At 46.4% G+C, this 72089-nt stretch overlaps 2 protein-coding genes across 3 annotated transcripts; one reads left to right on the top strand and one right to left on the bottom strand.

The window, feature by feature from the left end:
• Positions 1–32474: 32474 nt before the first annotated feature.
• On the bottom strand, positions 32475–34141 carry LOC123440286. Its single transcript, XM_045116863.1, has 3 exons — positions 33718–34141; positions 33268–33609; positions 32475–33174 (listed from the first exon to the last, which is right to left on the bottom strand). Exons 1-3 carry the CDS (start codon positions 34015–34017, stop codon positions 32662–32664), a joined length of 1155 nt encoding a protein of 384 aa, XP_044972798.1. The 5' UTR covers positions 34018–34141; the 3' UTR covers positions 32475–32661.
• Positions 34142–34484: 343 nt separating this feature from the next.
• LOC123440287 lies at positions 34485–42838 on the top strand. 2 transcript variants are annotated; one of them, XR_006630307.1, is made up of 2 exons: positions 34485–34615; positions 42468–42838. XR_006630307.1 is itself a non-coding variant. In XM_045116864.1 (2 exons), exon 2 carries the CDS (start codon positions 34772–34774, stop codon positions 36011–36013), a length of 1242 nt encoding a protein of 413 aa, XP_044972799.1. In that variant the 5' UTR covers positions 34511–34615; positions 34767–34771; the 3' UTR covers positions 36014–36230. The 2 variants fall into 2 exon arrangements, 1 of the variants encoding a protein (XP_044972799.1); XM_045116864.1 differs by lacking the exon at positions 42468–42838 and adding an exon at positions 34767–36230 and having other exon boundaries at positions 34511–34615.
• Positions 42839–72089: the final 29251 nt, after the last annotated feature.

Raw genomic sequence — 72089 nt, forward strand, 5'->3', positions numbered from 1 at the left:
GTGAAGCAGTCTATGCCAGATACTTCACAATGATGCTCGAAGGGACGATGCACACTTGGTTGAAAAACCTGCCACCCAATTCCATCCAGACTTGGGCTGAACTGAAGGAACGATTCATCAAAAACTTTTGAGGAACTTGCAAATGCCGGATGACGATCGTCGACTTACAGCACTGCATTCAGTGCCCCGATGAGTCGGCCCACCACTGGACGCGGCCGGTTGCGGAAATCATCCACTCATCAGATGGCATCACGGCAGCTCAAGCTGTGCTAATCCTGGAGCAAAACTGCCACTATGAACCCTTGGTACAGAAGCTAGGGCGACTCAAGCGCAAGGTCCAGGATATGGGCGAATTGATGGACACCCTCACTCGGTACGCCGAAGCAGACGATACCAAAGATCCGGGAGAGGACGGCAGCAAGGCCAACTCGCCGAGGAAAGGCGAGTCATCCAAGAACCACTCCCGGTTTCAGGGGCGCGCCCACCATAATCATGGTGGAAATGGCAAGAGAAGGCAGCAGGAAGGGTCCACGGACTTCGTCGCCAACACCAATGCTAACAACGACAATCAACGCCAGAAGAAGAGGGGTTACAGCAGCAAGAAGCCACGCAACTACAACGAGATACTCAAGGGCCCCTACCCACACCACACCATGGCGGACGGGCCGACGACTCACTCTTGGGAAGACTGTTACGTAATGCAGGAATTTCAGGCGGAGGCAATCAAGAAGGGCCAAACCGGTGACCACGGCCAACGGCACGAACAACTCGGTGCGCCGAATCAACGTCAGAACCCGTTCGACGGCTTTCCCGAACCAGGGGCCCAGGGCGGCCCACAACCAAGCAGTGGCCAGTACCCTATGCATAACCAGCAGCGGTATAACCCACCTGGAGTGTTTCAACAGCCACCCCCGCAGGGGGCTCCGCGGGGGCAAGATGATAATGGCGGATTCCACAGCAATCCCAAACAGTTAAGCAGAGGACAATACCACGTTCTTACCACTAGCGCCTGTAAGCGAGACAAGAAGGTGAAGCACCGGACGTATAGCGTGTCCGAGACGGCACTCCCCAGGTATCTCCACTGGTCTGAGCAGACTATCTCGTGGAGCAGGGAGGATCACCCGCCCAGAATCGACAATCCCGTCGACTTGGCATTGGTCGTGGCCCCCCGAGTCGGGGGATATACCATTTCAAAGGTTCTTATGGATGGTGGCAGTAGCATCAACATATTATATTTTGACACCTTTCAAAGGATGAACCTCTCAGAGAAGGACCTAATGCCGTCTACCACAGTATTCCATGGTATCGTCCTAGGTAAGTCGGCATATCCAATTGGGCGAGTCAAAGTTAATGTGGCTTTTGGTATATGATCCAATCACATGAGCGAGTCGCTTATATTCGAGGTGGTCAAGCTAAAGAACCCTTATCATGCATTGTTCGGGCGGCCGGCCTACACTCGGTTCATGGCTCGCCCCTATTATGTCTACCTTAAACTCAAGATGCCTGGCCCTAAGGGACCCATCACGGTTGATGGTGGCAGGAGGATAGCAAAGGAATGCGAAGAAGGGGATGCGACTTATGCGGAAATCGCCTGTGCTGCAGAAGAGCTCAAGTATCACCAAGCCAACGTTGACCCGGCAGACATGTCACCCCTCAAGAAGCCAACAACTGATGCTGAACCACCCCTCAAATTTAAGCCGACCGATGACACTAAGATGGTGGACTTCACTCCTGGCGATTCATCCCAACAGTTCACCATCGGGGCGGGTCTGGATCCCAAATAGGAAAGCGCGCTCATCGAATTCATCCGTGAGAACTGGGACATCTTCGCATGGAAACCTTCTGACATGCCTGGTGTACTGAGAGAATTCGTTGAGCACCATCTTATTGTTGACCCTAAAGCAAAGCCGATTCAGCAATATCTTCGCAGGTTCAATGAGGAGCGACGCAAGGCGATCGGAGAGGAAGTCGCTCGTCTTTTGGCCGCCGGATTCGTCGTGGAGGTTTTCCACCCCAAGTGGTTGGCTAACCCGGTCCTGGTGCTAAAAAAGAACGGCACTTTCTACATGTGCATCAACTATACCGACCTCAAGAGAGCTTGCCCAAAGGATCCTTTCGCCCTTCCCAGCATTGATCAAATCATTGATTCGGTGGCGAGCTGCGAGCGTTTGTGTTTCTTGGATGCCTACTCTTGATATCACCAAATCAAGATAGCTGTGGAAGATCAGGAGAAGAAATCTTTCATAACCTCGTTTGGGGCTTTTTGCTATGTATCCATGCCGTTCGGGCTCAAGAGCGTTGGGGCGACTTACCAACGCTATATCCAAAATTGTCTCCGTGGCCAAATCAGACGCAACGTTCACGCTTACGTCGATGACATCGTAGTCAAAACTCGCAAGAGGGAGACGCTCTTGGAGGATCTCAAGGAAACTTTTGACAATCTACGGGTGTATCAGATGTAGCTTAATCCCACCAAGTGTGTCTTTGGCGTTCCCGCAGGAAAGCTGTTGGGTTTCTTGGTGTCTGAACGCGGCATCGAAGCCAACCCGGACAAGATCGAGGCAATTACTTCACTCGAGAAACCAGCAAATGTTAATCAAGTTTAATGCATGGCGGGTCGTATCGCGGCCTTGAGTTGCTTCATAAGACGCCTGGGGGAGAAAGCTATTCCCCTCTATCAGTTGCTCAAAAAAGCCGATCGTTTTGTTTGGACTAACGAAGCCAACAAAGCCTTTGAAGCTCTGAAGCAGCAGCTGGTCAACCCGCCGGTTCTGGCCGCCCCGATTGAAAAGGATCCTATGCTTTTATACATCTCGGCGAATTCCAAAGCGGTGGGCGTGGCGATGGCTTTCGAACGGAAGGAAGAAGGAAAGGAATACCCGGTGCAGCATCCGGTGTATTTTATCAGCGAGGTGCTAACCCTCTCCAAACAATGCTACCCGCACTGGAAGAAGTTGGTTTATGGGGTCTTTATGGCGAGTCGGAAGCTCAAACACTATTTCCAAGAACATCCTATCACAGTGGTTAGCTCTGCCCCTCTTGGGGACATCATCCAGAACCGAGAAGCAACGAGGCGAATCGCCAAATGGGCGATTGAGCTTGGGCCGCACCACGTGCGGTATACACCTCGCACGGCCATCAAGTCCCATGCATTGGTCGACTTCATCAATGATTGGACCGAGTTGCATATTCCGGAAGACATGCCCGACCTCACGTACTGGACCATTCATTTTGATGGGTCTAGGCAATTGGAAGGCTCGGGGGCTGGCGTGGTGTTGATTTCACCCCAGGGAGACAAGTTCTGTTATGTTCTCCGACTCATGTTCCCCTGTACCAATAACATTGCGGAATATGAAGCCTTGCTTCATGGTTTGCGACTCGCCAAGGAGCTGAACCTCACGTGCGTCAGATGTCTTGGCGATTCTGATCTGGTGGCTCAACAAGTTTCAGGTACATGGGACTCCCGGGACCCCTTAATGGCGGCTTACAGAACGGCCGTGTCTGATGTGGCGGATTTCCATGGCTACCAAGTTGATCATATCGACCGGCGACTTAATGAAGCAGCTGATGCCCTCTCACGTCTGGGCTCGCAACGTAAGCCGGTTCCTCCTAATGTGTTTATGGATATTTTGCATAATCCTTCCGTGATGTTGCCCTTATAAGAGGAGTTGGCGATACCAGATCCTGAGTCCCAGTTTGTGGCGGCTCTCCGTGTTACGCCGGATTGGGTTCTTCCTTATTTGGCATACCTTACACGAGGTGAGTTACCTTCGGATGAGGTGTTGGCTCGCCAAATCGTTCGTCGGAGTAAATCCATGGTCATCATCAAGGGCGAATTATATAAGCGAAGTACTTCTGGGGTATTCCAACGGTGCGTTTCTTCCGATGAAGGGTGCGTAATTCTGAACGTCATCCATGCCGGAGATTGTGGACATCATGTCGGGTCACGTTCCCTGGTCTCAAAGGCGTTCCGACATGGATTCTTTTGGTTGACGGCTCATGCGGATGCAGAAGAGATTGTTCGTCGATGTGATGGTTGTCAATATTACAGACGACAGCCTCATGTGCCGGCTCAAGAACTAAGGATGATCCCTATCACTTGGCCTTTCACGGTCTGGGGGTTAGATGTCATCCAATAAAAAAACTCATCTACTGGTGGCGGTTGATAAATTCACCAAGTGGGTCGAAGCAGAACCTGTTGGCACCTGTGATGCAGAAACAACCGTCAAATTCTTGAAAAAGTTGATCTTCCGGTTTGGATATCCACACAACATTATCACTGATAATGGTACCAATCTACCACAAGGAGCGATGCATGAGTTTTTGCCACCGTGAGCACATCCGGCTTGATGTATGTGTGGTCGCTCATCCACAATCTAATGGGCAGGCGGAACAGGCGAATCAGGAAGTACTGCGAGGGATCAAGCCCCGACTTATGTTTCCCCTGGAGCGCACCCCAGGGTGTTGGGTTGAGTAGTTGCCTTCAGTATTATGGAGCATCCGAACCACCCCAAACCGTTCTACGGGTTTTACTCCCTTTTTCCTGGTGTACGGAACGGAAGCCGTTCTTCCTAGTGACATTAGGCATGACTCGCCCAGAGTCGCTGCTTATGTGGAACAGGACAACGAGTTGGCACGTCAGGATTCTTTGGATGCGTTGGAGGAAGCACACGATTTGGCTGCCTCCCGATCGGCTATCTACCAGCAGGACTTGCGGCGTTATCACAGCCGCCGGGTCAAGAGCCGAGTTTTTCAGGAGGGCGACTTAGTGTTCCGTTTGATCCAAGATCGCACTGGCATGCATAAGTTGTCACCACCATGGGAAGGACCGTTCGTCGTCAGCAAAAACCTTCGCAACGGGTCATACTATTTGGTGGATCTTCGGCCTGATCGGCCAACCACGGAGGCTGAGTCAACTCGCCCCTGGAACACAGCCCACCTTCGGCCTTACTACACTTGAGCCTTTGGCTCCGTTTTATCTTTTCTCTCTCATTTTTGAGGATTTTAAGTCTTTCATTTATATAAATCAATAAAGTTGATACCCAAGAAATTATGGGTCTTTCCTGCCACTTCATCTTCTTGAAAGCATGGATCTTTATTGCTCTTCGATAAAGTTGCCCAAGCATGGACGCTATTAATACCAAAGAGCATAAGTCGCCATGCTGCACTTATTACAACACTGGGTATCGATAAGCCAAAGAGGATCAAGTCGCTACAAGCGCACGATTCAAACATGGGCGCCTTATATGATTTTGAGGATCAGGCCGGCTTACTTGGGGGCTATCAGCTCCCGAGTCGTTTTGTGGTAAGAGCGTATACGCTTCTACAATCCAGTGACCGGCCTTTCCCCTAATCATTGGTCACTTGGGGGTTTCCTCTCACTGAGATCAGCCTAACTACCCATTTGGCTAGCGAAAAATTACCGCATTACAAATGGTTATACTGGACTGTGCGTTGGCCGAATCGCCATATGGACTCATGAACTCTTGGTGAGTCAATCCGCTCTATGGACCCTGAACTCACCATGGTTAAAACATGTATGGTACCGGCTAGCGCCCCACATGGAAAATAGAGAAACCATTAGTTCATTGAACCTGCTTCACTGAAGCTTGGCTCGCGCCTGATGAGCCGATCTAAATACTTGAACTTTTTTACACAAAAAAGTTTCCCTCGGGTAGCACTTAAGTTTATCTAACTCGTCCTATCATGTCGCGACTTGAATAAGTCGACAAAATTCTTACTCTCACCTTCCTGGCACTGGCACGGGGTTTCACAAATTTTTATGACTCGTCGGATCTTTTTGAACCAGGCTCTTCTGCATATAATCCGCCAGAACACCTTGAGTCGGTTATTATTTATCATCCATTACTCATTGAGATGGTTTGATGTATGTTTTTAGCCCAATAGGTTGATGATCAAAATCTCTACTGATATGGCGGGTCAAGAATCATAAGGCGCCCTAAGGGCGATACAAGGTTTTTAAAAGATCGTAGAAAGGGATTGTCTTCTACAATAGCCTATTACATGGCTCGGATGGCCAATTCACTAAAGATCTATGTTGCTGGTGCCTCCGGGTCAGCTTGCCCTAAGCTCTAGCCGACTTCAAGTTGTAAGTTGCCCAGCACCCAATTGCACTTGGATAGAGCAGCAAATTCATCTTCATCATTCAAGAATGCCGAGAGGTCCGCCTCCAAGTCAAAAGGGTTCTTGGGTCGACGGGGAGTCAAGCTGGCTGTCACAAAGGTTGGCGGGTTTACTTTCTTATTCCTGTCATCATAAGCAGCTTGGTACTTTGACAAATCCAAGCTTGCTACTAGCTGAGTCACCGCCGAGCGTGATTCTTTGACAACACGCTGATAATCGTCTTGAGTAAACTCTGACTCGTCGTCCTTGAGCTGTGGAAAGCCTGCTACTACTTCTTCGGGTTTCAGTTCTGGAGCATATGCTAAACACCGACTCAACGTAGTCATCACCCCTTTCCGGGCGGCTGATCGGGTTAGCTCACCTATCTGAGGCGGAAGGGTGGATAAGCAGCCAAGCATATTTTTGATTGATTTTATGGGTTCCTTGGCGCCCATCACTGCCTTCACGGTCAGCACGCTTCCAGTATACAGCTGCTCTGTCAATGTGTAAATCGCCTTTAACCTCAAGATACAGTCGTCCTGAAGGTTGGCGGCTCTCGGACTTGTATAAGGGACAATAATGTCAGTACTTTCTTCACACTAAGTTTTTCTTTTACAAAGTACAAGATCAGGGATTCCTTCTTACCAAAGATAGCATGTGCCATGTTGGAGATATGTTGCTTTAAGCCGGCTAGCTCTTGTTGCATGGCTTCCAGTTTTGTTTCAGCTTTTTCCGCTCGCTTTAGCGCGGCGGCCTGATCAGCTTGAGCCTTCTTGTTGGCGGCCTTCAGCTTTTCCATCTCAGCTAAGATCACCTGATATTTTTCTTCCGCTTTAGCCCGCGCGTCTTGCTGGTCGGCTAAACTTTTCTTTAAGTCGCCCAACGTCGACTCAGCTTGGGCGAGAGATTCCTGTCAAACATATTATCAAGGGACAAGTCTCAGAATTATTGCAAGCAACACCCCTGACACTTGGGGGCTAATGTATAATTTTTTAGACAAAATTATACCATATCAAGACCCGACTCATCTTTCAAAAGATGACCGGCCCTTGGGGGTTATAGGTCGAAAGTTTTTCTAAACATCAAGACCCGGCTCATCTTTCAACAGATGACCCGGCCCTTGGGGGTTACAGGTCGAAAGTTTTTCTAAACATCAAGACCCGGCTCATCTTTCACAAGCTGACCCGGCCCTTGGGGGCTAATGAGGAGGGTATGCATTAAGGCGCACCTCATGTTTATTCTTCATCATAAGGAGCAGATTCTTCTCCATTTCATAAATTGTCTCCAGGCGACTTGCGAAGCCGGAGCAGAGCTCTTTAAATTCAAGATTCTCATACTGAGAAAGTTTGGCCTTGGAAATTTCATGTCCAGTAGAAGGCTGGGATGATGTTGATACATGCTTCGATAAGACTGCCGAAGCCGGCTTAGAGAAGCCAGTACCAGCGCTGATTACAACATCCGGATCTTCAGCCGTTTTCAATGGACTTGGCGGGTTGGGAGTTTCCGTGTCTTCCTTGGGAGAACTTGGAAGGCCAGCTTGGTCATCCGGTTTATCCTTTGCGGGGTTAGCTTGAGCCGGCGTCGGGTTTTCTTTAGGCTCTGGAGCCAGAGTGGAAGTTGATCCGCCAGTTTTCCTCTTCTTCGCTTGCGCTCTAAAAGAAAAAAGGGTTATGCTTAAAAGCAAGCATCATCATCATCAGGACAAATGTAAGTATTATAAGGACCTACCCTTGAACGCGAATCATTGGCGGAAGGGCCGACATCACTGAGTCGCCCGACGAAGGGGGAGAATTCTGCAAAAGTAATATCTCAAAGTATGAGCAAGTTACAAGTATGATCCAAAAGAAAACAAAGGGGGACATTGCTAAAGGATACCTCATTCTGCTGTTTCTTGGTAGGAGTTTTCGCTGGTAACCCGGACACCAAATCTCCTGAGTGGCTCCGAGTCTTCCGATAGGAAGCGTGTTGCGCCTTCTTCAAGAGGAAATTAGGATCCAGACAAGCATTCGGGTGAGACATGGCAACTTTCCCACAAACCCGCCTAGCCGGCTTAGGCGAAGGAGAAGATGAGTCGGAAGAAATAGAAATTACCTCTACGGTGTCATCTTGGGTTTCGTTACCATCATTCTATACATAAGAGATGCAGAGATATAAGCACAAATTAAAGCAACGGATGTCAAAACAGAGAAGATAGAATTTTACCTCTAAAGACGCATCGCCGACTTGGGATTCGTCCACATCGGACGATTCGGTGATGACGGCTTTGTTCTTTCCCTTGGTTTTCTTCTTTGGAGGCGGTCTGGCTTGCTTCACGGCCATCTTTTTCGGCCTCTTTGACCAGAATCGGTCACCTTTCTGAAGTGGAATTTTCAGTATGCAAGTCAGGATCTGAATAAGTCGGAAAGAATGAACCAAGGGCGGGTTAAATTATTTACCTTGGGTGCCGGGTTAATCTTGCAGAACGGCTTAAGCCCTATCTGGCTGCACTTGGCCAAAGACTCGCGAGTTAACTTCTTGATGATGGACACAATGTCTTCTTCTGTAAGTGTTGTGCGGAATTAACATTGGGGGTGGTCCAAAGTCCCATCAAACTCGCACATCAAGCCGTCTCGGCGACTCAAGGGAAGGATGCGCCATTCCACCCAATAGCGGATCAAGTCAACTCCAGTAAGACCATTGTTTGTTAAGGATCGTAACTCGGATAGCACTGGAATGAAATCCGACTCGTCCTCTTCGTTGAGCTTGTCTGGAAGTTTGAAGTTTGTGGGCAGACGCTCTTTCCTATAGCCAAGGAGTTTGTTGTCACCTGGAGGGGAAGTTTCCTGGCAATAAAACAAAGACTCGCCCCAGCCTTTGGGATGGCTGGGCATGGCGAGTGACGGGAATGAGCTGTCCCTGCGGCGTTGGATGTTGACCCCTCCAAGTTCTAAGCTAGGGCCGTCGGCAAATTCGGTCTGGCAATTCGAATGGAAGAAATACCAAAACAAAGGGACCGATGGTTCCATTCGCAAGTAGTCTTCACAAAATACTTGGAACTGGCATATGTTGTTGATCGAGTTGGGGCCCAAGTCTTGGAGGCGGACGTTCATGAAGGCCATAGCATCTCTGAGAAATTTGATCCTGGCGGCTTAAAACCCCGTTCTAGGTGCTCAGCAAAAACAACTATCTCCCCTTCCTTTGGGTTGGGGATTTCCTCGCCTAATCCGAATCGCCATCCGATAACTTCTTTCGGGTCAAGATTCCCCGTTTTCACGCAGTCGTTGAGGAAGGCGTCGTCAACTTTGGTTGGGAGCCAATCGGCCTTGAACACGGCACCCATAACTACAGAGGAAAGGGTCACAGGTAAATTAACTCGCCGAACACCTGTTGAGCGGCTAAGAGGATCTATTAACCCGTCGAACACCTGTTGAGCGGCTAAGAGGATCTATTAACCCACCGAATGCTTATCGAGTAGCTAAGAGGATCTATTAACCTGCCAAATATTCATTGAGTGGCTAAGGGAATTTGTTAACTCGCCAATAAAGGACCAGATCTGGGCACAGAGGCGACTTAAGAATTTCCTATTGTTTAGGGAAAACATCTCAGAGCGTCAGGATCTATAAACACGTTTCTACACGGCAGGCAGCAAAATATAGATCTACGAACGAGTTAAAATGAATGGAAAAAGGCCTGGATAAAGTGAAACAGACTATGGCTAGGGTAAAAACATCTAAGGAGATTTGACAGAAACCTTCTTTAGATCTTCAAACAGGAGCTAATCGATTGAGGATATGGTCGATGCTACCGTGCCTATTACCATTATTGTGAACCAATCGGTGTCTATGGGAGCGTTCGAGGTGTTCTAAGGAACCGGCAGACGATGAACATCGAGGAGCTAAGATCTGCTTCTAATGCCGAAGGGCTGACCTGATGATGGCGTCCGGAGGTGACCGAGGGAGATCCGTGGTGAAGTGCTGCGCTCTTGGTCAGCCTGGAGATGCGTCGGACGCGGTGGCCGGAGATGGAGTTCCACGGGCGGCGATGGAGTTGTTGGCGCAGTCGCGAGGAAGAAGGGGTCGACGAAATGGTAGGTGGAGATTTTCCCTGCCCCCTTCCCCGAGCCTATTTATTGGGTCGGGCGCTGGAATCAAGGCGCCTCGCGCGGGAACTGAAGACAGGATAAAGATTCGCTATACTAGCGCCAAGATTTTCGGGATATCTGTGCTGAGAGAACCGTTGGGGATTGCGTCATCATTTCTTCCGAGATTAAAGGGATAAGATGGTGTCATCAAGAAACGGTTCGGTGACTTGGGTATTTCCACGAAGGGTGGCGGTTTAAGCGTATGATGCATAAAAAGAGCGGAGTGAGTCGCCCCTAACTAGGTAAGAGTATTGGCGTGAACAGGTTCAACTCAATCTGGGGCCTAATGTTGGGGATATTATCTGTTGTGTGACCCGCCTTAGTTGGGCCGGGTCAACAAGCGGGCGACTCATCCTTTGGTGATTCAAGCTTTGGCCCAATAAGCCCAGGAGTTGGATGGCGGTTCAAGATCCTCGTGGAGAATCAATCATCGGGAAGTTCTCCAGTCTTGGAAAGCACGGCGACTTAGAGATAGAAAGAATCATTTGCGTGATGGCAAGGACTCTTGTAAACCCTAAGGGCTCGACCTATATATAAAGGCGAGTCCCGGGGAAGGAGAGGTTAGGTTAGAAATCATCGAGAGCTAGGTCAAGCGAGTTACGCCCTCCTTGTAATCGAAACATCATCAATACAACACAAAGCAGGACGTAGGTTTTTACCTCCTCACGAGGGGCCGAACCTTGGTAAATCTGAGTCCCGCTCCTGTTCAACCCCTTTGAGTCGCCACCAAGGTGCGATGGCTCCAACACTAAGTCCTTTCACGAGGACATCTGCCGTGACAAAACCACGACAACATGCAAGGTACAAAACCATAACATGCAAAGGGGCAAGTAACTAACAATGTAAACAGTTTAAGTACAAGTTACCGTAAGGAGGCACATTGGATACAAGATAGAAACTCGATAATCCAAATGACTTGGCATAAGATAATATGAATGATGAAGACCCCTTAATTCTTCATTATGTATCAAAGTCTCCAATGTCCTCCACAATCACCTATTGATCAAGTTTGAGCTTGTTGGTCCCCAACCACGTTGGGTCCTAAGAGGTTAGTCACAATAGGATTTCACTTGCCTGTCTACGGTTCCCTTGCAATGAACAAAAGAATGACACTTGGAAATATGGTCCGAATAATTTCGATAGTCATCTACTGCTATTGCAAGGCCCGAAGCACGTGGGAGAATGTTCGTTTTTTCTGGATCGGATTAGCAAAAGCAAGCAAGCGTGTGATGTGGCGGGGAAGCCTAAAAGAAGCCGGCAACCCAAATGGTACTTTTCTTGACACCACTTTGAGTACCAGCAAACTTGGCAAACACATTGCCAACCTTATCCTTCCCAAGAGAATAGATATCATCAAGAATGACTGGGTTGGATAAATTACCTCTCATGCAAGAAGAAGCGAAGTGACCCTTATCACGACATAAGTAGCAACATCTACCCTTTAATTTCTTCCCTATTGATTTATCAACATGAGGAGTGTTGGCTTGGGTCTTCTTGGGAAGAGGCCTTTCTTCAACTTGTAGTTGAGTATGTGATTGAACTTGTGGCCGCTTCCCTTGTTGCTTGTGACTTTGAGACTTCTTCTTTAGTGGGTGATACGTCTCAAATGTATCTATAATTTTTGATGGTTTCATGCTGTTATCTTGTCATCTTTGGATGTTTTATGTACCTTTTATATATTTTTTGGGACTAACTTATTAATTCAGTGCCAAGTGCCAATTCCTGTTTTTTGTGTGTTTTTGGCTCTTTTCAGATATGATTTTGGAATGGAGTCCAAACGGAATAAAATCCTTGAAATGATTTTTTTCCCGAACGAAGGAAGATCAGGGGGCTTGTGGGCCAAGCCAGGAGGGCTACACGGAGCCCACAAGCCCCCCATCCGCCACCAAGGGGGTCGGCAGTGGGCAGGCTTGTGGCCTCCCTGGCGCCCCCCCCCCCCCCCCGACCTAGATCCTGCGCCTACATATTCCCTAAAATACAGAAAAAATCAAGGGATCCATGAAAATACTTTTCTGCCGCAAGCTTCCATTTCTGCGAGATCTCATCTGGAGACCCTTCCCGGTGCCCTGCCGGAGGGGACTTTGGAGTTGGAGGGCTTCTTCATCAACATCATCGCCCCTCCAATGACTCGTGAGTAGTTCACTTCAGGCCTACGGGTCCGTAGTTAGTAGCTAGATGGCTTCTTCTCTCTCTTGGATCTTCAATAATAAGTTCTCCATGATCTTCATGGAGATCTATCCGATGTAATCCTCTTTGGCGGTGTGTTTGTCGAGATCCGATGAATTGTGGATTTGTGATCAGATTAACTATGATATATATTTGAGTCTTTGCTGATTTCTTATATGCATGATTTGATATCCTTGTAAGTCTCTCCGAGTCTTGGGTTTTGTTTGGCCAACTAGATCTATGATTCTTGCAATGGGAGAAGTGCTTGGTTTTGGGTTCTTACCGTGTGGTGACCTTTCCCAGTGACAGTAGGGGCAGCAAGGCACACATCGTGTAGTTGCCATCAAGGGTAACAAGGTGGGCTCTGTCGTTGATATGAGATTGTCCATCTACATCATGTCATCTTGCTTAAGGCGTTACTCTGTTCTTTTGGACTTAATACACTAGATGCATGCTGGATAGCGGTCGACGTGTGGAGTAATAGTAGTAGATGCAGAAAGTATCGGTCTACTTGTTTTGGACGTGATGCTTATAGATATAATCATTGCCATAGATGACGTCACGACTTTGCGCGGTTCTATCAATTGCTCGACAGTAATTTGTTCACCCACCGTCTACTTGCTTTCATGAGAGAAGCCACTAGTAAACACTACGGCCCCCGGGTCTATTCACACCTATCGTTTCCACTTTCGCTTTTACTTTGCTTTGTTACTTTGTTGCTTTCAGTTCTCACTTGGCGAACAATCTATAAGGGATTGACAACCCCTTCATAGCGTTGGGAGCAAGCTTTTTGTGTTTGTGCACGCACTTGTGATACTCCTTCACTCTATCGATACCTTGGTTCTCAAACTGAGGGAAATACTTACCACCGCTGAGCTACATCACCCTTTCCGCTTCGAGGGAACACCAAGGCAAGGCTCCAAGGCCACGGGGGAAATCCTTTGCATATTTGCCTAGGAAGTCCCTTAAGGCGTAGCCGCACCAGAAGGATTCCTCGTGCCGTAACACGCTTATTTCTGGCGCCGTTGAAAGGTCTTTTGTTGCAGTAGCAGAAGTATTTCTGGCGCCGTTGCTGGGGAAGGAGAGATCTATCCAAGTAGGTATCACAAACTCATATCCTGCATTTACTTTTTTGCCAGTTGCCTCTCGTTTTCCTCTCCCCCACTTCACATTTGCCGTTTTCATTTGCCTTTCTCCTTTGTCGTTTTCATTTGCCTTTCTCCTTTGTCGTTTTCTTTTGCCCGTTTCACTCTCTCTTCCTGCTCGTTTGTGTGTGAGATAGTCCATCAATGGCTAGACCCACCACTCCAAACGATACTCCTGAGAATGAAGTTCTCAATTTCAGGCAGAATGAGGAAGAAAATTTAAAGGACACTTGGTACAGGATTTGCAATGCTCAAAGTAGATGTACTGGTAAGCAATCCACTACCGTCCTCCTTCGCAGTTTCTATGTTGGGATTTCTCCTTGGAATAGGTACATCCTTGATACCATTGTAGGCGGGAATTTTTTGGGGAGCCATACTGTTGACTCCTATGGAGCTATCACGAATTTTGTAGGCTCACCCCCGCTCATGGTTAATGGAACTACCTTGACCTTGGAACACGTGATGCAAAGGCTTGACGCTATTGAAAACAAAATTGCCACAGTTGAACTTATTGAGGGTTTGGATAGAAAGATCCACAATCAAATTACTCAGTACGGATCCAAAGTGGGATTTTTTTTTGAAAAATTGAAGGGAGAAGGAACTTATAGTTAATGATTCTTCTAGAATTGGCAAACTAGAAGATGTCATAACCAACTTAGGTTCCGCTTTTGCCGCTTTGCAAAATACTCCAAATCTCACTCTCAAAAAGACTGTCAAGCCTGTTTTTGTTCCTAAAGCTAGTGGTGAGTCATCCAATAAAGATGAAGATCTTAAGATGATAAATGATCACACTACTTATGGTTTGAGCACCAAAGATGACTATACGTGATTCCATCACCTTTTCGCCTAGCTAGGGGCGTTAAACAAAAGTGCTTGTTGGGAGGCAACCCAACGAATCTATCCTTTTTCTTTCTGTTTTGTGTTTTCCACACTTTCATAATTCTGTTATGATTGTGTTTTTTTGTGTATCTTTTTGCGTTTGTGCCAAGCAAAACCGTTATGATTAGTCTTGGGGATGATCGTTTGGTCATGCTGGAAAAGACAGAAACTTTCTGCTCACCAAAAGAATTTTCATTTTTTTCCGTAAGAGATTTTGAGTTGATTCATTTTTCTGCTGATTGCTACGCAAATACTTCAGACTGTCGTAATTTTTCAGAATTTTTGAAGTACCAGAAGTATACAAAATATACAGATTGCTACAGACTAGTCTGCTGTTAACAGATTCTTTTTTTGTTGTGTTGGTTGCTTATTTTGATGAAACTATGGATAGTATCGGGGGATATTAGCCATGGAATATTGAAATACAGTAACCCATCAGCAGCATAAGTAGAATTTAAGTTTGCTACAGTACCTAAGGAAGTGGTGGTTTGGTTTCTCATACTAATGTTATCACGAGTTTCTGTTTAAGTTTCGTGTTGTGAGGTTTTCAAGTTTTGGGTGAAGTTCTTATGGACAAAGAGATAAAGAGTGGCAAGAGCTCAAGCTTGGGGATGCACAAGGCACCCCAAGAGATTCAAGGATGCCGTAAAAGCCTAAGCTTGGGGATGCCCCGGGAAGGCATCCCCTCTCTCGTCTTCAATCCATCGGTAACGTTACTTGGGGCTATATTTGTATTCACCACATGTTATGTGTTTTTGCTGGGAGCGTCTTGTATCGTAGGAGTATTTTTTTTTGTGTCACAATCATCCTTGCTGCACACCTAGAGAGAGAGACATGTACTCACCGTGATTTTTTCGAGCTTCGCTTATATCTTTTGCTACACAATTCAGCTCACATGTGCTTCACTTATATCTTTTGAGCTAGATACTTTTGCTCTGTGTGCTTCACTTATATATTTTAGAGCACATCGGTGCGTGGCTTGGTAGTTGATCTATGCTTTTAAAGTAGTCTCAAAAGGGGTAGTTATCCAAAGGGATATGAAAACTTCCACCTTCATGTGCATTGAATAGTTAGAGAAGTTTGATTCATCTCAATTAGTTTTGAGTTGTGGTTTTGGTAATATTGAAGTCATGCTAGTAAGGTGTTGTGGATCTAGAAATACTTGTGTTGAATTTAGTGATTCCCGTAGCATGCATGTATGGTGAACCGCTATGTGATGAAATCTGAGCATGATTAGTCTATTGATTGTCATCCTCTGCGTGGCGGTCGGGATCGCGCGATGGTTTATACCTACCAACCCTTCCCCTAGGAGTATGCGTTGAATGCTTTGTTTCGATTACTAATAAAACTTTTGCAACAAGTATATGAGTTCTTCATGGCTAATGTTGAGTCCATGGTTTAGATGCACTTTCACCTTCCACCATCGCTATCTTCTTAGTGCCGTGCAACTTTCGCCGGTGCACAAAACCCACCATTAGCCTCCCTCAAAACAGCCACCATACCTACCTACTACGGCTTTTTCAAAGTCATTCCGAGATATATTGCCATGCAACTACCACCATGACATGTGCCACCACGTCTACATTGCCATTGCATGATCGTAAGATAGCTAGCATGATGTTTCCATTAATGTCTATGCCATGCTAGATCATTGCCACGGTACACTACCGAAGGCATTCCATATAGAGTCATCGTTGCTCTGAGTTTTGAGTTGAAAGTGTGATGATCATCATTGATGGAGCATTGTCCCATGTGAGGAAATAAAAGAGGCCAAAGAAGCCCACCAAAATAAAAAAAATAAGAAAAGAGGCCAAAGAGCCCACCAAAAAAATAAAAAAATGAGAGAAAAAGAGAGAAGAGACAATGTTACCACTTTTCCACACTTGTGCATATTAAGCACCATGATCTTCATGATTAAGAGTCTCTCGTTTTGTCACCACCATATAGCTAGTGAGAAATTTTCATTATATAACTTGGCTTGTATATTCCAATGATAGGCTTCCTCAAAATTGCCTTAGGTCTTCGTGAGCAAGCAAGTTGGATGCACACCCACTAGTTTTATTTAAGAGCTTTCACATACTCTTAGCTCTAGTGCATCATTTGTATGGCAATCCCTACTCATTCACATTGATATCTATTGATGAGCATCTCCACAGCTCATTGATATGCCTAGTTAATGTGACCATCTTCTCCTTTTTTTGTCTTGCAACCTCCACCACACTCCACACCACTTATAGTGCTAAAACCATGGCTCACGCTCATGTATTGCGTGAGAGTTGAAAAGGTTTGAGAAAGTAAAGGTGTGAAACCATTAGTTGGCCAATACCGGGGATGTGCATGATTTAAATTCGTTGTGCAATGATGATAGAGCATAGCCAGACTATATGCTTTTGTAGGGATAACTTTCTTTTGGCCTTGTTATTTTGAAAGTTCATGATTACCTTGCTAGTTTGCTTGAATTATTATTGCTTCCACGTCAATAGCAAACTATTGTTTTGAATCTAATGGATCTGAACATTCACGTCACATAAAAGGAGTTACAAAGGACATCTATGCTAGGTAGCATCAAAGCATCAAAAAATCATTCTTTATCACTTCCCTACTCGAGGACGAGCAGGAGTTAAGCTTGGGGATGCTTGATACGTCTCAAACGTATCTATAATTTTTGATGGTTTCATGTTGTTATCTTGTCATCTTTGGATGTTTTATGTACCTTTTATATCTTTTTTGGGACTAACTTATTAATTCAGTGCCAAGTGCGAGTTCCTTTTTTTCTGTGTTTTTGGCTCTTTTCAGATCTGATTTTGGAACGGAGTCCAAACGGAGTAAAATCCTCGAAATGATTTTTTTCCCGAACGAAAGAAGATGAGGGGGCTTGTGGGCCAAGCCAGGAGGGCTACAGGGAGCCCACAAGCCCCACATCCGCCACCAGGGGGCGGCGGTGGGCAGGCTTGTGGCCTCCCTGGCGTCCCCCTGACCTAGATCCTGCGCCTATATATTCCCTAAAATACAGAAAAAATCAAGGGATCAACGAAAATACTTTTCCACCACCGCAAGCTTCCGTTTCCGCGAGATCTCATCTGGAGACCCTTCCCGGTGCCCTGCCGGAGGGGACTTTGGAGTTGGAGGGCTTCTTCATCAACATCATCGCCCCTCCAATGACTCGTGAGTAGTTCACTTCAGACCTACGGGTCCGTAGTTAGTAGCTAGATGGCTTCTTCTCTCTCTTGGATCTTCAATACAAAGTTCTCCATGATCTTCATGGAGATCTATCCGATGCAATCCTCTTTGGCGGTGTGTTTGTCGAGATCCGATGAATTGTGGATTTGTGATCAGATTATCTATGATATATATTTGAGTCTTTGCTGATTTCTTATATGCATGATTTGATATCCTTGTAAGTCTCTCCGAGTCTTGGGTTTTGTTTGGCCAACTAGATCTATGATTCTTGCAATGTGAGAAGTGCTTGGTTTTGGGTTCTTAGCATGTGGTGACCTTTCCCAGTGATAGTAGGGGCAGCAAGGCACACATCATGTAGTTGCCATCAAGGGTAACAAGGTGGGCTCTGTCGTAGATATGAGATTGGCCATCTACATCATGTCATCTTGCTTAAGGCGTTACTCTGTTCTTTTGGACTTAATACACTAGATGCATGCTGGATAGCGATCGACGTGTGGATTAATAGTAGTAGATGCAGAAAGTATCGATCTACTTGTTGTGGACGTGATGCCTATAGATATAATCATTGGCATAGATGAAGTCACGACTTTGCGCAGTTCTATCAATTGCTCGACAGTAATTTGTTCACCCACCGTCTACTTGCTTTCATGAGAGAAGCCACTAGTAAACACTACGGCCCCCGGGTCTATTCACACCTATCGTTTCCACTTTCGCTTTTACTTTGCTTTGTTACTTTGTTGCTTTCAGTTCTCACTTGGCGAACAATCTATAAGGGATTGACAACCCCTTCATAGCGTTGGGAGCAAGCTTTTTGTGTTTGTGCAGGCACTTGTGATACTCCTTCACTGGATCGATACCTTGGTTCTCAAACTGAGGGAAATACTTAACACCGCTGCGCTACATCACCCTTTCCGCTTCGAGGGAACACCAACGCAAGGCTCCAAGGCCACGGGGGAAATCCTTTGCATATTTGCCTAGGAAGTCCCTTAAAGTGTAGCCGTAGCAGAAGGATTCCTCGTGCCGTAACACGCTTATTTCTGGCGCCGTTGGAAGGTCTTTTGTTGCAGTAGTAGTGGGCAAGATCTAACATGGTGCCCTTCAATTTTGCACTTGAAGCAAATAATCTTGGACGAATTCTTGACTTGTTCTTGGCCCTTCTTCTTTAAGTTTTTGGACTTCTTCTTCTTGTTGGAGTTGAATCCAAGTCCATCTTTGTCATTCGGGGATTTTGCCCACACAAGACATTGTTGAGTGTGGACATCCCTTCATGACTCTTTTCCAAGTCTTTCTTCAAAGAAGTGACTTGGGCCTTGAGCTCTTCGATTTACTCTACATGGTTAGTATCAACACAAGTACTAGAGGAAGTATAAGCTTCATTGTTAGAGCAACAAGGCAAGGAAAGTAATTCATCACGAGAGGTAGCAACATTATGAGTAGAATAATTACTAGGACTAGCACATGGTGATATAGCATTTTGACTAGAAGTAGTGCCATTGTCCACATGTGGCTCACTTGATGTTACCTTGGTAGTAATAGCCTCACGAGCTAATTTTAGCGCATTATGGGATGCTAGAAGATCATCATAAGATCTTGTGAGCATTACATGACTTTCTTCCAATTTCCCATAATTGCTTGATAGCAACTCAAGTTGAGCCCTTATCTCAACATTCTCCTTTAAAATGGATGCTTCACACGAAGTAGAGTTAGTAGCACAAGCATCATCATTAGCAATAAGAGGAGAAGGCACCTTGGCAAGCTCTTTAGCATATGAAGCTTCAAGTTGAGCATGAGACTCAGTGAGTTCGATGAGCGAACTCTTAATAGCCCTTGAGCCATTTTCGAGGTGCTCATAGTCCTCAAGGAGTTTAGCATGTGCAACTTCAAGCTTATCATTTTTAGTTCTAAAATCATTAGCCACCTCGAGAGCTCTATCATGGGATTCCTTTAATCTAGATAATTCTAGAGCAAATGTTTCCTCAAGAGATTCCTTGGTGGTTTGTTCATTTTCAAGAGCTTGAGATAGCTCTGCGATCTCATTAGCGTAATCACACTCATGACCTTCCATTGTCTCAATGGTGGCCTCATGCTCGTCAAGATGAGCTTCCAACTCCTCAATGTATTTCTTGCCCTCAGTGGCAATAGACATGATTTCCAAGAAGTTGGAACAAGCAAGTTTATTCTTATAAAGAGATTTAAAAACCATTTCACCCTTAATTTTTAAGGATGCAATATTATCACTCTCTTCATCATTATCCTCATCCCCATTATCATCAACATCATCATCATGAGATATATTGGGATTCAAAGTAGGAGATACCTTTGAAGCCTTAGCCATAAGGCAAAAGTGAGTAACAATAGATGATGATGTAGGATCCCTTGAAGCATCATTCAAGGCCACATCTTGTTCCATGGAGTGATGAATTTCCTCTACATTGTTAGCACAACAACTCGAGGAAATAGATACATTTTTATCATGGCAACAAGATATAGGAAGCATATAATCATGAGATTTAGTCAAGCAGTTTTTACATGATATGCAAGGACTATCAACACAAGCATGTAAAACATTTAGAGTGCTCGAAGTGTTAACGCCCAAAGATGAAGCATTGCAACAATATACTAATGAAGGATCATCAACAATAAGCGCACTATCATCATTGCAATGATCTACACTACTCACCATATCATTACCTTGTGGCAATCCACATGTAGGTGAAGTAGATGAAGTTGAGAAGACCACACGACCTGAGGTGGAGGGAGAACAATCGTTCCCACAAATCTTGGACATACCATATTTATCTTGAAGCTTTGTCCACAACTCATGAGCATCCCGGAATGGCATGAGTTGAAATATAACTACATTGCTCAAAGCATCAAAAAGCACATTAGAAGCCTGAGCATTGAGATAAGAGTTTTTCTCATCCTCTAAAGATATATTTTGAGAATCCTTTGGAGGAGAAAAACCCATATCTACAATTCGCTCCAAGTTTGGGTCCATGACCCTAAAGTGATCAAGCATGCGAATTACCCAAACATCAAAATTTGTGCCATCGAAACTAAGAGTGTCAGAGAATCCTAAACCCCTAGTCGACATCATTACTCTCTAGGTGGTTAAACCTAATAAAGAGACACCTAGCTCTGATACCAATTGAAAGGACGTGAATGTCGCCTAGAGGGGGGTGAATAGGCGCTTTAAAATAATTACGGTTTAGGCTTGAACAAATGCGGAATAAAACTAACGTTTAATTTGTCAAGCACAAAACCTAAAACAACTAGGCTCACCTATGTGCACCAACAACTTATGCTAAGCAAGATAAACAACTAAGTGATAGAAAGATATATGACAATAAACAATATTGCTATCACAAAGTAAAGTGCATAAGTAAAGGGTTCGGGTAAGAGATAACCGAGGCACGCGGAGACGATGATGTATCCCGAAGTTCACACCCTTGTGGATGCTAATCTCCGTTGGAGTGGTGTGGAGGCACAATGCTCCCCAAGATGCCACTAAGGCCACCGTAATCTCTTCATGCTCTCACACAATGCAAGATGTTGTGACTCCACTAAGGGACCCTTGAGGGCGGTCACCGAACCCGTACAAATGGCAAACCTTGGGGGCGGTCATCGATACCCGTACAAATTGCTCGAGGCAATCTCCACAACCTAATTGGAGACCCCGACACTTGCCCGGAGCTTTACACCACAATGATTGAGCTCCGAGACACCACCATGCTTCTAGGACGCCAAAGCATCCACGAAGAACAATATCTAGGGTACCAAGTACCAAAGGTAATAAGCTTCTCAAACTTTACTTCCACGTATCACCGTGGAGAACTCAAACGATGCAACTAATGTAATGGCAAGGGCACACGGAGTGCCTAAGTCCTTCTCTCCCAAATCCACCAAAGCAACTAATGCTAGGGAGGAAAATGAGAGGAAGAACGAAGAAGAACACGAAGAACTCCAAGAACTAGACCCAAGGGGTACCCCTCACTTAGAGGAGAAAGTGATTGGTGGAAATGTGGATCTAGATCTCCTCTCTCTTTTCCCTCAAGAACTAGCAAGAATCATTTGAGGGATTGAGAGTTAGCAAGATCGAAGAAGGTCAACAATGGGGGAAGAACACGAGATTAAGAGATTTGGTTCAATGGGGAAGAAGACACCCTTTTATAGGTGGGGAAAATCCAACCGTTATGCTTCAGAGCCCTCACAGAGCGGTACTACTGCTCGGTAGGTTCACCAACCATGCTGAGGATGCGAAAACAGTCCGACGGAGCGGTACTACCGCTCCTGGAGCAGTACTACCGCTAGGGAGTGGTAGTAAAAAATTACTACCGCTAGCACCAGGAGCGGTACTACCTCTAGATACTGAAACTGCTCTAACTTTTGCATACGGACTCCGAATTCAACGAAACCAAGTTTGTTGGAAAGCTAACGACATGGGCTCACACAATCCTTATAGAAATATAAATAAGAAGCAAGTGAGAAAAGTACCATAAGAAAATGGTGAGAACCCTTCTTCGAATAAGACCGGTAAAAACTCCCAACATCGAAAACATCATAGAAGATGCATATGGACTCCGTTTTCGATGAACTCAAGCTTGTCATGAAGATGAACATAAGATCTAAAACTCACAAAGAGAAACACCAAACAACAACCAAGAAGTATGATGCAAGGATGCAAATGGTTTGAGCTCTCAACGAACGATACGATCAAGCTACTCACTTGAGAGCCCCGCTTGACAGTACGACAATCTATCCTAAAACAGAAAACCTATCAAGGGCAAACCTATACCTTGCACCTCGTCCTCTTGAGATAGATGACGATGATCTTGGCTTCCTCAAGATGGACCACCTTTCTTGATTGCATTGGCTTGATGAAGACTAGTTGATTACTCCCCCATACACACTATGGGTGAGCCGCTCTTCAGCATATCTTCACAAGTCCATTGCCACCATCCTCCACCACTTGATGTCATCCTCCATGGGTTGTATGAGATCTTCCTCTTGACGCAAGCCCATGGAAACACACCTAACCCCACATGGAACTCTCACGAAGACCATGGGTTAGTACACAAATACGTAATGGACAATGCTTACCATACCATGGGATCACTTGATCCCTCTCAGTACATCTTGTACGCTTTGTGTGTTGATCATCTTGATTTACTCCTTGTCTGACGATCTTGATCAACCTTGTGTCTCTATGACCATTCTTTGGATAATACCTTGAATACCACCTTGGTCATCATATAAACTCCTCGAACCCAACAGATGGACTTCAAGAAGTGCCTATGGACAAATCCTATAAATATAACTTAAGGAAACCATTAGTCCATAGGAATTGTCATCAATTACCAAAACCACATATGGAGATATATGCTCCAACAGATGGGTTGGATGAGATCTATCATGTAATCGAGTTAGTTTTGATGGGGATTGATCCCCAGTATCCACTATGTTCGGTGATTGATGTTGCTACTACTTTGCTATGCTTAATTCTTGTCAATATGGCCCGAGTGCCATGATTTCAGATCTGAACCTATTATGTTCACATCAATATATGTGTGTTCTTGATCCTATCTTGCAAGTTGTAGTCACCTACTATGTGTTATGACCCGGCAACCTTGGAGTGACAATAGCCGGAACCACTCTCGAAGATGACCATAGTATGAGGAGTTCATGTATTCACTAAGTGCTAATGCGTTGTTCCGGTTCTCTATTAAAAGGAGAACCTTAATATCCCGTAGTTTCCATTAGGACCCCGCTGCCACAGGAGAGATGGACAATAGATGTCATGCAAGTTCTTTTCCCTAAGCACGTATGACTATATACGGAATGCATGCTACATTACATTGACGAACTGGAGCTAGTTACATATCTCCCCATGTTATAACTGTTGCATGATGAATGTCATCCGGCATAATTATCCATCACCGATCCAATGCCTACGAGTTTTTCCTACTGGTCCTTGCTATGTTACTTTGTCGATACTACTGTCACTGCTACTACTGTTACTCTGTCGCTACTGCTGTCACTGCTGCTACTGTTACTCTGTCGCTACTGATGTCACTGCTGCTACTATTACCGTTGCTACTGTTGCTATCACACAGTTTTGCTACTGATACTTTGCTGCAGATACTAAGTCTTTCAGGTGTGGTTGAATTGACAACTCAAGTGCTAATACTCGAGAATATTCTTTGGCTTCCCCTTGTGTCGAATCAACAAATTTGGGTTGAATACTCTACCCTCGAAAACTACTGCGATCCCCTATACTTGTGGGTTATCAAGACTATTTTCTAGCGCCGTTGCCGGGGAGGCATAGCACTATTCTTTGAGTCACTTGGGATTTACGTCTGTTGATCACTATGAGGAATCCGAGAGATCCAAAAACTAAAGCGCGCTCAACTACGAGGACATGTAAGGAACAACCATCTAGCTCTGCACTTGATTCACGTTCAGTTATGAGTAAGTTTGCGACACCACCTCCTGCTAGAAATTTTGATGTGTCGCCTGTGCTTGATGATGCTACTTCTGTTTTCCATGATTCTTGTGATGATGCTTTGCTTGATACTGCTTTGCCACTAGGTGCATTCCTAGATGCACAAATTGCTAGAGTTGTTGCTAGATGTGATGATACTTCTGAAACTGCTGAGATTATTGAAGTAGAACCTGCTATTTCGCCTGTTAGAACTAGCTCTCCTAGATATGAATTGCCTGATATATCCGAGGGTTATGTTATGGAGGGACAGATAGCTGAGGACTTTCTTGCTTGTAAGGATAGCTATGATCTTGAGAAATTACTGCGCAAGTGGAAAGAAAAATCTTTGAACGCTAGGATGAAATACGACCCGAAGTTTGCTACTTCGCCTATCTTTGTGACCGATAAGGATTATGAATTCTCTGTCGACCCTGAGTTAATCACTTTGGTCGAATCTGATCCTTTTCATGGTTATGAGTCTGAAACGGTTGTAGCACATCTTACTAAGCTGCACGATATAGCCACCCTATTCACGAGGGAGGAAAAGATCCGCCACTACTATATCCTTAAGCTGTTTCCTTTCTTGCTAAAGGATGATGCTAAGACTTGGTTCACTTCTCTTGCTCCTGGTTGTGTGCATAGTCCCCAGGATATGATCTACTACTTCTCTGAGAAATATTTTCCTTCCCATAAGAAGCAAGCTGCCTTGCAAGAAATATATAACTTTGCGCAAGTTGAAGAAGAGAGTCTCCCACAAGCTTGGGGGAGGCTCGTCCAGCTGTTGAATGCTTTGCCTGATCACCCTCTTGAGAAGAATGAAATACTTGATATCTTCTATAATGGACTAACCGATGCTTCTAGGGACCACCTAGATAGTTGTGTTGGTTGTGTTTTTAGGGAACGAACTGTGGAACAAGCTGAGATCCTATTGAATAATATCTTGTGCAATGAGAATGCTTGGACTATTCCTGAACCACCTCCGAAGCCAACTCTGAAGAAAAGAGGTATCCTATTTCTCAGTCCTGAAGATATGCAAGAAGCTAAGAAATCTATGAAAGAGAAAGGCATTAAATCTGAAGATGTCAAAAATCTACCACCTATCAAAGAGATCCATGGTCTTGATAACCCGACACAGGTAGTAGAGGTAAATTCTCTTCGTAGATTCAATGAGAGTGATATTCCTTTTGATAAACCTGCTAGCTTATGCGTGGATGAATTTGATAACTTTGTTGCCAAACAACAAAGTTTCAATGATTATGTTAGCAGACAATTGGGACAGAATGCTCGTATGCTTAGTCATTTAAGTGCTTGTGTGGATAGAAACGTCAATGATCTTAAGCTTTTGAGTAAACATGCCTCTATGGTTACTACTCAAGTAGAACAAGTACTTAAGGCTCAAAATGACTTGCTCAATGAGTTGAATGACAATTCTGTCAGAGTCGTCACTAGAGGTGGTAGAATGACCCAGGAACCTTTGTATCATGAGGGTCATCCTAAGAGAATTGAACAAGATTCTCAAGGAGTTAGCACCGAGGCACCTAGTCATCCTAGAAAGAAAGAGAAAGATGATAGGAACCTGCACGCTAGCAACCCTATTGCTGTTACACCTGAGAATCCAAACGATGTCTCTGTTTCTGATGCCGAAACACAATCTGGTGATGAACATGAGCCTAGTGATAATATCGCTAGTGGTGTTCATGATGATGCTCAACCTAGCAATGATAAGGATGTTGAGATTGAACTTGTTGATCTTGATAACCCACAACCTAAGAATAGGAGATACGATAAGAACGATTTCATTGCTAGGAATCATGGTAAAGAAAGGTAACCATGGGTTCAGAAACCCATGCCCTTTCCTCCCAAACCATCCAAGAAAAAGGATGATGAGGATTTTGAGCGATTTTTTGAAATGATTAGACCTGTCTTTCTGCAAATGCGTTTGACAGATATGCTCAAAATATCTCCTTATGCTAAGTACATGAAGGATATTGTGACTAATAAGAGGAGGATACCTGAGGTTGAGATTTCCACCATGCTCGCTAATTATACCTTCAAAGGTGGAACTCCTAAGAAACTAGGTGATCCTGGAGTGCCCACTATACCTTGCTCCATTAAAGAAAACTACGTTAGAACCGCTTTATGCGATCTTGGAGCCGGTGTTAGTGTTATGCCTCTCTCTCTTTATCGTAGGCTTGAACTGGATAAGTTGACACCCACCGAAATCTCTCTGCAAATGAACGACAAATCAACTGCTTTCCCTATCGGCATTTGCGAGGATGTGCCTATTGTGGTTGATAACGTTACTATCTTAACAGACTTTGTTATTCTGGATATTCCCGAGGATGATGCCATGGCGTTCCTCCTTGGAAGACCCTTTTTAAACACTGCAGGGGTTGTTATTGATTGCAACAAAGGCAATGTCGCTTTCCATGTCAATGGTAATGAGCATACGGTGCACTTTCCGAACAAACTGTTGGAGAACGTCGCATGGGAAACAAAAAATTTCCTACGTGCACGAAGACCTATCATGGTGATGTCCATCTACGAGAGGAGATTTGGATCTACGTACCCTTGTAGATCGCACAACAGGAAGCGTTAAGAAACGCGGTTGATGTAGTGGAACCGGTCTCTCGTAAGCGTACGAGTAAGGTTGGTCCGAGCCACTTCAATCCAACAATACTGCCGAATCGAGAAAAGACTAAGGAGGGCAGCAAATCGAACATCAACGCCCACAAAAACTTTTGTGTTCTAGTCGAGATTACATCTACGCATGAACCTAGCTCATGATGCCACTGTTGGGGAACATTGCATGGGAAACAAAAAAATTCCTACGCACACGAAGACCTATCATGGTGACGTTCATCTACGAGAGGGAGATCGGATCCACGTACCCTTGTAGATCGCTAAGCGGGGAGCGTTAAGAAACGCGGTTGATGTAGTGGAACACCTTCGTGATTCAAATCACCGTCATCCCATGATCCGTCCCGATCTAGCACCGAACGGACGACACCTCCGCGTTCAGCACACGTACAGCTCGATGACGATCCCCGCCTTCTTTATCCAGCAAGAGAGATGGGGAAGTAGATGAGTTCTCCGGGAGCGTGACGGCGCGCCAGTGATGGTGACGATCTATTCCTGCAGGGCTTCGCCCGAGCTCCGCAGAAAACCGATCTAGAGGAAGAACTACGAAGTAGAGGTTTAGGGTTGCACGTGGCTAAAGTTGTGTCTCAAAAACCCTCAAACATCTAGTATACATTGGAGGAGGGGAGGGGATAGCCTTGGGGCTCAAGGGATCCCCTAGGGCGTCAGCCGAAGTGGGAGAGGAGGGACTCCAACTCCAATTCGGTTTGGGGAAGGAGGAGTCCCTTCCTTCCTTCCCACCTCCCTCTTTTTTTTCTTTCTCCTTGATTTACTTTCCTTGGCCGAAATATTCCACTTGGGCTGAACTCACCAGCCCACTAAGGGCTGGTGCTCCACCCATGGGCTATTAGGTTCACTCCCGGGTGGGTGGGCCCCTCCCGATAAAAACCCGGAACCCATTCGTCACTTTCGGTACACTGCGGGTAATGCCCGAAATCTTTCCGGAGGCCAAATGAAACAATCCTATATATCAATCTTCGTTTCCGGAACATTCCGGAAACCCTCGTGACATCCGTGATCTCATCCAGAACTCTGAACAAACCTTCACTCACCAACACCTATAACTCAACTATACCGAAACGTCACCGAACCTTAAGTATGCAGACCCCGCGGGTTCGAGAACTATGCAGACATGACCTGAGACACTCCCCGGTCAATATCCAACAGCGGGAACTGGATGTCCATATTTGATCCTACATATTCTATGAAGATCTTATCGGTTGAACCTCTGTGCCAAGGATTCATATAATCCCGTATACCATTCCCTTTGTCGTTCGGTATGTTACTTGCTCGAGATTTGATCGTTGGTATCCCTATACTGTTGGAATTATGCCCTAGAGGCAATAATAAATATAGTTATTATTATAATTCCTGTATCAAGATAATCGTTTATTATCCATGCTATAATTGTATTGAATGAAGACTCATTTACATGTGTGGATACATAGACAAAACACTGTCCCTAGCAAGCCTCTAGTTGGCTAGCCAGTTGATCAAAGATAGTCAGTGTCTTCTGATTATGAACAAGGTGTTGTTGCTTGATAACTGGATCACGTCATTAGGAGAATCACGTGATGGACTAGACCCAAACTAATAGACGTAGCGTGTTGATCGTGTCATTTTGTTGCTACTGTTTTCTGCGTGTCAAGTATTTGTTCCTATGACCATGAGATCATATAACTCACTGACACCGGAGGAATGCTTTGTGTGTATCAAACGTCGCAACGTAACTGGGTGACTATAAAGATGCTCTACAGGTATCTCCGAAGGTGTTAGTTGAGTTAGTATGGATCAAGACTGGGATTTGTCACTCCGTGTGACGGAGAGGTATCTCGGGGCCCACTCGGTAATACAACATCACACACAAGCCTTGCAAGCTATGTGACTTAGTGTAAGTTACGTGATCTTGTATTACGGAACGAGTAAAGAGACTTGCCGGTAAACGAGATTGAAATAAGTATGGGGATACTGACGATCGAATGTTGGGCAAGTAACATACCGAAGGACAAAGGGAATGACATACGGGATTATATGAATCCTTGACACTGAGGTTCAAACGATAAGTTCTTCGTAGAATATGTAGGATCCAATATGGGCATCCAGGTCCCGCTATTGGATATTGACCGAGGAGTCTCTCGGGTCATGTCTACATAGTTCTCGAACCCGCAGGGTCTGCACACTTAAGGCTCGACGTTGTTTTATGCGTATTTGAGTTATATGGTTGGTTACCGAATGTTGTTCGGAGTCCCGGATGAGATCACGGACGTCACGAGGGTTTCCGGAATGGTCCGGAAACTAAGATTGATATATAGGATGACCTCATTTGATTACCGGAAGGTTTTCGGAGTTACCGGGAATGACGAATGGGTTCCGGGAGTTCACCGGGGGGGGGGGGCAACCCACCCCGGGGAAGCCCATAGGCCTTGAGGGTGGCACACCAGCCCTTAGTGGGCTGGTGGGATGCCCAAAAGGGCCCTATGCGCATTGGAAGAAAAATCAAAGAGAAAGAAAAAAAAGGAGGAGGTGGGAAGGGAAGGAAGGACTCCCACCCACCAAACCAAGTCCAACTCGGTTTGGGGGGGGAGACCTTCCCCCCTTGGCTCGGCCGACCCCCTTGGGGCTCCTTGAGCCCCAAGGCAAGGCCCCCCCTCTCCCACCTATATATACAGAGGTTTTAGGGCTGATTTGAGACGATTTTTCCACGGCAGCCCGACCACATACCTCCACGGTTTTTCCTCTAGATCGCGTTTCTGCGGAGCTCGGGCGGAGCCCTGCTGAGACGAGATCATCACCAACCTCCAGAGCGCCGTCACGCTGCCGAAGAACTCTTCTACCTCTCTGTCTCTCTTGCTGGATCAAGAAGGCCGAGATCATTGTCGAGCTGTACGTGTGCTGAACGCGGAGGTGCCGTCCGTTCGATACTAGATCGTGGGACTGGTCGCGGGATTGTTCGCGGGGCGGATCGAGGGACGTGAGTACGTTCCACTACATCAACCGCGTTCACTAACGCTTCTGCTGTATGGTCTACAAGGGTACGTTATCATTCATCCCCTCTCGTAGATGGACATCACCATGATAGGTCTTCGTGCGCGTAGGAAATTTTTTGTTTCCCATGCGACGTTCCCCAACATATACCTATTTCAATCTCGTTACCGGTAAGTCTCTTTACTCGTTCCTTAATACAAGATCTCGTGACTAACACATTAGCCACATTGCTTGCAAGGCTTATATGTGATGTTGTATTACCGAGTGGGCCCCGAGATACCTCTCTGTCACACGGAGTGACAAATCCCAGTCTTGATCCATGCTAACTCAACGGACACCTTCAGAGATACGTGTAGAGCACCTTTATAGTCACCCAGTAACGTTGTGACGTCTGATACACACAAGGTATTCCTTCGGTTTTAGTGAGTTACATGATCTCATGGTCATAGGAATGAATACTTGACACGCAGAAAACAATAGCAACAAAATGACACGATCACATGCTACGTTTTTAGTTTGGGTCTTGTCCATCACATCATTCTCCCAATGATGTGATCCAGTCATCAAGTGACAATACTTGCATATGGTCAGAAAACCTTAACCATCCTTGATCAACTGGCTAGTCAACTAGAGGCTTACTAGGGACATTGTTTTTTCTATATATCCACACATGCATCTATGTTTTCATTCAATACAATTATAGCCTCCAACAGAACCGACAAAAGCTTCCAACATCGAAAACATCATAGAAGATGCATATACACTCCGTTTTCGATGAACTCGAGCTGGTCATGAAGATGACCATAAGCTCTAAAACTCACAAGGAGAAACACCAAACAAGAACCAAGATATTATGCAAGGATGCAAATGGTTTGAGCTCTCAACGAACGATACGATCAAGCTACTCACTTGAGATCTCCCCTTGATAGTAGGACAAACTATCCTACAATAGAAACACATATCAAGGGCAAACCTATACCTTGCACCTAGTCCTCTTGAGCTAGATGATGATGATCTTGGCTTCCTCAAGATGGACCACCTTTCTTGATTGCTCCCCCATACTCATTATGGGTGAGCCACTCTTCAGCACATCCTTCACAAGTCCATTGCCACCACAATGGACGGCAAGCTTCAAGCATGATATCTTTGTGATGCTTCACTTGAACTTGCAAACTGCAATCTTGATGACGATCACCACTTGATGTCATCCTTCATAGGTTGAATGCGATCTTATTCTTGACGCAAACCCATGTAAACACACCTAACCCCACATAGAACTCTCACGAAGACATGTGTTAGTACACAAAAGTGTCATGGACAATGCTTACGATACCATGGGATCACTTGATCCTTCCCGGTACATCTTGTACGCTTTGTGTGTTGATCATCTTGATTTACTCTGTGCTTAGTCTTGATCAACCTTGTGTCTTTATGACCAATCTTTGGATAATACTTTGAATACCACCTTGGTCATCATATAAACTCCTTGAAACCAACAGATGGACTTCAAGAAGTGCATAGGGACAAATCCTTCGAATATAACTTAAGGCAACCATTAGTTCATAGGGATTGTCATCAATTACCAAAACCACATATGGAACGCATGGAGAAATGTGCTCTAACAGGTGGGCCGCCAAGACGCGCTACTGCTATGGAACTAGTAGTAGCGTTGGTTTTCGACCACCGCTACTACTACAGGTAGCCCCTGTCGGTGGAGATGGGAACACTTAGCAGTAGCTCTGTGTTGAATGTCCGCGCTACTGCAAATTAGATACCTCTAGCTGCCTCGTGCTACTACTACTTAGCTGTAGCGCGTCTGTATTATAGAGCGCTACTGCTAAAATCCTATCTATAAGCTTTCTCCTAGTAGTGCTTGTCTCCCTTGTGCCTCGCCGACGGCGTAACCCACGCCTCGTATGTGATGCCATCCCACAGCGCGCGTGGATCCAGTATATCCAAGGTGCTCTCGGACCTGCGGCCACGGTGGAGTATGTTGATATTTGGAGGCGCCTTCGACATGTCCTGCTGGGCACGAAGCGTGACTCCATTCGCTGGTGTTGGACCAACAATGGAGCCTATTCTGCCAAGTCTTGTTATCTAGCTCTATTCCATGGATCCGTGCGAGCACCCTGCTGGCGGCAAACATGGAAAAGCTGGGCCCCCCACGGGTGCAAAGATCTTCCTATGGCTGGCCGGCCTTGACCGTTGGTGGACTGTCGCCCGCCTCCCCCGCCACACGCCATGGTGTGTATCCTTTGCGACCAGCAGGACGAGACCATGCACAACCTCCTTGTTGGCTGCGTCGTCTCCCGCTCCGTCTGGCACGACGTCTTTCATTGGTGCCGCCTCACCGCGCAACCTCCCGACAGTACGACTGAGTTCTTCGAGTGGTGGTCCTCCTCTATCAGTGCATCCCCGGCGAGCCACCGCAGGGGCCTCAGGTCCCTCATCGTGCTCACCGCATGGATGACCTGGAAACACCGCAATGCTTGCTTATTTGACGGAGCGACACCTTCTTATACCCACTTGCTGCGCAACATCCAAGAAGAGGCTCGTACTTGTGCTAGAGCCGGCGCGAGAGGACTTTGTATCACACTTGTAATCGGGGCTGAGCAACCCCTCCATCCGCTGCTCAATGGCATCCTTGTGAGCGCCTTCTAATGAACGCTCAACGAGGCTTGCAACCCTGTAATGTCTTCCCCTTGTGTCAATGAAATGATACACACTATATGTATTCGAAAGAGAGAGAGAGAAGAAACTTTAAGTAATTCTATTCCTGGATCATGGCTTACATTGCGATTGGTTGAAAGAAGAATCAACACACATACAACTCTGGCCACATCTACAGAAAAGATTTGCGTGGAATGGATTTCGATGTCTTTTCGATTAACGTTGTTTCAAATTAGCACTACCCCGAGCACTTGATTATTCACAGTGTCCGGTCACCCGGCGTGCTGGTCGTCGCCCTCCTTCTTGAGGTCTGACGGCGGCAGGAAGTGGTCGGAGGAGAGGCCATACAAGTTGAAGTCGGCCTCCTCCACCGTCCACGTCTCCTCCAGCTTCCTCTTGTGGTTGACGGAGCCCTCGCCGTAGCGGAAGAGCGTGACGGTGGTTTTGCCGCCGTGCGCGATGTTGACGCCGTCGATGTGGCGGTAGTTGTTGATGACGGACTCCATGCTGGTCTCCCAGAAGATGTTCTCGCTGCGTCGCGCGCCCTTGCCGGACTTCATGCGGAGCAGGTGATTGTCCTCGAGCTGGATGAGCAGGCCCGTGCGCTGGCTGAAGTATCCCCACACCGTGTGGTGGATGATGTCGAACGCCGCCGCGCTCCGCGCCCGCAGCGTCGCGGCGCTCGCCTCCAGCTTCAGTATGAAGCACTCCTCGCCGTTGATGACCTTCTCGCCGATGCATACCGCGTCGGAGAAGAGGTTCGCGATCGACCGCGGGTCCAGACCCTGCAATCCATGCATGCGTCAAGAAGGTCTCGAATTGATTGATGCATCTGGAAATGGAATACTCCATACATCGTGGGAAATATGTGGGTGTACCTGGAGGGACCGGCGGAGGGGGCGGGGCGGGCCGCGGGAGACGTGGGAAACCTCGGCGGCGGACTGGCGCCAGGCGACCTTGCCGTCACTACCGGCGCTCATCTTGTGACCGGCCATGATGATCTCGAAGTACCAGACCTCGGGGCACTTCTGCCAGAGCACGAAGCCGCCGACCTCGGCGCGTCCCTGGGCAGCGGTGACGGTCTGGTCGCCGAGGTGGAACTCGGACGCGCACATCTTCACCTTCCCCACTGCGTACATGCTCCGCAACCCCTGCAGCGCCGCCTGCCCGCCCGTCGCGGCGATGTACTGCTGCATGATGTACTTGGCCGTCGACGCTTGCTTCATTCATGCAATCCACACAACCAAACACACGTACGCTACGCGCGTCAAGAATCAATCAACCCACTTCAATCGTCGTGTTGCTGTTGCGTGCGCGGGCGGGCTTACGATGGAGGAGTCGCGAATGGAGCGGCTGAAGGCGCGGTCGTGGGGGACGGGGCAGGGGATGAGCGGCGAGCCGACGACGTTGAGGAAGAGCTGGAGCTCGGCGTTGGCGGCGGCAGCGGCGGGGCCTTCGGCGGTGGCGCGGTCGAACGCCTGGGTCTTGAGCCAGGCGCGCATGCTGGCACCGCCGCCCCGGCGCTTGTCGGCGCCGGGGGCGTTGGCGAGCATCTCATCGGGGATGGGCACCTCCAGCACGGTGTCGAGGGAGTCGTCGCGGTCATGGTTCGGGCACAGCTTCCTCATGACACGACCGCCAACCGCATCAATGCCGACCGGCCAACGGGAGCAGGACGCCCGACGCGCTGTGCGGGACAGACAGGCGAGCGGGAGGGATGGAGAGAAACAGGGGGGAGGAAGGAAGGAAGGAAGGGACGAGAGGACAGGGTAGGTCGGGGGCATGTAGAAGCCGGCGCCATGCATTGCAAGCGAGGAATTTGTGGATCCCGCGGAGCCCGGAGCCCGGAGGTCGAGGGCATGCATGCAGCAGGGCCTCGCCGGGAGCGCCCCTGGGCCAGACCAGGCCGCGCCCATTTGTCGAAGCAGCTTGAAGTAGCCCATTTGCGCTTTGGTGACACCACACGGCAGCGCCTCGCCGGGAGCGCCCCTGGGCCAGACCAGGCCGCGCCCATTTGTCGAAGCAGCTTGAAGTAGCCCATTTGCGCTTTGGTGACACCACACGGCCCGCCCGGCTGAGCAGACCTTGGCACCTTGCGCTCCATAAAAAAAAAAGGCAGAGCAGACCCTACGTTAACTTCCACACAGCGGCGGCGGCGGCGGCGGTGCGATTAGCTTCCTCGCCGGCGCGACCGACGCCCACTCCGCCACCAGTCTCTGAGTTCTGGTACGCGCATCTTCCTCCTCCCTCTCCTCTAAATTCCGGTGGTGGAATGCTGGTATCCCATCCGCCGAACCGTGCACGTAAAGTGCTCGACGCTTCGTGTGCTTGGTCGGTTGCGATGAACTAGGATCTCACCTGCTGAGTATTCTCGCAGGACCGATGGCGGAGGCGCAGCCGCGCTCGCCGCCGCCATCGTGGTCGGCCATCCCGCTGGATCTGGCAAGCCTGGTGCTCCGCCTCCTCCCAGCGTACGCCGACCGCGCCCGCTTCGCCGCCGTGTGTCCGCAGTGGCGCGACGCCGCGCAGCAGTTCCTCCGCCTGAACCCGCCGCTGCCGCTGCTCGCGCTCCCGAACGGCACCTTCTACAGCCTCCCCTACGCCAAGCGCTTCCGCTTCCCAGGATTCGGCTTCGCCGGGTACCAAGGCGTCTGCGGCAGCTGGCTCGTCTTCCCGCGCGACGACGAGTGCTTCCTGCATGACCCGTTCGCCAGGGCCACCGTCAGGCTCCCTCCTCTCTCCCGCGTCCGGCTGCGTCCTCCAAATGCAGTCCAGAAGTGGACAAATTGGGAAGACGGGGAGCGCTCTCCGGACCCTTACACCACATGGATGCATATAGAGGACATGGAAGGGAAGCTGCGCATGAGTAAGCTGATACTGTGCTCGCCCAACCTTGTTGCTGCATTAGTCGGTGTTGGAAGACCCTGTCACCTTCCAATATGCCATCCAGTAGGCGCGAGTCAGATTCTAATGTGCCAGCCGGGGGCCTCCTCGTGGTCAGTGCGCGCGTATGATAAGTGTAGGCTTTACGAAGACATGGCATTCTACCAGGGCAAGCTCTATGCCATTGCCAGTGATGAGGACCTCTTTGTGGTAAACATCAGCCAGGACCAATGCACCGGTGATCCACAGGTTTCTCGGCTTGGAAGGGTCATCAAGGGCAATCCGTGGCACATAGGTGCATCCGAAGACAACGATACGCTGGGCAAGAAGCTCTACCTGGTTGAATCGCGTGGCAAACTGCTGATGATACACAGGATGGTTGGGTTTACCAACCTTGGAGATGGACATTTGACTTTTGGGAATCAGTTTGAGGTATTCGAGGCTGACTTTGAGCATTCACGCTGGGTCGAGGTGACAACTGTGGGGGATGATCAGGTGTTGTTTCTTGGGCGAAGGTGCTCCAGGGCTGTGTCTGTGTCTCGGTATGGGTTGCCGGGCGACTGCATCTTGTTCTTGGATGACGAGGAAGTGAATCGTGCCAAATACGTCTATGGTGAGCAGAACACCTTTTGCCGTGCCTATAACATGAGAGACAAACGGGTCTTTTCCCCTCATCCACTCATCTCCTGGAAGCGCTCTAATGAGACCTGTCTTGCAGCATGGCTCTTCCCTCAGGACTGAATCACTGAACTGAAGATGTTATTGTTGTTCCAGCTGCTTCCAAGTTGGTATGGTAATCAGTAGTTACCAAGCCGCCAATTTGCCTTAGTAATTTAAGTATGTACTGAATTTGATCACCGTATTTATCTGAACCTACTATGGTGGTTACTACAGTGCAAGTTGTTAAGTTAATTGGTTTTACCGTGCCTAGAAAAGATCTAAAGTGCATTACTGCTTATCTGTGCATTGTCTTAGCCTGGTGATCTCTGACTCTCTGTAGTGTCTGTAGAGTTGATTGTTCATGCTGAAGTTTGATGAACCTTCTACTGGCTTTTGCGATTAATGGCTTTGGAAATCCAGTTACCAAAATATATTGCCATTCTTAATCAGTGCTTCTCAAAACTATTAATTTTCTTGGTTTCAATTAACTCTTTTGTTGGTCTTTTTTTAATTTTCATTATCTTGTATTTTTAGTGGTTTACCAATTTTTGTTAGTAGTGATATAAAAAAAATATATCATCTAGACACCTAACTTAATGTTTGCAGTATCCAACATTAGCACTTACTTATGTGCAATGTGCGTAGTAAGCTTTTTGTGTGTTTCTCCACAGGTTCAGGTTGAGATAAAATGCTGAAAAAAAATGTTTTATATGTGTGGCTACACCCGTTTTTGAATGGGTCTTTGTTTTCACTCTTATGATACCCAGTGCTGAACAGGCACCACGTATGTGCTAAAGGAAGCTAGACTTTGGGAACTTCCCTACCACTACATGACATTGCTGCGATTAACCATTTTGTATGGTCATGACACGTTCAGTGTTATCCTTACTACTACGTGTGACAATGACTTCACCAAGGCGTAGATACTGCAAAAGCCGATGAGCTTGTTAATGATCACCATTTTTAATAGCATCCTGTGCCCAAAGATAGCTAGGATTTCAGAACCTGCGTCTAACACGAAATAAGCTGTGCTTAGAGTTTTTCCGCGATCATGAAGGACTCAATTTTGGACTTTTTTTTTTACCGTAGAACAATCGTTCTTGCATTAAAATAAATAAATTACAAAGTACAAATATACACAAGATTTTGGACTAATTTGGTTCATCAGGACAATGACCTGAGTGTTCTGACAATGAGAAGTTGAAGATCATCTAGTATATGTATATATCCATACCGTTCAACCGAACCACTGACATACAAAAACTCAATTCAGTTCTTCTCAACCCCTCCTACGGTATGAATGAAAATTTCGACAGAGACATTTTTACTGATATAAGCAAATCCAATACTAGAACCCCATGTGTAAACTTTGTGATGTGTTCATAATTTTTTATATTGGGATATATACATATATAACTTCTCATCAACTATTCTAACCATGGAAAAGAAAATACAGAAATGAACATAAGTTAGTAGGACAAGTGTCATGGGCAGACCTTTTCTGTTTTGAAAAATATATATATATGTAGACCGTTTCATCTACTTTAGAGTCAATCCTAAGTTCTTGACTAACCGGTCTCAATCTCATCTATAAAACCTCACTTCCATACTGTTCATTATGATTAATCCAGTCTCCATTTCTAAGAATAGATGAGCAGTAAGATGTTGGGCCTGGGATACCATAACCTTCTTCTAGCAGCTCTCGTGTTGCTCTGCTCAGCGATGATCTCCTCCTATGGGGTAGCGCCGGACGACGTCGTGGCCTATAGCTTCGCCACCATCAACAACACCACGGCTGACGGCCTGACGGTCTTCACCAACCAGTCAGAAGTAGTCTTAGGTTCAACCCTGTTCGACATCAACCACCCTACCCTCTCCGTGGAGAACGAGTCCGTCGGGTTCGTGGTCCTCTCACGGACAGTCGAGCTGTGGTGCCATGGTGACGGCCAGCAGGGATCTCCCCGTCAGGCATCCTTCAACACAAGCTTTACTATGGACGGGTTAATTGCAGGAGCTATCACAATTCGGCGGCATGTAACGAGTCAGTACACGTTTGTCGCAGTTCCTAATTGTTGCAAAAAAGTTTGATAGCTGTATAACACCGTATTGATGAAGAAGATTATGAAGGTAATCTGGATACTACTGATAAGGACAGTATGGAAGATGATGCCAATCCAATAGATGACCTTGACAAGGCTAATTTCATCAAGAAGGATACCCCTCCTTCTACCTCTGGCAATAAACAAAGAAGTGTTGTTTCTACAACTGAATTCCATCCCAAGATGCTGTTGGACAATGCTCACAATGCCTTCATTGAGGAAATGAGAAGCTGTGGAGCCCCTGAAAAGGTTAATTCTCACAAGATGGGTGCAGATATGATTTCTCCCATGAGGGTGTTTTCTTCACCTCCAAAAGATGGGGAGCCAATGTCTGTCCATATGGACTACTGCTCCGAGCAACTGAAAAACTTTGACATGGCTGAATCTGATGAAGAAGGAGGTACTCTACCAGAGATGCAATGCTTACCTGAGGAGTTGATAAAAGCTATTGGCTCTACTAAGAGATCTCTGTTACATACCTTGGAAAATGTTGACTCAGAGAAAAAAGGGAGATTCCAGGAAGGGGCTTCTGCCAAATGGGGTCCAGTGTTATCTAGCAGACTAACCACTCATGGACATGGAGATATCAACATTATGGATAAAGCCAAAGCCTATCAGAAGAAGAAGAATCTGGAGATACCCCCATCATTCAAAGGTAAATCTTTTTCCTGTCTAGAAAATTATAACCTTGTGGACCAGGCTAGGAAAATTGATATATGTATTGGTAAAGATGATAAAGAACAATGTGCTATTCTTGATGACATGATAGAAAATGAAAAACTTAGATGCCTTCAATTTGTTGATCTTAACCCGAAGGATGTCCTCCCTGATAATCTAGATGTGGTTTTTCAAACTTATTCCTCACCTCTTGGCTCTGTTCCTAGATCTAAAACAGGGGCACTACTGTTTTAGTGAAGGATAGTCCAACCCTACTCACAAAAAGTAAGTCTTGTGGCTTGTCACACCCCTTTAAAATCTCATGATAGGAGCCTTTTGGAATATCAGGGGTCTAGGACAACATGGGAAGATACAGTGCCTAGGAGACTTTCTCCATAATCATAGAGTTGATTTTGTTGGTTTCTTTGAAACTAAAAGAGAGATCATTGATAGCCATATTCTGAAATCGATTGCTTGTGGTGGTGATTTCTGTTGGCATACCTTACGTGCTATTAATACTGCTGGTGGCATCCTTGTGGGCCTTAGAAATGATCTCTATGAAGTTATTGGTTTTATTAACAAAAATTACTGCGTGGTAGTTACAATTAAGAATAAAGAGGATGGCTTCTTATGACATTTTATTGCAGTTTATGGCACTGCTTACAATGAGCACAAAGTTGAGTTCATTCCTGAGCTGCATGATATCATGCATAATTTATCTTACCTTGTTCTCCTTGGTGGATATTTTAATTTGGTTAGATCTGTATTTGACAAAAAGAATGGGTTGATTAATAACCAGTCCACTCTGCTTTTTAATGATTGGATTAACAAATGGGGTCTCATGGAGATTAATATTGCTAATAGGAGCTATACATGGAGTAACAACCAAGATGACCTTATTTTTGCGATGATTGATCGTGTGTTTGTTTCCACATCCTGGGATGCTCACTTCCCGTTGATTGTTCTATCTACGCTCCCTCGAGTTGGTAGTGATCACACTCCGCTCCTCTTAGACACTAAAGCTCGGAGGGTTACCTCCCCCAAACCTTTTCGGTTTGACAAGTGGTGGCTTGACCAACCATATTTTAAAGAACTAGTTTGCAAAACTTGGACTAATATAGTTTGTTTGGGTAAATCTATCGATAACTGGATGAATAAAACTAGGATCTTACGGAAAAAGATTAAAGGCTGGAGTATTTATCTAGAGGCTGCTATGAGAAAGAAGAAGAAGGTCCTTTTACAAGAGTTTGACATTCTTGATGTGTTCTCTGAAACCAACTGATTAGATACCAATGATAAGATTCGTATGAAGGAGATTAAAAGAGAATTAGAGGATATCTGGAGGAAAGAAGAAACTGCCTTGTGGCAGCGGTCCAGAGATAGCAGGATCAAAGACGGTGACAAGAAAAATAAATATTTCCATGCTTTTGCTAAGCATCGCCATAGGAAGAACCACTTATATGAGTTGAATGGTGATGATGGCCCAATTCATTCCACCAAAGAGATGATTGATATTGCCACTTCTTTTTATAAGAACCTCTTTGGTTATGAGCATAAGCATAATATTTCCTTGGGTCCTTCCTCTTGGAAGGAAGAAGAGATGGTTACTCCCGATGAGAATGAGATATTACAAAATAGTTTCTCTGAGGAGGAAATTAAAGAGGCCATTTTCCGATCGTATGCACATGGTGCTCCAGGCCCTGATGGCCTTTATTTTTTGTTCTATCAATCCTTCTGGGAGTTGATTAAAACTGACTTTATGGCCTTAGTAAAAGACTTTGAAGAAGGGAAGTTTGACATATATAAGTTGAATTTTGCCATAATTGTTCTAATTCCTAAAGAAGCTGATACCAAGGATATGAAGGAATTCAGACCTATTAGCCTTGGGAATTGTGCAGTTAAGATTCTTACTAAAGCAATGACTACCAGATTGTCCCCTATGGGGGATAGACTGATTTCTCCCAACCAAACTGCTTTCATCAAAGGGAGATTTATTCTTGAGAGTGTGGTGTTGGCTCATGAAGTAATTCATGAAGTCAAACGATCCAAAACTCAGGGGCTTGTGCTCAAATTAGACTATGAGAAAGCATATGATAGAGTGAGATGGGAATTTCTCTTTGAGATGTTGGAGTCGAGGGGCTTTGGGGATAAATGGATCTCCTGTATCAAGAGTGTTATGCTGAAGGGTACGTTTAGTGTACGTATTAATGATACGACTGCCCCTATTTTGTTGGTGGCAAAGGCCTTAAACAAGGGGACCCAATTTCTCCCATCCTTTTTAATCATGTAGCTGATGTTTTCTCTAAAATGTTAGTTAAAGAAGCTCAACGGAATCTCATTTCAGGGCTTCTGCCTGATGTGATAAAAGGAGGGATCACCAGCTTACAATATGCTGATGATACTCTCCTTTTCCTAGAAAACTCTTGTGAGAAAGCGAGAAATTTTAAATGGATCCTCTCTTGCTTTGAAAATCTATCTGGGATGAAAATCAATTTTCATAAGAGTGATTTGTTAACTATTAACATTGAGGATGAGATGACTAAATCTTTTGCCAAAAAATTTAGTTGTAAGGTTGGGCCTTTCCCTGTTAAATACTTGGGTGTGCCTTTGCACTATGACAAACTACGTAGGGAAGAACTTCAACCAATCATTGACAGGATCATCAAATGTATTTCTGCTTGGTTAGGTAAACATCTTACTTACACAGGGAAATTGATTCTGTTTTGTGCATGTATTGTCAGTATTCCTGCTTACCTTATGGCAGTAATTAAGTTTCCAAAATGGGCTATTGAGGCTATTAATTCGCAAATGACACATTTTTTCTGGGGGAATATGGGGGACGAGCACAAATATCACCTTGCTAATTGGGGGCTGATTACTAGGAAGAAATCCTTTGGGGTTTAGGGATACCTAACCTGAAAGAGTTTAATATGGCCTTATTGGCCTCCCGGGGTAAGAGATTTTTTGATAATCAGAAAAAAGACTGGAAAGATATCATTTCTTTCAAGTATAACACTGAGTCTCCCAATGTACTTTGGTCTAAATCTGATAATGAATCTTCCTTTTGGAAGAGTGTAACATGGGCTCTTAATGCCTCCAAGACGTTCTATAGGTGGAAAATTGGTAATGGTAGGAGTATTAAGTTTTGGCATGATCTATGGGTGGTGGAATGTTCCCTGAAGGTTCAATTTTGGGAGTTATTCTACATATGCAACCAACCTGACTGCACTGTCTCTCAGGTTTGGGACGGTGTAGATCTTAAGCTCTCCTTTAGAATATGTGTTGTCAGTAGAGGGGTTGATAAATGGAACCAATTACTTGATATTATTCAAAAGACTCGATTACCTGATTCCTGTGATGTTCCAATATGGATGCTGGAATCCAAGGGGGTATACTCTATTAACTTTGATGGGGTGGCTTCTGCCATAGGTGACAAATTATGGGAAATTCTCTGCCTACAGAATATCCATGTTTTTATTTGGCTAAGTGTTTATAATAAAGTCCTAACCAGAGATAACTTAGCTAAGAGAAAAAATGTTGATGATCCTTCTTGCTTATTCTGTAATGAACTGGAATCTGTACAACATCTATTTTTTGATTGCATAATGGCTAAATGCATCTGGAAACTTTTTGCTGAATCATTTCAGATGTCAATTATGTCATGTTTTAAAGATATTTGTGCCTTGTGGCTAGTTCATAAGAAAATGACAATCCAGTACATGATTGTTGTTGCCTTCTTATGGAGTATTTGGAGACTAAGAAATGAATTTTGTTTCCAGGATCAATCTTGGAAAAGTGTGGACTGCGTTCTTGTGAAACTTTGAAGTTTTCTCCGGCAATGGGTTGTTCTCCGCAACGCCACACAGGAAGGAGCACTGCGGCAATTCGTCACTAAGCTTGACAAATACAGAGGGAAACTTCTGCGCATCGCCTAGAGGAGCTGAATTGGAAGTAGCTTGTGTTTCTTTTATTTGTTATGTTTTTTAGCGCATGTAACTTTGGCTAGACTCTCGTTTGGTTTTTCCCATGTTTGTTATGTTTTGTGTTCGCTGTTGAATGTAAACTCGTTCGACTTATGTTTCATTAATAAAAATGGAGCAGGGGAACCCCTTTTATTCAAAAAAAATACCGTATTGACGTTGTATTTGATCGTTCAGGTCCACGGCTCACATGGCATGATCTTTTGCAAAGAAACCCCTTACCTTTTATTTAATCATGTGAATATCTTTTCTTTTGCAAAAAGAGTCTTGCCAAAGAAAAAAAATTAATTGGTTGCGAGCGGACAAACGCGGCCGCGCGATACGTCGCTCGGGGCTGTGACCACTATGCCACCGAGTCGTTTACGACATAGTACAAACAGTAATCTTATTTACACTATAATTTTGTACATTCCGTTCTTTTATATGTTTTGTCAGAACATGGCAGCGGATCCACGTGAGCCCCGCCTATCAGTGGGATAGAAAAAGGAATTTGATACTAATAAAAAACAATTAAGAGGCAAGCATGTTTCTCGAACCAGAGACAACCCGCCTTCCGCTTTTTCACACGACCACCCTACCACTGGTATGGTACCTTCTGTTCTAAAAGACAAAAAATAGCTTTACATTTTATCAATACTTTGACAAAATATATGTAAGAAAATTTTGTTAATTTTTAGGTTCATGTTTACTTTTATTTTTCCCATTTGAGAACATAAATGTAAGAAAATTTTGCAATTATCCTAAAAGGTAAATAAAGTGTTTGTGAATTTGAAAATAAAATTTCTAAATGTATTTCTTAAAATGTTCGTCATGCATCATAAATTTTATTATTTTTAGACAATAATTTAAATAAATATTATCAACATTTTTAGATGGCCATGAAGTTTTTACTGCTTGAAGCCCATCCTACCAAACCCTTAGGTCGTGGAGTTTATCCCCATTGGAGCATTTTAAGTGCATGATTTAATAACGTGCATTTTTTGACCATAATTGTTTTCTCCAAAAATTGCACTGGCAAGTTTTTCCTTTTTCAAATCTAACCCCACCATCACTCTTAATGTCCAAGGGGCATCAACCTTGGAAGTTTGGATGCCATAAAAAGATTTTTGATGCCCCTGGCATTTCATCAAACACCTAGAGTGCATAGTCAAATTTTACATGGTTTTGCGTTTGTACTATGAAGTTGCTCCCCTGGCCTAACCGGTATGTCTAGCAGCTTGGCATTAGACCTTAGTGAAAGGGCGTGGATGTCGCTTAGAGGGGGGCGGGTGAATAGGCGCTTTAAAGAAATTACGGTTTAGACTTGAACAAATACGGAATAAAACTAACATTTAATTAGTCAGGCACAAAACATAAAACAACTAGGCTCACCTATGTGCACCAACAACTTATGCTAAGCAAGATAAACAACTAAGTGATAGCAAGATATGTAACAAGAAACAAAATGGTTGTCACAAAGTAAAGTGCATAAGTAAAGGCTCAGGTAAGAGATAACCGAGGCACGCGGAGATGATGATGTATCCCGAAGTTCACACCCTTGTGGATGCTAATCTCTGTTTGAAGCGGTGTGGAGGCATAATGCTCCCCAAGAAGCTACTAAGGCCACTACAATCTCCTCACGCCCTCACACAATGCAAGATGTCGTGATTCTACTAAGGGGCCCTTGAGGGTGGTCACCGAACCCGTACAAACAAGGTTGGGGCAATGTCCACAACTTAATTGGAGGCTCCCAACAACACCACGAAGCTTCACCACAATGGATTGTAGCTCCGGGATGACCTCAAATGCTCGGGGCAATCTCCACAACCTAATTGGAGACCTCGACGCTTGCGCGGAGCTTTACACCACAATGATTGAGCTCTGAGGCACCACCAAGCTTCTAGGATGCCAAAGCACCCAAGAAGAACAAGCTCTAGGGTACCAAGCACCCAAGAGTAATAGGCTTCTCAAACTTCACTTCCACGTATCACTGTGGAGAAGTCAAACCTATGCACCAAATGCAATGGCAAGGGCACACAGAGTGCCCAAGTCTTTCTCTCCTAAATCCCTCCACAAAAACTATCGCTATGGAAGAAAATGAGAGGAAGAACGAAGAAGAACACGAAGAACTCCAAAATCTAGATCCAAGGGGTTCCCCTCACATAAAGTAGAAAGTGATTGGTGGAAATGTGGATCTAGATCCCCTCTCTCTTTTCACTCAAGAACTAGCAAGAATAATTGGAGGGATTGAGAGTTAGCAAGCTCGAAGAAGGTCAACAATGGGGGGGGGGGGGAACACGAGTTCAGTGGATGGGGACCATTGGGGAAGAAGGTCCTCTTAAATAGGCTCCCCCGAGTCCAACCGTTATGCCCACAAGTCATGCTCAAGCGGTACTACCGCTTAGCACGGTCAAAACAGCCCAACGAGACAGAAAAAATGAGTGTAGTTCTGCCAGAGAGGTAGTACCGCTCGGGGGAGAGGTACACCGCTTGAAAGGTAGTATAGCTCGGGGGAGAGGTAGTACCTCTTATCATAGGTAGTACCGCTCGGGGAAGAGGTGGTGATGAGAGGTAGTACCACTCGGGTAAAGATTCTTTCACAAGAAAAGAGGATATTACTAGAGATGTAACTTCTCTCATGTGTAAAACATTCTAGGTAGAAGACAATCATGGTGATATATATCCACAAAGAAGGATGTACACACACAAAAGTTACAAGAACGAACGAACAAGATATCCAAAGGGAAGTCATAAATATACCAATACAATATTTGCTCGAAAGCATAACACATGACCGAATATTTTCTTATTGTACATAAATGAACTTCCAACTCACAAACATCAAAGACATCACAACTAGCAATAAGACATCATTGTTGGGATGCTTTGAGAAAGGAAACAAGTACCACAAGAACGAATCAAGAAATACATGCCATGAGGCAACCTATACATAAGGTTGAATGCAAGAAATTTATGCATGAAGTAGATACTTGTTACCCAGATAGCATTGGATTGATGTAGTAGATAATTGTTCGTCGATAATCCTAACTTGTTTCCAATAAGCACATGGTGTCAACACCTTCCTTGTAAGTGACCCGAGCATCCAATGCATCTCCAATTGTTCCTAGAACAACAACACAAACAAAATGGTGCCCAAACTCATTGGGACCAAAGAGTTAGAGAACCAACAATACATATGACAAACTCCACATAAATATGTGCATATGGATATGAAACTGAATTTCATGCACACTTTAGGAAATTTATGACATGGTGGAGTTTCCCCTATATATTGGGTCAAATAAAGAGAACATGCCAAAGAAGGTACACATAGTAAATATGCATGCTCAAGGCTTTCAAGAATCAAATCAACACATAGTTGATAAGATACCAAAAGACAAGGTATCACATGAGAATAAAATACCAAGCGGAAAATTATCACTTGAAAGATACCAATTAAAGGATACATCAATGAATGTGATATCCATTGACACATTCCAAATAAAAGGAAACAAGATACCAATTGAAGGAAAACAAACAAGAGGTATCAAGTTACCGAAAGAGAGCTAGGTTCCAAACAAACCAAACCCTCGACAAATTTTCATGATGTCACAAAGCACCATAAAGAGAAAGACTTGCCTCCCACCAACACACACTTGATGGAGATCAAACGATTTTATGATAAACACATAAAAAGAGTGTTCTAAAGAAAATAGGATAGCTCCCCCAAGAGATGTGCATTATATAGGATTTGCATTTGAATACAAAATGCACAAGATGGGATCATCACTTTCTATATATCTATAAAAACACTAGACATGTTAAAAAATATCCACAAGAGGCAAGGAAGACAAACAACACACACAATCCAATGTAAAGATGATTAGAATTTCTACCACACGAAGGGAATACTGATTGTCAAGGGACAAGAATTATTTGAAAATAATTCCCATTAGTAGATTGCAAATATATCCAACATCATCTTTACTCCTAAAACACAAGCAAATGACACTTGTGGAGCTAACATGCCTCCTAGGAACAAGATAATTTACAATATCAACACTAAGTGGCAATACCTCAAATATGCACATAGAATGTTACTCCCCATAATGTGATAACACAACATTATTAACAAGTGGCAAATGGAAACCAACAAGAGGTAATTAATGGTCCATTTAGAATTTGAATTTCTCATGAGTAGACATGCCACATCAAGACTAGATATTCTTGTAATATCAATACTAAGTTGTATTCCTCATGTATACACATTTGTAGGATTGTGAAGTGCACAAAGCACATCAGTCCCCCAAAATGGGATACTCCATTAATCTCTCAAAAGAGCCAAGAAAGATACAAACAGGATGCAAAGAGACTATACACATACTTGATTATTCAAGATAACCAGGTTGGAAGCACAACATATACAAACAGATGCAAGGTACAAAACCACAACATACAAAGGGTCAAGTATCTAACAATGTATTCAATTTAAGTACAAGTCACCGCAAGGAGGAACTTTGGTTATAAGATAGAAACTTGTTGATGCAAATGACTTGGCTTGAGACAATATGAATGATGAAGACCCCTTAATTCTTCATAATATAGCCAAGTCTCCAATGCCCTCCGTCATCACCTATTGATCAAGTTTGAGCTTGTTGGTCCCCAACCAAGTTGGGTCCTAAGAGGTTAGTCATAATAGGCTTGGATACTCAAATGGTACTTTTCTTGACACCACTTTGAGTACCAACTAACTTGGCAAACACATTGCCAACCTTATCCTTCCCAAGAGAATAGATATCATCAATAATGATTGGGTTGGATAAATTACCATTCGTGCAAGAAGAAGCGAAGTGACCCTTCTCACGACATAAGTAGCAACATTTACCCTTTACTTTCTTATCAATTGATCTCTCCACTTGAGGAGTGGTGACTTGGGCCTTATTGGGAAGATGCCTTTCTTCAACTTGTGGCTGAGCATGATATTGAACTTGTGGTTGCTTCCCTTGTTGCTTGTGACTATGAGGCTTCTTCTTCAATGGGCAAGATCTAACATGATGCCCTTCAATATTGCACTTGAAGCAAACAATCTTGGCCGAGTTCTTGAGTTGTTCTTGGCCCTTCTTATTTTTTCTCTTGGACTTCTTCTTATTGGAGTTGAATCCAAGTCCACCTTTGTCATTTGGGGATTTTTTTTCCCACACAAGATATTGTCCAGTGTGGACATACCTTCATGACTCTTTTCGAGGAACTCATTATGGGATACTAGAAGATCATAAAGAGAGCTTGTGAGCATTTCATGACTTTGTTCCAATTTCCCATAATTGCTAGATAGCAACTCAAGTTGAGCCCTTAGCTCAACATTCTCCTTTAATATGGATGCTTCACAAGAAATAGTGTTAGTAGCACAAGCATCGTCATTAACAACAAGAGGAGAAGGCAACTTGGCAATCTCTTTTCCATATGAACCTTCAAGTTGAGCATGAGACTCGGTGAGTTCGATGAGCGAACTCTTGATGGCCCTTGAGCCATTTTTGAGGTGCTCAAAGTCCTCAAGGAGTTTAGCATGTGCAACTTCAAGCTTATCATTTTTAATTCTAAAATCATTAGCCACCTAGAGAGATCTATCATGGGATTCCTTTAATCTAGATAATTCTAGAGCAAAGGTCTCCTCAAGAGATTCCTTGGTGGTTTCTTCATTTTCAAGAACTTGAGATAGCTCCGCGATCTCATTAGCATAATCACTCTCATGACCTTCCATTTCCTCAATGGTGGCCTCATGCTCCGCGAGATGAGCTTCCAACTCCTCAATATATTTCTTTCCCTCAATGACAATAGACATGATTTCCATGCAGTAGGAACAAGCAATTCTATCCCTATGAAGCTCTTTAAAAATCATTTCTCCCTTCATTTTTAAGGAAGCAATATTATCACTCTCTTCGTCATTATCATCATCCTTATTATCATCAACATCATCATCATGAGATATATTGGGATTCTAAGTAGTAGATACCTTTGAAGCCTTAGCCATAAGGAAAAAGTGAGAAACAATAGATGATGATGTAGGATACCTTGAAGCATTATTCAAGGCCACATCGTGTTCCATGGAGTGATGGATTTCCTCTACATTGTTATCACAACAACTCGAGGAAATAGATACATTTTTATCATGGCAACAACATATATCAAGCATATCATCATGAGATTTAGTCAAGCAGTTTCTACATAATATGCAAGGACTATCAACACAAGCATGTAAAACATCTAGAGTGCTCAAAGTGTTAACGTCCAAAGATGAAGCATTGCAATAAGATAGTGATGAAGGATCGTCAATAGTAAGCCGACTATCATCTTTGCAATGATCACCACTACTCACCATATCATTACCTTGTGATAAACCACATGTAGGTGAAGTAGATGAAGTTGAGAAGACAACACGACCGGAGGTGGAGGGAGAACAATCATCCCTACATATCTTGGACACACCGTATTTATCTTGAAGCTTTGTCCACAACTCATGAGCATCCCGGAATGGCATGAGTTGAAATATAACTACATTGCTCAAAGCATAAAAAACACATTATAAGCTTGATCATTAAGATAAGAGTTTTTATCATCCTCTAAAGATATATTTTAAGAATCCTTTGGAGGAGAAAAAACCCATATCTACAATTCACTGTAAATTTGGGTCCATGACCTAAAGAGATTAAGCATGCAAATTACCCAAAAATCAAAATTTGTGCCATTGAAACTAAGAGTGTCAGAGAATCCTAAACCCCTAGACGACATGCTTACTCTCTAGGTGGTGGAACCTAATAATGAGAGACCTAGCTATGATACTAATACGTCTCCAGCGTATTTATAATTTTTGATGGTTTCATGCTATTATCTTGTCAAAATTTGGATGTTTTGCATGCCTTTTATATATTTTTTGGGACTAACTTATTAACTCAGTGCCAAGTGCCAGTTCCTTTTTTTCCATGTTTTTGACCCCTTTCAGAGGAGGATTTTGAACGGAGTCCAAACAGAATGAAACTGCCAAAAAGATTTTTTCCGAAACAGAAAAAGATCGGGAAGACGGAGAATCAGGGCAGGGGGCCTGCAGGGACCCCACAAGCCCCCTAGCCGCGGCCAGGGGGCCCTCGCCTCCCTGGCTTGTGGGCTCCATGGGCCACCTCTTCCCTAGGTTTTGAGCCTATATATTCCCTAAAATCCCAGAAAAAATCAGGAGATCATCGAAAGTACTTTTCCGTCGCCGCAAGCTTCTGTCTCCGCAAGATCCCATGTGGGGCACGTTCTGGAGCCCTGCCGGAGGGGGGATTCGGACACGGAGGGCTTCTTCATCAACACCATGACCTCTCCGATGATGCGTGAGTAGTTCACCATAGACCTATGGGTCCATAGCTAGTAGCTAGATGGCTTCTTCTCTCTCTTGGATCTTCAATACAAAGTTCTCCATGATCGTCATGGAGATCTATCCGATGTAATCTTCTTTTGCGGTGTATTTGTCGAGATCCGATGAATTATGGATTTATGATCAGATTATCTATGAATCTTATTTGAGTTTCTTCTGATCTCTCTTATGCATGATTTCATGTCCTTGTAATTCTCTTCGAGTTGTGGGTTTTGTCTGGCCAACTAGATCTATGATTATTGCAATGGGAGAAGTGCTTGGTTTTGGGTTCATACCGTGCGGTGACCTCACCCAGTGACAGAAGGGGTAGCGAGGCACGCATCGTGTTGTTTCCATCAAGGGTAAAAAGATGGGGTTTTCATCATTGGTTTGAGATTATCCCTCTACATCATGTCATCTTGCTTAAGGCGTTACTCTATTCGTCATGAACTCAATACACTAGATGCATGCTGGATAGCGGTTGATGTGTGGAGTAATAGTAGTAGATGCAGAAAGTATCGGTCTACTTGTCTCGGACGTGATGCCTATGTGTATGATCATTGCCTTAGATATCGTCATGACTTTGCGCGGTTCTATCAGTTGCTCGACAGTAATTTGTTTACCCACCGTAATATTTGATATTTTGAGAGAAGCCTCTAGTGAACACTATGGCCCCCGGGTCTACTCTAGACCATATTTTCAGCCTTACACTTTTTCTTCGTTGCACTTTAAGCCTTCAGGTCTCACTTGGCAATCAATCTTGAAGGGATTGACAACCCCTTTATAGCGTTGGGTGCAAGCTCTTTGTGTTTGTGCAGGTACTCTGGACTTGACGAGATTCTCCTACTGGATTGATACCTTGGTTCTCAAACTGAGGGAAATACTTACTGCTCCTGTGCTGCATCACCCTTTCCTCTTCAAGGGAAAAACCGACGCAAGCAAGAGAAGTAGCAAGAAGAATTCCTGGCGTTGCCGGGGAAGGACTTTTGTTGCCGTAGCAGAAGAATTTCTGGCGCTGTTGCCGGGGAGAATCAAGTCAAGAACTCATCCAAGTAGGTGTCGCAAACTCATCTCTTGCATTTACTTTGTTTGCCAGTTGCCTCTCGTTTTCCTCTCCCCCGCTTCACAATTTGCCTTTTCCGTTTGCCTTTCCGTTCGCCCTTTTCTTGCTTGCTCTTTGCCCGCTTATCTGCCTACTAAAACCCGCATGTCCCAACCAAGGGATTTTGATGCTCACTATGCAAGGTTGGAATTGATTGAAACTAGTGGCAAAGGCTTCATGTCTACACAGTTTGAATACAACAGTTACTTTCGTAGAGAACTGAAGGAGCAAAATTCTTTTCTGGCCTTTATGAGTAGAGAAGTTGATGATATGGCCAAAGAATTCCGTGCGCTAAATTCTCAGTTTGTTCGTCTTGAAAAGTTGGTAGGCCAGATTTCTGATAAGCAGGCTACCTTAGTCAATAAAATGGTTGCTAAACCTGAAACTCGTGATGAGAATCACGAAGATCTTAAAGTGCTTGGTGTGACTCCCATTGAATCTTTGTTTTCTTGTGTCAAACCTCATGATGATGGGGCTCGATATGAATCCACTTTGGTTGAAAAGTGCCCCAATGATTCAGAGTCCATCTATCTTGATGCTAAAAGCATTGAAAGTGGAGTAGAAGATATTAAAACTTTGAGTAGTAATGAAATTACTACCTTGGATTTTAAGGAATTCAATTATGATAGTTGCTCCTTGATTGAATACATTTCCTTGATGCAATCCATGTTAAACTCTCCACACGTTTATAGCCAAAACAAGGCCTTTACAGATCATATCATCGAAGCTATGATAAAATCTCTTGAAGAGAAACTTGAATTGGAAGTCTCTATCCCTAGAAAGCTTCATGATGAGTGGGAATCTACTATCAAAATCAAAATAAAAAAACTTTGAATGCAATGCTTTGTGTGATTTGGGTGCTAGTTATTCCGCGATTCCAAAGTATTTATGTGATGTTGTGGGTTTTAATGAGTCTTAATTTGCATCTTGCGGATTCTACTATAAAGAAACCCATGGGAAGGGTCAATGATGTTCTTATTATTTCAAATAGGAACTATGTACCCATGGATTTCATTGTGCTTGACATTGATTGCAATCCTATATGCCCTATTATTCTTGGTAGACCTTTCCTAAGGACTGTCGGTGCTATCATCGATATGAAGGAAGGGAATATTAGATTTCAGTTTCCTTTAAAGAAGGGCATGGAGCACTTTCCTAGAAAGAAAATAAGATTGCCTTATGAATCCATGATGAGGGCCACTTATGGTTTGAGCATCAAAGACGACGATACGTGATTCTATCACTTTTATGCCTAGCTAAGGGCGTTAAACAATAGCGCTTGTTGGGAGGCAACCCAATGAATTTATCTTTTTATTTTTGTTTTGTTGCGCCCACACCATCATAATTCTGTTGTGATTGTGTTTTTTGTGTTTCTTTTTGTGTTTGAGCCAAGCAAAACCTTTATGACTAGTCTTGGTGATGGTTGTTTCATCCTGCTGGAAAAAGACAGAAACTTTTCGCTCACGAGATGATTTTTCATTTTTATTCAAAAAGAGCTTTTGAGTTGATTCTTTTTCTGCTGGTTGATATGCCTTTTTACCAGGCAGTCGTAATTTTTCAGAATTTTTGAGGTACGAGAAGTATACGAAGTATATAGATTGCTACAGACTAGTCTGTTTTTGACAGATTCTGTTTTTGTTGAGTTGGTTGCTTGTTTTGATGAAACTATTGTTAGTATCGGGGGTTACTAGCCATGGAAAAGTGAGAATACAGTAGCACAACACCAATATAGATATAATTAGAGTTTGCTACAGTACTTAAAGAGGTGGTAGTTTGTTTTCTTGTGCTAATGTTATCACGAGTTTCTGTTTAATTTTTGTGTTGTGAAGTTTTCAAGTTTTGGGTGATGTTCTCATGGACAAAGAGATAAGGAGTGAAAGAGCTCAAGCTTGGGGATTCCCAAGGCATCCCAAGCCAAATTCAAGGACACCAAAAAGCCTTAGCTTGGGGATGCCCCGGGAAGGCATCCCCTCTTTCGTATTCAATCCATCGGTAACATTACTTGGAGCTGTATTTTTATTCACCACATGATATGTGTTTTGCTTGGAGCGTCTTGTATCGTAGGAGTCTTTTATTTTTCTTGTGTCACAATCATCCTTGCTACACACCTTTTTGAGAGAGAGAGACATGCACTCATCGTGATTTTGCTAGAATGCTCATAGTGCTTCACTTATATCTTTTGAGCTAGATAATTTTGCTCTATGTGCTTCACTTATATCTTTTAGAGCATGGCGGTGCGTGACTTGGTAGTTGGCTTATGCTATGAAAGTAGTCCCAAAGGTGATAGGTACCCAAAGAGGATACAAAAACCTCCATCTTCATGTGCATTGAGTAGAAATAGAAGTCTTGATTCCTCTCAATTAGTTTTGAGACGTGGATTTGGTAATATTAAGAGGTATGTTAGTAGGGTGTTGTGAATCTAGAAATACTTGTGTTGAAGTTAGTGATTCCTGTAGCATGCACGTATGGTGAACCGCTATGTTAGGAAGTCAGAGCATAATTGATCTATTGATTGTCATCCTTTGTGTTGAGGTCGGAATCGGGCGATGGTTAACACCTACTAACCCTTCCCCTAGGAGTATGCGTTTAGCACTTTGTTTCGATTACTAATAAAAACTTTCGCAACAAGTATGTGAGTTCTTCATGACTAATGTGAGTCCATGGTATAGATGCACTTTCACCTTTCACCTTTTCTAGCCTCTCTAGTGCCGCGCAACTTTCGCTGGTACACAAACCCACTATGTGCCTTCCTCAAAACAGCCACCATACCTACCTACTATGGCATTTTTATAGCCATTCCGAGATATATTGTCATGCAACTCCCACCGTTCCGGCTCATGACTTGTGCCGTCACTCTCATATTGCCATTGCATGATCGTAAGATAGCTAGCGAGATGTTTCAACGTCATACACCAAGCTAGATCGTTGCACATCCCGGTACACTTCCGGAGGCATTTCCTATAGAGTCATCATCGTTCTAAGCTTTGAGCTGTGAGTAAATAAAAGTGTGATGATCATCATTATTAGAGCATTGTCCCATGTGAGGAAATAAAAAAAAGAGGCCAAAGAGCCCAAAAATAAATAAATAAAGCAAAGAGAAAAAAAATAGGCCTAAGAGCCCAAATAAAAAAAGAGAGAGAAAAAGAGAGAAGGGAAAATGCTAATATCTTTTTCCACACTTGTGCTTCATAATAGCACCATGTTCTTCATGATTGAGAGCTTCTTGCTTTGTCACTACCATAAGATAGTGGGAATCTTTATCATATCACTTGGCTTGTATATTCCAATGATGGGCTTCCTCAAAATTGCCCTAGGTCTTCGTGAGCAAGCAAGTTGGATGCACACCTACTAGTTCTACTTTTGAGCTTTCACATACTTATAGCTCTAGTGCATCCCTTGTATGGCAATTCCTACTCATTCACATTGATATCTATTAATGGGCATCTCCATAGCCCTTTGATACGCCGAGTCAATGTGACCATCTTCTCCTTTTTGTCTCACAACCACCACCACACTCTATTCCACCTATAGTGCTATATCCATGGCTCACGCTCATGTATTGCGTGATAGTTATAAAAAGTTTGAGAAAGTAAGAGTGCGAAAACTATTACTTGGCCAATATCGGGGTTGTGCATTATTTGCATTAGTTTTGTGAGGATGATGGAGCATAGCCAGACTATATGATTTTGTAGGGATAATTTTCCTTGGCTTTGTTATTTTGAAAGTTCATGATTACCTTGCTAGTTTGCTTGAAGTATTATTGTTTTCATGTCAATAGCAAACTATTGTTTCGAATCTCATTGTGATGGGGTCATAGTTCTAGGGTAGGGTCATAGGCCTGTCATGTAGGTCCTACCCAAGCACTACCCCTCACAAAGGACAAGGCCCTTAGTCAGTCCCGACTGAATTAAGGAGTCCCCATCGTCCAGTCGGTAACAGGTCCTCAACCATCGAGTCGGAGACTAGCATTCGGAGGATACCAAGCTAACCGACTGGCTCCACTCGGTACATCGTAACCCCCCTGGAGGGAAACGGTCGTACGTTTCCGGGTGCATTTATTAGCATTAAGGGCGTACGTTACCTGTAACGTACACATTCAATCGCCAATACTCCACCCCTGTACTGGAACCGTTGTGGAGGGCAGCGCACTCTATATAAGCCGCCCTCCCCCACTGGTAGAGGGGTTAGCAACTCATTGTATTCCCTATCCACTCGACAACAAAGCTCCCTGAGCACTGAGACGTAGGGTTATTACCTCTACTGCAGAGGTGCCCGAACTCATACATCCTCCCCGTAGCTGGGACTCTGCCCATCCTTTTCGTACCCTACACATCTACTATCAGGCTTATACCCACGACAGTTGGCGCCCACCGTGGGGCAGGCGTCTAAGCGACTTCCGTCGAGTTTGCGACTACTTCCTTTCATCATGTCGTCTGGTGGAGATTCGAGCATGGGTCACCAGATCTTCTTCGGCGCTCTCTCCTTCATCGTCGACGATTCGGCGTGGCTTCAGGATGCGCCCCTCGACGTCGAGGCGCTTCCCCGTCGCGGGGCTACGCACTTCCGTGCCGGCGCCCGCGGCATTCTTCTTCTCCAGCAGTCGGCTCCGGTGTCGACCTACACCGCCGTCACGCGCCGCGTCAAGCGGTCCCGTCGCCCGCGGCTCCAGCGTTGGGTGCAACACGCCCAGGCGCGCCAGAACGCATCTTCACAAGTGGCGGTTCTAGAGTCAGTTGTGGTTGCCCCGCTGTCGCAGCGCTCGGGCTCGGTTCCGACTGAGTTCCCTCCGAGTACGCGGGTCACGGGCCTGCAGGAGAAGTACACATGGCCAATTCCCATGAAGATCCCCGTCACGCTGGCCGGAACGAGCACGAGATCGACGAAGCGTCTGGCGCGCGTCGTCCACCTCGCCGTTCTGCTAGTCGGCACACTCAGCGTAGCAACGTGGAGCTGTTCCGCACACCCCTCCTCAACTTGGCTGCAGCTGCCAAGATAGCTGATTCCCTCCAGCCGACTGATTCAGAGGCTGGTAGAGGGATCGAGCAGATCCGAGCCCTGTTGCACACGGCGCAGCAGCAGAATTCGGCGGTCTCCCAGTCGCACAACAGGATCTATAATAGTTCTGTTCATGCGAATACGCATCGGTCGGTTCACAGCCCAGGTTCCCATCAGCGGCACAGAGGAGGCAGCCGTTCCATAAATCACGAAGATCGCCGCCGTTCATGCACCCCTCCGCGGGGTGGGCCCTACGGGCCCCGACATCATGATGATGGGCGTTCAGTCGGTGACACTTATGACCCAAGGCCCGACGCAAGAGGGCATATCGCCCAGTGGAGGGTCGACAGGGGTCGGGCCCACCGCAATGGTCGCGATATCGACCGTCCGAGTGGAAGCAGGGCCATCGTTTCTGGTCCTGAGTGTTTCAGTCGAGCCATCCGTTCGGCTGACATCCCTCCCAACTTCCGATTGGTGACGGGAATTAGCAAGTTCACAGGAGAGTCCAAGCCAGAAACGTGGCTAGATGACTACCGAGTGGCAGTCCAGATCGGAGGAGGGGACGACCATGTCGCCATGAAGCACCTCCCTCTGATGCTCGACGGCTCGGCGCGAGCGTGGCTGAACTAGTTGGCCCCCTCAAGCATCTACAGTTGGGCAGATCTGGCCCGAGTGTTCATTAGGACCTTCGAAGGGACGTGCAAGCGCGCTGCTGGCCTTGTCGAGCTCCAGCACTGCGTCCAGAAGCAGAATGAGCCCCTGCGTGACTTCATCCAGCGCTAGACAACTCTCTATCACACGGTGGAGAACGTCACCGAGCATCAAGCAGTCTGCGCCTTCAAGGCAGGCGTGCAGTACAGGGATCTGTACCTGAAGTTCGGCCGAACAGGCGACATCTCCATGAGCAAGATGATGGAGATAGCAACACGCTATGCAAATGGTGAAGAAGAGGACCGCATCCGAAGCGGCAAGCACAAAACAGTCGCTGATGGCGATGGGGGCAACACTCGGAAGCAGAAGCAGAAAGCTCCGACCGCTCCGCAAGCAGAAGCTGCAGCCGTAACCAATGCCAAGTTCAAGGGCAAAGGGAAGGCTCAGTTCACCCCCAAGAAGAAGCAGTTCAATAACCCCATCCTGGACCAGCCATGTCCGGTTCATACGAAGATGGATGAAGAAGGCAACCCCATATATGCGAAGCATACCACTCGAGAGTGTCGCCTCCTGATCCAGGGGTTCAACGAAGGGCAACCGAGTGAGAAGGACCATGAACAGGATGAGGAGGATAAGGAGGATCCGTTCCCCCAAGTCCATGCGACACTCATGATTTTTGCTGACGTCGAAAGCAAGAGTCGACTAAAGCTGGTGAACAGGGAAGTCAACATGGCCGTTCCGACCAGCCCCAAGTTCCTTAAATGGTCTCAGACTGCGATCACCTTTGACCAGTCGGATCATTCAGCGCATGTACCCACCCCGGGGAGACAGGCCCTGGTCGTCGACCCGGTGGTAGAAGGAGTCCGACTGCGCAAAGTCCTCATGGATGGCGGTAGCGGCTTGAACATCATGTACGCCGACACCCTCAAGGGGATGGGCATCCCGGTGTCCAAACTCAGCGAGAGCAGCATGCAATTCCACAGAGTCGTCCCTGGACGGAAGGCCAAATCACTCGGCCAGATCGCGTTGGACGTCGTTGTCGGCTCCGACAAGAACTTCCGCAAGGAAAAGCTGACGTTCGAAGTGGTTGACTTCCAGAGCGCTTATCACGCAATTCTGGGTCGCCTAGCGTATGCGCACTTCATGGCCCGTCCATGTTACGTATACCTGAAGCTGAAGATGCCAGGACCGAAGGGTGTGATCACCATCACAGGCAATCGGCAGCGGGCTGAAGAGTGTCTGCAGCAGGGATCAAGAATCGCCGACCAGCAGATGGCCGTCCTCGAGCTGGACGAGTACAAGAAAACAGTCGACCCCGCCGACCTGATGCGCTCAAAGAAGCCAGCTTCAGAGTCTGCATTTCAGTCGGCGGAAGAGACGAAGAAGGTCAACATCCACCCGACGGACGCCACTGCTGCCCCGACGAACATCTCCACCACCCTCGATCCTAAATAGGAAGACGAGCTCACCCAATTCCTCCGTGAGAACAGGGACATCTTCGCATGGAAACCCTCCGACATGCCAGGTGTACCCAGGGAGTTGGCTGAGCACCGACTGCACGTGGATTCCACGTCTCGGCTTGTCCGAGAGCGCCTGCGCCGGTCCGCCGCGCACAAGAGGAAGGCAATCGGGGAAGAGGTGGCCAAGCTGCTGGCAGCCAACTTCATTCGCGAGGTTCACCACTCCGAGTGGCTCGCCAATGTTGTCATGGTCCCAAGAAGGACAAGTCGCTCCGAATGTGCATCGACTTCAAGCATCCCAATAAGGTCTGCCCGAAAGACCATTTTCCGCTCCCCCGCATAGATCAAATTGTCGATTCGACTGCGGGTTGCGAGCGTCCGTCATTTCTTGATGCCTACTCGGGCTATCATCAGATCCGTCTATATGGTCCCGATGAGTTAAAAACAGCCTTCATCACCCCATTCGGGTGCTTCTGCTACATCACTATGCTGTTCGGTCTGAAGAATGCAGGAGCTACCTTTATGCGCATGATCCAAAAATGTCTCCTCGATCAGATCGGTCGGAATGTGGAGGCCTATATGGATGATATCATAGTCAAGTCACGCAAAGGTTCCGACCTGCTGACTGACTTGGCAGAAACATTCGCCAACCTTCGTAGGTACGATATCAAGCTCAACCCCGCCAAATGTTCATTCGGTGTTCCCAGCGGGAAATTACTCGGTTCCTTCGTTTCCGAATGAGGGATCGATGTCAACCCCAAAACGATCGGGACCATCGTTCGAATGGAGAGGCCGGTTAGAATACATGACGTTCAATGGCTCACAGGTTGCCTAGCGGCTTTGAGCAGATTCATCAGTCGACTCGGCGAGAAAGCACTCCCTCTGTACCGACTCATGAAGAAAGCAGATACTTTCGAGTGGACAGACGGAGCCCAAGTCGCATTCAACGACCTCAAAGTCCTACTTTCCACCCAGCCGGTTCATACTGCTCCGCTCAGTAAAGAGCCCCTTCTTCTGTACATCGCGGCTACAAATCAAGTCGTCAGTACTGTTCTTACAGTCGAACGAGAAGAAGAAGGCAAAGCATACAAAGTTCAGCGGCCAGTGTACTACGTCTCCGAGGTCCTAACTCCTTCCAAGCAGAGGTATCCCCACTATCAAAAACTTATCTACGGGATTTACATGACTGCGAAGAAGGTGGCTCATTATTTCCAAGACCACTCGGTATCTGTCGTTTCCTATGCTCCGTTGTCGGAAATTCTCCACAATCGAGATGCGTCAGGCCGAGTGGTAAAGTGGGCGATGGAGATGCTGTACTGCGATATCAAGTTCGAGGCCAAGAAAGCTATTAAGTCTCAAGCCCTGGCTGACTTCATAGCGGAATGGGTAGAACAACAACAACCGACCCACATCTACTCGGCCCATTGGACAATGTTCTTTGATGGGTCCAAGATGTTGAATGGCTCTGGTGCTGGCGTTGTGATCATATCGCCAAAGGGCGACAAACTCAAGTATGTGCTGCAGATACACTTCGATTCCTCCAACAACGAGGCAGAGTATGAAGCTCTCCTCTACAGGTTGTGTATGGCCATCTCACTCGGCGTCCGTCGCCTGATGGTCTACGGCGATTCGGATTTGGTGGTCAATCAAGTGATGAAAGAGTGGGACGTCAGAAACCCCACCATGACTACATACTGCAATGCAGTGAGGAAGCTTGAGAAGAAGTTTGAAGGTCTAGAACTTCACCATGTTCCAAGACTGAAGAACCAAGCAGCTGATGAGTTAGCAAAACTCGGATCCACTCGGAGACTAGTCCCGAGTGACATCTGCCTCGAGCACCTCCACCTCCCCTTAGTCAAAGAAGATCCTTTCACAGAGGAGCCGGTACAACCAAAGAGTTCTACGGATCCGACTGAAGTCGATGTTCCTGCTGTGGTTGATCTGGTCATGGAGATTCTTGCCGTCATCCCCGATTGGACTGTGCCGATCATTGCATATATCCTGAGACAGGAACTACCAGAAGACGAAGCCCAGGCCAGGCAGATAGTCCGCAGGTCGAAGGCATTCACTGTCATTGATGGCCAATTGTACAAGGAGAGTGTTTCAGGCGTTTTTCAACGTTGCATTTCCCAGAGGAGGGGCAGTTGATCCTAGAAGAGATTCACTCGGGAACCTGCGGTCATCACGCCTCTTCAAGAGCAATCGTCGCCAAGGCATTCAGGGATGGTTTTTTCTGGCTGCAGGCGAATGAGATGGCTAAAGATATGGTCGACCGATGCGAGGGCTGTCAGTTCTACTCCAACAAGTCCCACAAGCCAACTTCTGCATTGAAGACAATCCCGCTTGTGTGGCCGTTTGCCGTTTGGGGATTAGATACAGTCGGACCATTCAAGACGGGCCAAGGAGGCTACACTCATCTGTTGGTGGCAGTTGACAAGTTCACAAAATGGATAGAAGCCAAGCCCATCAAGAAACCCGACGCCTCAACAGCCGTCAAGTTTGTCAGGGACATCATCTCCAGATTCGGTGTACCTCACAACATAATCACGGATAACGGGACAAACTTTGACTCGGACAGATTCAAAGGTTTTTGTGCAAGCCAAGGTATCCGAGTGGATTTTGCTTCCGTAGCACATCCCCAATCCAATGGACAAGCAGAGCGGGCGAATGGACTTATTCTTCAGGGTTTAAAGCCCCGACTTCTGCGAGAGGTGGGACATGCCGCTGGCGCTTGGGTCACCGAGTTACCTTCAGTACTTTGGGGTCTTCGCACAACCCCGAACAGATCAACAGGGCGATCGCCGTTCTTCCTCGTTTACGGAGCAGAAGCGGTCCTTCCGAGTGACTTGTTTCATAATGCTCCACGAGTCGAACTCTTCTCCGAAGCTGAAGCAGAACAAGCAAGGCAAGATGGAGTGGACCTTCTAGAGGAGGAGCGCGAGATGGCACTGACTCGCTCAACCATTTATCAACAAGATCTACGGCGGTTTCATGCACGCCACATCAGGAGTCGCACGTTCCAAGCAAGCGACCTGGTGCTCCGAGTGGATCAGCAAAGACCTCACAAGTTAGCCCCGGCCTGGGAAGGACCCTTCATCATCTCCAAGGTGCTGAACAACGGAGCATACAGACTCTACAACATCGAGAGGGAGACAGACGAGCCGCGTGCATGGAATGGAGATCTCCTGAAGCGCTTCTACACGTGACCGTCGACTGAAGCAATGTAAAGAACAAGTATTGGTGAAATAATATAAAGCAGATTGAGTTTTTTGCAGGTTCAAAGTTCTTCCGCGGTCGCAGACTCCGGTCTCAAAAAAAAAACTTAGCTGCGATCCAGAATCGCCTAAGTATTAACTTTCTCCGAGTGTGCACTTCACGTCACACTCGGGGGCTTAGCTGCGATCCAGAATCGCCTAAGTATTAACTTTCTCCCAGTGTGCACTTCACGTCACACTCGGGGACTTAGCTGCGATCCAGAATCGCCTAAGTATTAACTATCTCCGAGTGTGCACTTCACGTCACACCCGGGGGCTTAGGTGCGATCCAGAATCGCCTAAGTATTAACTTTCTCCGAGTGCGCACTTAACGTCACACCCGGGGGCTTAGCTGCGATCCAGAATCGCCTAAGTATTAACTTTCTCCGAGTGTGCACTTAACGTCACACTCGGGGACTTAGCTGCGATCCAGAATCGCCTAAGTATTAACTTTCTCCGAGTGTGCACTTAACGTCACACCTGGGGACTTAGCTGCGATCCAGAATCGCCTAAGTATTAACTTTCTCCGAGTGTGCACTTCACGTCACACTCGGGGGCTTAGCTGCGATCCAGAATCGCCTAAGTATTAACTTTCTCCGAGTGTGCACTTAACGTCACACTCGGGGGCTTAGCTGCGATCCAGAATTGCCTAAGTATTAACTTTCTCCGAGTGTGCACTTCACGTCACACCCGGGGGCTTAGCTGCGATCCAGAATCGCCTAAGTATTAACTTTCTCTGAGTGTGCACTTCACGTCACACCCGGGGGCTTAGCTGCGATCCAGAATCGCCTAAGTATTAACTATCTCCGAGTGTGCACTTCACGTCACACTCGGGGGCTTAGCTGCGATCCAGAATCGCCTAAGTGTTAACTTTCTCCGAGTGTGCACTTAACGTCACACTCGGGGGCTTAGCTGCGATCCAGAATCGCCTAAGTATTAACTATCTCCGAGTGTGCACTTCACGTCACACTCGGGGGCTTAGCTGCGATCCACAATCGCCTAAGTATTAACTATCTCCGAGTGTGCACTTCACGTCACACTCGGGGACTTAGCTGCGATCCAGAATCGCCTAAGTATTAACTATCTCCGAGTGTGCACTTCACGTCACACTCGGGGACTTAGCTGCGATCCAGAATCGCCTAAGTATTAACTTTCTCCGAGTGCGCACTTAACGTCACACTCGGGGGCTTAGCTGCGATCCAGAATCGCCTAAGTATTAACTTTCTCCGAGTGTGCACTTAACGTCACACTCGGGGACTTAGCTGCGATCCAGAATCGCCTAAGTATTAACTTTCTCCGAGTGTGCACTTAACGTCACACTTGGGGACTTAGCTGCGATCCAGAATCGCCTAAGTATTAACCTTCTCCGGGTGTGCACTTAACGTCACACTCGGGGACTTAGGGAATTCCACGGACCCTCAATGAGGTTCATGCAGATGTCAAAACATCTGACATGTTTCGACTGTTTGCCTTTGGCTTCACCAAGAAACGCCAAACAAAAACTTGAGTCAACATTGCAACAGAAGAGCAAAAGATTCGATTCAAAGTTCAACCAAAGATAGTAGTTCGGTGTGGATCAAGCTTACCCACACCGAACCATGAATGTGACGGCCAACAGCAGTGGCCAAAGTTTCTTACAGATCAACACTCGGCATACCGAGGATAAAAGTGTTTTTACGCTTCATCTGGATTAACACCAGGACTGGAGGGCTCTACGAATGTGTCCAGATCAATACCGTCGGCGATGCGGGTAGCACTTTCAAGGAAGGTTTCCATGAAGTCTTCAAATCGAAGTTTCTTCGTGTTGGCCACCTTCAACGTCTTCAACTTCTCCTCGCGCACCTCCTTGCAATGGACTCGGACCAGAGATAGAGCAACATCTGCACCACAACGAGCTGCAGATTTCTTCCACGACTGCACTCAGTTCGGAATCTCCTCCAGTCGAGTCATCAGGTTCTCCATCCCTTGCCGCGACTCATCTTCTGGCCAAAGCTCCTTGTCGATTCGGCCGACGACTTCTCTCAGTGGACTGATGATAGGACCAACTTTGCCCACGCGGATGTGCGGACGGAGCAGATCCCGATTGGCGTCCTCGTCGAGTGGAACGTTCTCGAGAATCGACCGCTCTACATCACCCGCTTCAGCTTCAGCATCAAAGCAAAAATCTGCGACAACAGGACAAGCAGACAATAAGTGCCGAGTGTGACACGCATAACACAACCGCTCGGAAAGAGAAAGACTTACCAGCCAGACGCGTCATCATCTGTCGAGCCCAGTCGCTGACGTATTTCTCCTGTGCTCTGCACCGTTTGTTCAGCACGTCCATCTGACCCATCAGCGCAGTCCTCTGTTTCCCCATCTTTTCCACTTCCTCAGTCAACACCTTGTTCGCTTCACGCGCCTGCTCCAATGACTTCTCTCATCCCGCAAGAGCATCCTTCATGCCAGCCATTGCAAGCAGCGCCGCATCAAGCTCACCAGCTAACTGATTCTTCTCCGCCCTGAGAGTCTCATAGGTTGTTCCCATTTCACAAGTTTTCTGCCAGCAAACACCAAGGGACAATCAGAAAATCCAACAACAAAATTTTAAGTTCTTCAGACCCCTGCCGATGCAAGCAGTCGACAGCGGCCTCGGGGACTACACCCAGTGGGTTCACTAAGAGTGACCCCACTGGCATGCAACTCAAGCAGGCCCGTCCTATTGAGATGCATGTTACCACCTACGCCTACGAGGCCAATACTACCCGACCTGAGTACAAATTACTCTCGGGGACTCTTACAGTAAGTGCACTCCGAGTGCCACAACTATGCGCACTCGGTCATGTTATTTACAGACCTGACCAAAGCAAAGACAATATGTATAAAGACAACTGCCGGTGCAAGCACTCGATAGAAGTCTCAGGGACTACACCCATTGGGTTCACTCAGAGTGAACCCATTGCGAACAACAGATGCTATCCAAAAACACCCAGTGGGTTATAAGAGAAAAGTAAATACTTACTAGCCCACTTACTCGGATATCATCCCGCAGCTCCAGGCTCCGCTGGTACAAGGACGCGACGGAGTCGTAGGTCCTCTTGGCCTCCCCAGCCATCAGCTCCGCCTGCACCATGGCTCCCTTGGCCGTTCCCACCTGCTCCTCCAGGAGACGCTGGATGTTGAACTCGACATTCGACGAGCCTCGCATCGTCGGAAGCTCCTGAGGCATCCCGAGGTCCGCTCCAGTTGGCACCTCAACCACCAGCGCCGGTTCAGTCGGCGGCAGCGCCTCAGCCGGCGGCACATTGGCGGCGAGAGCAGTAACAGGCGGAGCGGCCTCAAGAACAGGCTCTGCAGCCTGTTCAACTCTCCCCTGATCACCCTCGTCCACGCAAATCGCCCCTGATAGACCGAACGGCGCAAGATCTCAGAAAAAGAAAGAGGCAGAACCTATGATAGAATAAAACACTCGAAGTCACTACAACGCACCTGGCTGGGATGAGACGACGTTGTCCGTGTCCATGGGGTCATCTTCTTGGCGCGCTGGAGAGGTGGCAGAAGTAGCAACTCTGTCGAGTGAAATCCGTTCGACCAATGAACAAGAATTCACTCGGATATCAGAAGAAATTAGAGGATCGATACACTTACGTGGAGGTGACGGGGACAGCAACCCTCATCCGCGGCAGAGCCTTCCGAGGTTTGGACCCACTCGATTTGGCCGCCTTGGAAGACTGACCCACAGGCTCAGCGGCAGCATCTCTGGCCCTTTTGGTGCTCCGAGCACTCGGGACCACCAGGGCAGTGGGCGGAGCACTCGAAGATGCTGGAGGGGCCGAGGGAACGGCAGGGTCGTGTCGGCACTTGGTCCGATGCTCTGTTTGCGGAGGCGGCGAGTCCTGCTCTTTGTCTTCCTACTCTTCCTCGCTGGTCTCTTCCTCCGACTCCCCGCTGTGGGAGACACATTCATCGCTCTCCACACTGCCCTCCTGGCTGCCTTCCTCCTCCTCGGTCGGGTTCCCGTTCGAGACGGGAGAAAACCAGTTGGTCCACTCCTGCATAAAATTCAGTCGGCGACATCAGACGTCACACAGAGATTCAAGCAAACGATAAGATTAAGACAGTTAGGAGCACTCGACAAGTGCCACTCACCTGATTCGGAGGAGGATTATCCGCGCAGAAGGGCTTCACTCACCGAGATCCTTTGGGATTCTCGCAGGGGCCTGTGATCTGGAGCACCCACGAGGTCACCCTCTCCTCAGTCACGCCCACGACGTTGGTCCGAGTGGAATCCTCGGGCCCCGTATAATGCCACATGGCATGGTCGCGAGCCTGCAGGGGCTGGATACGCCGACCGAGGAAGACCTCCAGCAAGTCTATGCCAGTGACCCCCTCCTGACGGCATCTACGAGCGCCCCGACCAGAGGCTGGATGTCGTTCTTCTCGCCCTCATGACCGCGAGTTGCTTAGGTGGGGCGGGCCGATCTAAGCTAAAGGGAGGCAGCCCTGTCGAAGCATTCGGGCAGGCGATATCCTGGCAGTAGAACCACGTCGACTGCCAGTTCCTGACCGACTCACTTAGCTGGAGGGTGGGATAACTGCTCCGACTCTTTTTCTGGAAACCTAGACCCCCGCAGAGCTGGAGAAGATATGTTTTATCATCCGACTGGCTAAGTCGTTTGATGGTTTGGGATCTAGCAGAAAATATGTGCTTGAACAGCCCCCAATGGGGAGGACAGCCAATGAAACACTCGCATAGAACTATAAAGGTAGAGAGATGGGCAATGGCGTTCGGGGGAAAGTGGTGAAGTTGTGCCCTGAAGTGATTCATGATGCCCTTGAAGAAAGGATGCGGGGGCAAGGAGAAACCTCGATAGACGTGGCTGAGAAGCAAGACGCGCTCCCCCTCCGGGGGCGCCGGCTCGACCTCGTTCTTCGCCGGCAGCCTCCAAGTCTTGTGCACGATCATCCCGTGCTCGACCAGCTGCAGCAGATCCCCCTCCGTCACCGTGGAGGGGAGGAAGTCGCCTTGAATCCACCCCGCCGGCAGCGGCCGCTGCCGCCGCTGAGCAGGAGCCGCCGCCTTCCCCTTCTTCTTCCTCGCCTCCATCTTGCTCGTCTGACCCTTGGTCATGGCGGAAGCTGCGAGCCCGTGGGAGGAAGGGGGAGGGAAGAGTGTAGAGGTGCTGGAGGTGGCGAGAGAGACGGAGCAGGCGAAGGCAAGAGATTCGGCGAGCGTAACGAAGAACCCTCGCCACCGAGATTTAAGTAGGGCTCCGACTGGGTCGCTGGCGGGTGGGCCCGAAACCTTATCCCCCGACCCACCGCGGCGATATTAGTGGAGAGGTTGAAGGCGCGAGAATCGAGGCGTCAGACGCTACTCGAGCGCGATGGCGTCATCCCCGCTGAGCGCGCGGAACCCGAAATTTGAGATCCCGGAAAATCCGCCGCTGTCAGTTGACCGGTCGCGTCAAAAGATGACGCAGAAGCACTCGGCTTCCGACAGTCTGTTTTGCGAGTACTTCCACTCGGATCGTTGGTCAGAAAAGATAAAATGGATCGGGGCACGCAACGCCCAAGCCAAATCTGTTCCAGTCGGATCCAAACTTCAAGCACCGCTTCGTCGTTTCAACCCCAATCCATTCGGGGACTAATGATGGGGTCAGAGTCCTAGGGTAGGGTCATAGGCGTGTCATGTAGGTCCTACCCAAGGACTACCCCTCACAAAGGACAAGGCCCTTAGTCAGTCCCGACTGAATTAAGGAGTCCCCATCGTCCAGTCGGTAACAGGTCCTCAACCATCCAGTCGGAGACTAGCATTCGGAGGATACCAAGCTAACCGACTGGCTCCACTCGGTACATCGTAACCCCCCTGGAGGGAAACGGTCGTACATTTCCGGGTGCATTTATTAGCAGTAAGGGCGTACGTTACCTGTAACGTACACATTCAATCGCCACTACTCCAGCCTGTACCGGAACCGTTGTGGAGGGCAGCGCAGTCTATATATGCCGCCCTCCCCCACTGGTAGAGGGGTTAGGAACTCATTGTATTCCCTATTCCACTCGACAACAAAGCTCCCTGAGCACTGAGACGTAGGGTTATTACCTCCACCGCAGAGGGGGCGGAACTCATACATCCTCGCCGTAGCTGGGACTCTGCCCATCCTTTTCGTACCCTACACATCTACTGTCAGGCTTATACCCACGACACATGGATCTGAACACTCATGCCACATGAAAGAAGTTGCAAAGGACAGCTATGCTAGGTAGCATTCCACATCAAAAATTCATTCTTTATCACTTCCCTACTCGAGGACGAGCAGGAGTTAAGCTTGGGGATGCTTGATACGTCTCCAAAGTATCTATAATTTTTGATGGTTTCATGCTATTATCTTGTCAAACTTTGGATGTTTTGCATGCCTTTTATATATTTTTGGGACTAACTTATTAACTCAGTGCCAAGTGCCAGTTCCTGTTTTTTTCATGTTTTTGACCCCTTTCAGAGGAGGATTTTGAATAGAGTCCAAACGGAATGAAACTGCCAAAAAGATTTTTTCCGAAACAGAAAAAGATTGGGAAGCCGAAGAATCAGGGCAGGGGGCCTGCAGGGACCCCACAAGCCCCCTAGCCGCGGCCGGGGGGGGGCGCGCCTCCCTGGCTTGTGGGCTCCCTGGGCCACCTCCGCCCTAGGTTTTGCGCCTATATATTCCCTAAAATCCCAGAAAACATCAGGAGATCATCGAAAGTACTTTTCCGCCGCCGCAAGCTTCTGTCTCCGCAAGATCCCATCTGGGGCACGTTCTGGTGCCCTGTCGGAGGGGGGATTCGGACACGGAGGGCTTCTTCATCAACACCATGACCTCTCCGATGATGCGTGAGTAGTTCACCATAGACCTACGGGTCCATACCTAGTAGCTAGATGGCTTCTTCTCTCTCTTGGATCTTCAATACAAAGTTCTCCATGATCTTCATGGAGATCTATCCGATGTAATCTTCTTTTGCGGTGTGTTTGTCGAGATCCAATGAATTGTGGATTTATGATCAGATTATCTATGAATCTTATTTGAGTTTCTTCTGATCTCTCTTATGCATGATTTCATATCCTTGTAATTCTCTTTGAGTTGTGGGTTTTGTCTGGCCAACTAGATCTATGATTCTTGCAATGGGAGAAGTGATTGGTTTTGGGTGCATACTGCTACGGCAACAAAAGTCCTTTCCCGACAATGGTGCCAGAAATCCTTCTGTTGTCTCTTGAGCTTGCGTTGGTTTTTCCCTTGAAGAGGAAATAATGATGCAACACAGGAGCAGTAAATATTTCCCTCAGTTTGATAACCAAGGCATAATTCCAATAGGAGAATCTCGTCAAGTCCAGAGTACCTGTGCAAACACAAAAGAGCTTGCACCCAACGCTTTAAATGGGTTGTAAATCCATTCAAAATTGATTGCAAAGTGAGATCTGAAGGCGGAAAGTGCAACGAAGAAAAAGAGTAAGGCTGAAAATATGGTGTGGAGTAGACCCGGGGGCCATAGTGTTCACTAGAGGCTTCCATCAAAATAGCAAATATCATGGTGGGTGAACAAATTACTGTCGAGCAATTGATAGAACCGCGCAAAGTCATGACGATATCTAAGGCAATGATCATACATATAGGCATCACGTCCGAGACAAGTCGACCGATACTTTCTGCATCTACTACTATTACTCCACACATCGACCGCTATCCAGCATGCATCTAGTGTATTGAGTTCATAACGAACAGAGTAACGCCTTAAGCAAGATGATATGATGTAGAGGGATAAACTCAAACCAATGATGAAAACCCCATCTTTTTACCCTTGATGGCAACAACATGATGCATGCCTCGCTACCCCTTCTGTCACTGGGTGAGGTCACCGCACCTTATGAACCCAAAACCAAGCACTTCTCCCATTGCAAGAATCATAGATCTAGTTGGCCAAACAAAACCCACAACTCGAAGAGAATTACAAGGATATGAAATCATGCATAAGAGAGATTAGAAGAAACTCAAATAAGATTCATAGATAATCTAATCATAAATCCACAATTCATTGGATCTCGACAAACACACTGCAAAAGAAGATTACATCGGATAGATCTCCATGAAGATCATGGAGAACTTTGTATTGAAGATCCAAGAGAGAGAAGAAGCCATCTAGTTACTAGCTATGGACTCGTAGGTCTATGGTGAACTACTCACGCATCATCGGAGAGGTCATCGGACCCATAATTCCTATGGCTTAGGATCGGGGTCCCACAGCGTTGGTATCAGAGCCTGACTCACTGTAGGATTACTAAGCCAAACTGGTCGAAGTTGAGTCTAGAATTGCTTTAGTTATATATAAGGGAATTGTTTGTGGAAGGGAACGTAAGACTCTTGTTCTCTTCTCAAGATATTCTATTCTGGTCATCCTCGTCTTTTCTGCGGGAATTAAGGACTAGGTTACTCATCTTCTCCTAGGCTCGTGTTTCCGATCGGTAGCTTATAGGACTACGGGTCGAGAGATATTGGGTTTCTTTTATTCCTAGGAAGCAGGAAGTAAGTTTGGTGACCAGAGAGTTGAACTTGATAGTTGAGTGGTTACGCTATTCCACTTTGGGTTGTCTCAAATTTGTTTTGAGCATTTACAGCCGTTATGCTGCCCAATTTTGCATTCAGGGCTCTAATGCTTTTGCATTACTCTCTATTTACAGATGCCTGGCCGTCCTTCTCGTCAGGTGGTACGTTTGACCAGGTGCATTGATGTACCGGGTCATACGGCCATGCTGGTCAGGGTGATGTCAGTGTGCGGTTACCGCTGGTACCCCGAGTACACAGTGAAGGAACAGTACCGAGACTTCAACCAGAGCCAGTACATCTGCACTGTTAGGGTATTTCCAGAATACCCTGGAGCTGAGGAGCCAATCCATTGGTCCTATGGGTTGGGAGTCACTGTTGACATGGCAGTACAAGATGCTGCCTATTCAATGCTGACTATTATGAGAGCGAGACATGCACTGCTGCAGAATTCAGAGTTCTGCTATGTTCCGGCCTCTCAGCCTGGTGAAGAGGGATACCTCAGTGGAGTCTATTTTGATTCTTCTATGGAGGATCCACTTCTGCAGTCCACTATTGAGATGCTAGAGAACAGAGACAAGGATGCTCGTGCTCTCCGCATGGAGCTTTATGCTACCCGTGCCCGTCTGTGGACAGCTCTGACGCAGCTGGCACCGGTAGTCCAGACAGGGTATGGAGAGATGGAGATGCTGAACCCTGTTAGGACCCATCTTCCGGCCCACGTTGACTGGCCAGCTATAGGAGGAGTCACACCTCTTCGGGGACCCCTCTTACCACTAGTCAAGGGACCAAGGCCACATCCGTGTCCTTATGGATCCCAGGGATCTCAGGCTAGAGTGTTTCCTGATCCGCGGGTTGAGCTTCCAGGTCATGGAGGTAATCTCTATGAGATGTTCTATGCAGATGCCTGAGCTGTGAGCGGAAGGATAGTATGGTAGTAGCCGTACGTTCACAGTCCTGCGTGACTTGTGAAGTATGGTAGTAATGTGAAACGAATTCCGAAGGCCTAGATAAATAATGTATAGGAAGCTTGTAAGCCTCTGATGAGTAGTTCCACCATTTCAGTAGTTTGCTCATCGGGTAAGTTTGTACTGAACTATGTAAGGGTGTGTATGAACCATGGTGTATATATAGCAGTTGCTTGTTACCATGTTGTTCGGATATTCAATTCCGCATTCCGTGTGTTCAGTACATTCTTAATCCATAGCTAGTATTGATATGATATTGGTCTAAGCTATGAGTTTGTTTGTCAGGATGGTGTTCACCAGGTTGAACCGTGCCCCTGCTCATGAGCAAGGTGAGGGTAGTCAAGCGTCGCAGGAAGACCTGCCTCACCCACCTTCTCTGGCAGAAGTGATGCTTGAGGCAGAAAGAAACAAAAGGGAGACCAACCGACTGCTAGAGCGTATTGAGCAGAATACGGCTCGACAGCCTAGGAATGCTGCAGTGTCCCTCAATGACTTTGTGAAGCTGAATCCTCCAAAGTTTCATCATTCCGTCGATCCCCTCGACGCTGATGACTGGCTGTGCAGCATCTCACGAAGATTCGCTCGGCGAATGTGTCTGAGGCCGACAAAGTGACCTTCACGACGTATTTCCTGGAAGGACCCGCCAATCTGTGGTGGGAGAATTTTGAAGCTATGCGTCCCGCTGAACCAGTGGCCACCTGGGCAGACTTCAGCGCAGCTTTTCGTCTGCACCATATTCCAGAGGGCCTGATGGACAGAAAGAGAGAGGAGTTATGTGCCTTCACTCAGGGCAAGTTGTATGTGGATGCCTATAGCCGTGAGTTCGGTAACCTCGCCCGCTATGCAACAGAGGAGGTGTCTACTGACGCCAAGAAGCAAGCAAGATTCCGTAAGAGTCTGAGCCCTGAGCTCCGTCGTGACCTGCGCCTTCATGAGTGTGCAAGTTTTCAAGCCCTAGTCAACAAAGCGATCAGTGCGGAGACTGGTCATTCTGACTTCGAAGCCACAAGGAAGCACTCCCGTGACTTCAGCTCGTCTTCTGGTTCCGCGTTTCCAAAATGCAGGCTGTG

Source organism: Hordeum vulgare, chromosome 3H (genome assembly GCF_904849725.1).
Source record: "Hordeum vulgare subsp. vulgare chromosome 3H, MorexV3_pseudomolecules_assembly, whole genome shotgun sequence".
NCBI classification, from domain to species: domain Eukaryota; kingdom Viridiplantae; phylum Streptophyta; class Magnoliopsida; order Poales; family Poaceae; genus Hordeum; species Hordeum vulgare.

Bases quoted from the DNA above. Each gene is read 5' to 3' on its own strand.
- LOC123440286 (XM_045116863.1), bottom strand. From the start codon at position 34,017: ATGAGGAAGCTGTGCCCGAACCATGACCGCGACGACTCCCTCGACACC. The intron at 33,610-33,717 runs GTAAGCCCGCCC...GCATGAATGAAG, and splicing joins CCATTCGCGACTCCTCCATC to CAAGCGTCGACGGCCAAGTA. The intron at 33,175-33,267 runs GTACACCCACAT...CATGGATTGCAG, and splicing joins CCCTCCGCCGGTCCCTCCAG to GGTCTGGACCCGCGGTCGAT.
- LOC123440287 (XM_045116864.1), top strand. From the start codon at position 34,772: ATGGCGGAGGCGCAGCCGCGCTCGCCGCCGCCATCGTGGTCGGCCATC.